At 42.6% G+C, this 71,700-nt stretch overlaps 2 protein-coding genes across 2 annotated transcripts; one reads left to right on the plus strand and one right to left on the minus strand.

The window, feature by feature from the left end:
- Positions 1-11,996: 11,996 nt before the first annotated feature.
- On the minus strand, positions 11,997-20,240 carry LOC146753727 (uncharacterized). Its single transcript, XM_085530013.1, has 17 exons — positions 20,153-20,240; positions 19,876-20,069; positions 19,545-19,670; positions 18,967-19,094; positions 18,811-18,922; positions 18,409-18,498; positions 18,056-18,235; positions 17,642-17,821; positions 17,345-17,496; positions 16,931-17,078; positions 16,618-16,848; positions 16,262-16,474; positions 15,771-15,947; positions 15,015-15,170; positions 14,542-14,863; positions 14,266-14,325; positions 11,997-13,999 (listed from the first exon to the last, which is right to left on the minus strand). The coding sequence occupies exons 1-17, from the start codon at positions 20,238-20,240 to the stop codon at positions 13,848-13,850; spliced, it is 2,709 nt and encodes a 902-aa protein (XP_085386139.1). The 3' UTR covers positions 11,997-13,847.
- A 5,612-nt stretch (positions 20,241-25,852) lies between these two features.
- LOC146753728 (uncharacterized) lies at positions 25,853-33,428 on the plus strand. The gene is made up of 14 exons (XM_085530014.1): positions 25,853-25,970; positions 26,171-26,562; positions 27,644-27,730; positions 27,903-28,073; positions 28,314-28,463; positions 28,638-28,789; positions 29,354-29,501; positions 29,994-30,131; positions 30,537-30,722; positions 31,289-31,444; positions 31,592-31,693; positions 31,810-31,912; positions 32,155-32,214; positions 32,502-33,428. The coding sequence occupies exons 1-14, from the start codon at positions 25,853-25,855 to the stop codon at positions 32,651-32,653; spliced, it is 2,115 nt and encodes a 704-aa protein (XP_085386140.1). The 3' UTR covers positions 32,654-33,428.
- The last annotated feature ends 38,272 nt before the right edge of the window (positions 33,429-71,700 follow it).

Here is a 71,700-nt window from a genome sequence, read left to right on the forward strand (position 1 = left end):
ACCCCTGTGACAAGAATTCATAATACTAATAGGTAAAAATTACCAGCTGCAAGTTCTATCTTACCAAGCTGCTCTGCTTCTCTGGGCAATATAGCACCATTTATATCCCAAGCAAGCCAGCAGGTATTTGAATAGGAAGAAGTCCAAAGCACAGTTTATACTGAAAAAGTAAAACGTCAGACTCAGCTAAACAGCTTTTCAACATCCTCCTATTTCTTCTTTTCTTAAATCACATGTTCCCCAGATAAATGTGTTTAGGGACTTAATAGAGCATCTTTCAATTGATCAGAGCTAATCATTTTAATCCAAAGGGACAAGAACTGAGCCAAGTTCAACTCCAACCTAGAATGGGGGAAAAGTACTATATAAGAGTAGTTCATGTTGTTTTTTGTTGTAGTTTCTCTTTTTCTTTATAAACTTAACTGAATAAAAAAATAACAACCCTGCTTTCTACATGAAATTCTGTAGTTGCTCTAATTTAAACATGTTTCTATTTAGTCCTAGGAACACTATATTGAATTTATGATATATTTGAAGCTCAGGTCCATAGAAGATGACTCCCTTCAAAGGAAGCAAAACAAAAAAAGCAACATAAAGAAAACTAAATAAAAATCTTGACTAGTTAACTAATAACAGCAGTACTAACAAAAACATAGGTGGTAACCAAGATTTCTGTATGCCTATAGTAAAACAACCAGGCTTACTTAAAAGTATATATGAAAAAGGTATTGTTGAAATAAAGTGAAGTTGTTTTCAGAAGAAAAAAATAACCTTCTCTTCTCAGATTTATACCCTTCTGCAGAATATTGCAGATTTTCAGCTTAAATTACAAAATTGGCAATAAAAATTAGCTGTATATTCTCTCTTATATAGCTGGTCTGGCTTATTTGTGATCTGTTTGGTTAGGAATTGTAAGTATAAGTTTCAGTGGTGCAAGTTTCCCCCCTCTGAAACCCAAGACACAAAAGGTTGGCTAGGTTTTTCATCACCTATCTTTTGGAGCAAAACATACAACTCAGCAGATAAAGTTATCCCAATAATGAAGTTTTTTATTAGCCCCATCTGCATTTAAGTCTAAAGACTGCTGTTAATAAGACATTCTTAACTGTTCCAAAGTACTGTTATGAACAGCTGGTGACTAACATACTGTAGCACAAGGCAGATGTATGACCTAGCATCAAAACAAGTAAACATGCTTTCCAAGGTGATTGAAGTGATTTTTTATATATTTTTTTTGACCTTTTCTTTTTTTTTACTTTACTTCAGTGTGCGTGCAAATGCAGAGAGAAATACATTTGCACGCACACAGAAGTATTCTTAAAGTATTTTCATCTAGAAAACAGTCCACACATCTTAAAATGCAAATTTCTGTTTCTTTCTTTCTTTTAATGAATTATTCAGTTCAGATGCTTAGAGTAGGGACCTTCTATGAATACCATGATTTATGGATTTCTAGTGATTGATTAATAGAATATTTTTAAGTAGTTACAGGCTGTTTTGTGATGTGTACTATCAGATGCTTTCAGACTGTTTCATTTTACCATACAGGACACAGAAGCAGATTACCAGACTCATTCTGTTCCTTTCACTCTAAAATGTTCCTCGTTTAATTAATCATGAGGCTGTTATTACGTGGCTCCTTCTTTCCATTTTAGGCTGCAAGCTGAGGTGAGCAAACATTCAAAATTCTGTGAAGGGCTTTTCTACTCTATAACACTTCAAAGGAATCGAGCAGACCCAAGAACACTTAGGTCCAGTTACAGGTCCTGTAACTGCTACTGGAGAGCAGCAGAAATACCACCTGTGCATGCTGTGAGCAGGTGGGTGATTTGCCTCAATCTTCATGGGTGGTCAGGCTTCCCATGTCTGCCAGGACTCTGAGCTTTTAGGTAAGGGTGTGGGGTGTGGTTTCTGTCCCACTGCAACAGTGGAACAAGTCTGAGACTGCCTCTTGATATAGAACCTATGTAAGTCCATGGGGCTGGATGATCTCCATCCTATGGTTCTGGAAGAGATGGCTGATGTGGTTGCTGACCCGCTCTCCGTCGTATCTGAAAAATCATGGCTGTCCAGTGACAAGAAAGGGAAATGTTACTTCCGTTTTCAAGAAAAGGAGAAAGGAAGGCCTGGGGAACTACAGGCTGGTGACCCTCACTTCTGTGCCTGGGAAGATCTGGTTAACATGTGAAGGCACGTACATAGGAGACAAAGAGGTGATCTGAGACAGCCAGCGTGGCTTCACCAATGGCAGATCTTGCCTGACCAGTCTGGTGGCCTTCTGTGATGGAGTGACAGCATCAGTGGACAGGGGAAGGGCGATGGATGTCATCTACCTGGTCTTCTGCAAAGCCTTTAAGTGGTCCCTCACCACATCCTTCTCTCTGAATTGGAGAGGTATGGCTTTGAAGAATGGACTGTTTGATAGATTAGGAATTAGCTGGCTGTACGTACAGCCAAAGGGTTGTGATTAATGGTTCTGTGTCAGGGTAGAGGCTGGTCACAAGCAGTGTCCCTCAGGCCTTGGTCTTGGGATTGTTGCTCTTCCACATCTTCATCAGCGACTTAAACAATGGCTTTGAGTGCAACCCCAGCAAGCTTGCGGATGACACCAAGCTGAGTTGTGCAGTGGATAAATCAGAAGGAAGGGAAGCCATCCAGAGGGACCCGGTCAGGTTGGAGAAGTGGGCCTATGTGAACCTGATGAGGTTCAATAAGGCCAAATGCAGGGTGCTTCACTTGGGTCGGGACAGTCTCAGGTATTTATACAGACTGGGGGAAGATCTCCCCGATAGCAGCCCTGCAGAGAAGGACTCGGGTGTCCTGGTGGACGAGAAGCTGGACAAGACCCAGCAGTGTGTGCTTGCAGCCCAGAAAGCCAACTGTGTTCTGGGATTCATTAAAAAAGGGGTGGCTAGCAGGGAGAGGGAGGTGATTGTCCCCTTCTACTCAGCTCTTGTGAAGCCCAATCTGGTGTACTGTGCTGGGGCAGCCAGCACAGGAAGGACGTGGAGCTCTTGGAGATTGTTTAGCTTGGAGAACTGGGCTTGTTTAGCTTGGAGAAGGCTCTGGGGAAACCTCATTATGGCCTCTCAGTACTTGAGGGGAGCATATAAACAGGAGGGGGAATGGCTGTTTACAAGGGTGGACAGTGATAGGACAAGGGGGAATGGTTTTAAACTGAGACAAGAGAGGTTTAGGTTAGAGATTAGGAGGAAGTTTTTCACCCAGGGGGTGGTGATGCACCGGAACAGGTTGCCCAGAGAGGTTGTGGATGCCCCATCCCTGAAGGCATTCGTGGCCAGGTTGGATTTGGCTCTGGGCAGCCACAGGTGGTTGGTGACCCTGCACATAGCAGCGGGGTTGAAACTACATGATCACTGCAGTCCTTTTCAACTCAGGACATTCTGTGTCTCTATGATTCCAAGAAATACCTGGACTTCTGCAAAGCCTTTGACATGGTACCTCATCGCATCCTTCTCTCTAAACTGGAGAGGTATGGATTTGAAGAATGGACTGTTCGATGGATTAGGAGCTCTTGGAATGGGTCCAGAGGAGGACCACTATGATCAGAGGGCTGGAGCACCTCACCTATGAGGAAAGGTTGAGGGGACTGGGCTTTTTTAGCTCTGAGAAGGCTCCAGGGAAACCTCATTGCGGCCTTCTAACACTTGACAGGAGCATATAAACAGGAAAGGGAATGGCTGTTTATGTGCAAAGAAGCAACAAGTAAATCTTGAAGTATTACAGTTAGTTTAAAAGTTTCAGGATCAGCCTGCATCTACTTCAGCATTAGTTACTTTTCTTGAGTGGATAAGCAAAAACGTCCCAGAATTTCTGAAAACTTTCTTCTCTTGATGGAGAGCTTTGGGACAAAATTGGCACAAAACTCTGGGAGGCTTCTGTTACTAAAGACAGGACAGCTGCTAAACTTTTACCTGTTATGCGCCAAATAATGGAGAGGCCGAAACAAATTCAACAGGGAAGAATTTCTTCTGAAGCAGTAAAAAAGCTAAGAAAGTCATTGAGGGATTATTGAATTCAGTCTGCCTTTACGTATAGTTTTTTGGTTGCAGTGGGTGATAGTTATGTTATTACCCCTCCCTGCTGGAAATTTTGGTTACACATGATCCGGTGTCCCAGAGGAATACTGTGGCCTGAATGAGGTCACACAACCCCTGAGTGCTGCTGTACCACACATGTTGAACTCCAGTAGGAGCTGGAATCAGTTGTTCTGTGAGCTGGTTTTGCTATTAAGTGAAGCAAAGTGAGAGGATGTGCACAGGAAATTCAGTTCCTAGGTATAAAATGGCAAAATGGGCATCATCACATCACAGTGGAAGTAGTCAACAAGATTACAGCTATGTTTCCTCCCACTTGTAAGAAAGAGCCACAATATTTCTGGGCACAGTGGGCTTTTGGAGAATGCATGTTCTGAACTACAGCCTCATTGTAAGCCCTCTTTATCAGGTGATGCAGAAGAATAATAATTTTAGGTGAGGTCCTGAAGTCATTATGGACTGGCTTGTAAGTAAAAAGTTTGGAACGTCACCAGAACAAGAAGCATTGCATGCTGAAGAGGCCCCACCATACAACTAAGTACCAGAAATTGAATAGAAATCTGCCCTTCTCACTGCTGGATCGTGTATTGTGAGGAAGAACTGCAGATGGAAAGCTCCTTGTGGAGCTCAACACGACAAGTTGTGGAGGGCACCAGAGGAAAAGGAGAATCAAGTCAGTTTGCAGAGGTAAAGGCTGTCCAACTGGCCTTAGGTGTTGCTGAATGGGAGAGGCAGCGAATGCTCGATCTTTATACTGACTCACGGGTGGTGGCAAATGCCTTTTGGAGTGGTCACAGCAGTAGGAACAAAACAACTGGCAATGAAGGGGTAAATCTATTTAGTCTGCTGAACTGTGGAAAGATACTGCTGCCCAAATAAAGAATATGGTTGTAAAGTGTGTCATGTAGGTGCTTCTGTGCCCAAGAGTCGGGCTACTGAAGAACAGCAAAATAACCATCAGGTAGACTGAACTGCCAAATTTGAGGTGGCACAAATAGACTTGGACTGACAACAGAATGGTGAATTACCTCTAGCTCCGTGGGCCCATGAGACCTCAGGTCGTCAAGGAAGAGATGCAACATACAGGTGGGCTGGAGACAAGGTGTGTACTTAACTATGGATGCATTTGCACAGGTTATTCATGACTGTGAGACAGGCACCTCAGTTAAACAAGCCAAGAGGATGAAATCGCTCTGGGGGAGGGGCGATGGCAAAGTGGTTGATTACACCATATTACCACAAACCCACAACAGTAAACACTGTGTGCTTACTATGGTGGAGACAACCACTGCGTGGCTTGAAACATAACCAGTACCCCGTGCTACTGCCCAAAGCACTATATTGGGTCTTGAGAAACAAGTCGTATGGTGACATGGCACCCCATGAAGAACTGAGTCAGATAGTGGAACAACGTTACAGAATTCTCTTGTAAATACTTGGGCCAAAGGTCATGGCATTGAATGCGGAAAATTGGGAATGTTCAATGTTTATATGATACAGAGGGAGTGCAGTCAACATCAGTTCCGTGTATATATAGATATTTGTGTGCGTGTGTGTGTTTAATGCATTTTAATTATGTTTGATTGTATATAAATTAAAGCCTGATGCAGTGAGGAGCTTGGGAACTATTGATTCTCTTCAGTGGAACTGCGTGCTGTTGCTGTTTGTCCAGTTCTCCAAAGAATCCAGTTCATCCACATCGGTCTTCTTCCCCTGTGGCTCGCCTTGTGGAATTCAGGGACAGCCCGTACTTGTGTCTTTAATAGTTCCATCTTGAGGAGCATCCAGGCTTCCTGGACCCCTCTACCCTTAAGGAGCAACTCCCAAGAGACCCCTGCAACAGGCATCCTGAACAAGTTAAATTCCACTTGACATTTCCAAGAACAAAGAATTCCACCATCTCACGGTTGCTCTTCCCAAGACATTCCCCAGCCTTCACATCTCCCACCAGGCCTTCACTGTTAGCAAAGAGCAGGTCAAGCAGGGCCCCACCCCTTGTAGGCTCTCGGACCAACCAGCTGCGTAAGGAAGCTCTCTTCCACACAATGTAGAAACGCCTTGGATTGCTTCCTCTGCACTGTATTATATTCCCAACATGGTCCCACCATGTTTCCGTAAGAGCACAGTTGCTTCCAGCTCCTCCTGCTTAAAGTTGGAGGAAAAACACCCCAAAGTATCCATTCTTGCATGCTCATCTTTATCACTGGAACGTCTGCTTTTGAAAAAGTTTCTTTTCAATTTGGTTATAAAACAGATTGTTGTTAATAGGAAATTCACATGAAAATTAATGATAGTGGCTACATAAACTACTTTAATCTGATTTTGCATAGCAAGAAAAAATGTGGAATTTCAAATTACCTAGAAATCGATATTCTCTATTTCAATCTATCTGTTGATTTAAAAAATTGTTGAAAGAGTATCTCATGTGTTGTGTGCCCCGGTGGCGCAGTGGTAGAAATGCCACATTGCAACACCGGAGGCCCTGGGTTCGAATCCCCCTGTGGCGCAAGGGGTAGAAGTGCCGCTCTGCTACACGGGAGGCTCGAATCCCGGGGGGTTGGACTCGATGATCTCTAAGGTCCCTTCCAACCCGCATGAGACTATGACTATGACTATGACTATGACTATGACTATGACTATGTGCGTACTGTGCACAGAGTCTCCTTGAATGCTCGGTCACATTTGTTGTCAGAGCTAAGGCCTATAGGAGCAATCTAGCTTAGTCAAAGCCAAGTTGCCCTACACCGGCACCTCGCGTCTTCAGCAACTGAAATTATTCTTGCGAATAATGTCTTCTGTTATCTTGATGTAGCCAGTGTTGAGCAAAGCAAACAAAGTCAGCCCGATTTTCTTAAAATCAGATTAATCTGCGAGGCACAAAGTAATAAAGGAATGATTTTTAGTAATAAACTGAGTGATAGCAGTTGTCAGAAGAATGCATGTGTCACACACAGAGGTAAACTCCCCACAGCAAAACTAGCTCTAACATTTCCTATCAGTGCTTCATCCTCACAGGAAAGAAGAAGACAGATGGTAGTAGACATGAAAACTTAAGGATCAGAGCAGAGGTCTCCAGTAGCTCCCTCTGTACATAGATGGTTGCAGAGACAAAAGGTCAAGTCCACTTTTGGAGGGAGCTTGGTGATTATTACCACTAATGTTACACCAACTACAGGTAAAGTCTGCTTGCTTTCACATCCCTACAAAAGTACATGAAATGGATAAGCATCCGCTTCTTTTTTTAGCTGTTGCTGTTGCTTTTACTCCAAGGGCAAATGATACTGGCTTTGCTAGTATTTTCTTCACTCTCCTATTTTTCTATGTCAAAAAATGCAACTTTGACACTGTTTTCCCATTTCCAACAATCCAGAGAAACCCCAGTCAATATTCAGTATTCAGGACTGCATCAAAAGAGGTGGCAAGCAGAGAGAGGGAGGTAGCCGTTCCTTTCTACTCTTCCCTAATGAGACCGCATTGGGGCTACTGAGTCCAAAGCTGGGACCCCCGGCACTGGAAGGATGTGCAGCTATTGGAGTGTGTGAAGAGGAGGATCACAAAGATGATCAAAGAGTTGGAACATCTCTCATATGAAGAAAGGCGGGGGAATTTGGGTTTGTTTAGCTTGAAGAAGGCTCTGAGGAGACCTTCTTGTGGCCTTCTGGTCCTTGAAAAGAGACTACAGGCAGGAGTGGGACTGACTTTTCACACGGTCTGACAGTGTGGATAAGCAGGAATGGCTTTAAGCTAAAAGAAGTGGGGTTCAGGTTAGAAGTTACGAAGATAATTTTTACTCAGAGGGTAGTGAGGTGCTGGCACAGCACTGCCGGCAGGGGCTGTGGGTTGTGGTACGGCACAGTACTCGGTAGAAGCCCTTTTGATCGCCGAAGTCGCCTGACTCGGAGCCGTCCCGGAGCGATCAGCAGCGACTGACCGCGTGGTTCAAGGGGGATTTCGGGCGTTTCCTTCCAGCAGGGAACCCCCGGGTAGAGGAGGAGCCCGGCAGCTCTGACGGAGCAGCTGACGCAGCCGCTGACGCAGCGTGTGGGCATTCCGCGGCAACGGCGGGAGATTTAAACGGGCACAACGGACTAGTCGCTGCCCACCAGAGACGGGCAGGAGGAGTCAGGGTTCTTGCACTGCGTGACTTCCAGTTTCAGTGCTGCTGAGTCTTCTGCTTTGACACGGTTGCTCGCCGGCGGAAGGTGCTGCCAGAAATACTGAGGAGGCCCAGACAAGGGTCCCAAGCTCTCAGCAACGGGAGGCAGCAACCAAGAAGACTGCAGAGACCCAGACTGAGGTCCTGCACATGCCCTATAGGAAGGCTGCTGCAAAAAAGTCTGAGCAGACTCAGACTGAGCCCCCAGCCCGAGATGCTGGTGTGCAGGTCTCTGACTGTACTGAGTGCCTGAGCCTGGCCCTTGCAGTGCTCGGTGAGGGAGGAAGTGATTGTGTTCGCTGCGACCAGGTGAACTACTTGCTCAGCCTCGTAGTTGACCTGAAGGAGGAAGGGGAGAGGCTGAGGACTATAAAAGAGTGTGAGAGGGAGATTGACTGGTGGTGTCAGTCCCTCTCAGCCTCAAGTTCTCAGCCCATGGATGAGGCCACTAATGGAGCATGTCAGCCCCTGCCACCTTACAAACAAGTGGCAAAGGGGAACCAGCCAGCTGACAGCAATGCAGCGAGCCCCCTGTCCTCTCTTCCCCCTAGCAACAATTTGAGAAGGGAGGAGGAGTGGAAACAGGTACCTGCTCGGCGGAGGGGGCATCCCCCATCCCGACCATCCCGGCTCCACAGGTGCCTCTGTGAAACAGGTTTGAGGCACTGGAAATTGAGGGGGGGGGGGGGGACGAGTGAGAGCAGGTAGACAGGTGCACCCATGAGGTCGCCCCCAAGCCTCAAGACTGCTTCTACACGTAAGGACAGAAGGGTGATTGTCGTAGGTGACTCCCTTCTGCAAGGAACAGAAGGCCCTATATGCCGGCCCGACCCTACCCGCAGAGAAGTGTGCTGCCTTCCTGGGGCACGGGTCAGGGACATTTCAAAGATAATTCCTGGGTTGATTCAGCCTTCAGATTACTACCCACTTTTAATAATTCAGGCTGGCGGCAAGGAAGGTGATAAGGAAATACTGAGGTCTATAAAGGAAGACTTCAGGCAAATGGGGCGATTACTTGAAGGAGCTGGGGTGCAGGTGGTCTTTTCTTCTACAACCGTGGTGTACAACCATGGGATCAGGGAAGCCACGGCGCAGGCAGAACTGAACTTGGCAAGGGACGTGAAAAACAATAAGAAAACCTTCTACAGGTACATTGGCCAGAAGAGACAGGCCAAAACGGGTGTACCTACTTTGGTAAGTTTAAAAAAAAACTGGCTTCAACAGATGAAGAGAAAGCTGAGGTGCTGAATGAGTTCTTCACCTCGGTCTTCACTGTTGGCCAGGATTCTAGTCTTTTTCACGTCCCTAAGCCCTGCATCCCCAAACCTGTATGTGGGGACCAAGGAGGAAAATCCCTCCCGACTGTAAGGGTAGAGCAAGTCCGAGAGTGCCTCCTTAGACTGAATGAGTACAAGTCTATGGGGCCAGATGGCGTGCATCCCAGGGTCCTGAAGGAGCTGGCTGAGGAGGTTGCTGAGCCGCTCTCCATCATATTTGAGAAGTCGCGGCTGTCAGGTGTGGTCCAGGACGATTGGAGGAAGGGCCACATCACTCCCATATACAAGAAGGGGAGCAGGGAGGACCCAGGGAACTACAGGCCAGTGAGTCTCACCTCCGTGCCTGGGAAGATTATGGAACACATCCTCCTGGACAACATGCTCGATGACATAGAGAATGAGATGTGATCCGAGGCAGGCAGCATGGCTTCACCAGGTGAAGATCATGATTAATTAATCTTGTGGCCTTCTATGATGGAGTGATGGAATTGGTGGACGAAGGGAAGGCGACCGATGTCATTGACCTGGATCTGAGCAAGGCCTTTGACATGGTCCCCCACCACATCCTCATCTTCAAATTGGAGGGATGTGGGTTTGATGGGCGGACAACTAGATGGATAAGCAATTGGTTGAAAGGCCGCAGACAGAGGGATGGTGGGCAATGGCTCTGTGTCCAGGTGGAGGCCGGTAACGAGTGGTGTCCCTCAAGGGTCTGTCTTGGGACCTATGCTCTTTAACATCTTTATTAATGACATCGATGAGGGAATGGAGTGCACCCTCAGCAGGTTTGGTGACGACACCAAGCTGAGTGGTGCAGTCGATACGGTGGAAGGAAGAGATGAGGACAGGCTGAGGGAGTTGGCTTTGTTCAGCCTAGAGAAGAGAAAGTTGCAGGGTGACCTCATTGCAGCCTTTCAATACCTGAAGGGAGCTTAATCCCGGGAGGGGAGTAGACTCTTCGAAAGGGCTGACAATAGCAGGACAAGGGGAGATGGTTTTAAGTTAAAAGAGGGAAGATTTAGGTTGGATGTTAGGGGGATGTTCTTTACTAGGAGAGTGGTTAGGCCCTGGAACAGGCTGCCCAGGGAGGTTGTGGATGCCCCGTCCTTGGAGGTGTTCAAGACCAGGTTGGACGGGGCCCTGGGCAACCTGATCTAGTAAAGGTGTATGTTTGGTGGCCCTGCTAGGCAGGGGGGTTGGAACTACATGATCCTCGAGGTCCCTTCCAACCTGGGTCATTCTGGGATTCTGTGATTCCGTGGTTGCCTCTTCTCTAGAGCCATTCAAGCCCAAGTTGGATGGGATCCTGACCAATCTGGTCTAGTGGCTGGCAACCCTGTCCATAGTATCAGGGGTTGGAACTAGATGCCATTCTATGGTTCAATGATCCTGTTGTGTGTCACAACAGTAAAGGGCTGAAAAGGAAAACTGAAAACAATGCCCAGTTCCCCTCTACAATTTTGTTCACAAGGCAGCTCTTTTCTCTTGATGTCAGAAAGACTGAAATATCATCTTAATATGCCAGTGTGCCAAAAGTCTTTTTTGAACAGTGAGGAAAGGTAAACAGGATTCATCGTCTTTGAAGAATATCCTTACGGGGCTCTTCCAGCTCAGAATGTTCTGGGCTTCTATAATTCTATGAAGAGTATGCAGTGCAGCAAACCAAAATAGCAGAAAGAATTATTCTGAAAAGTTATATTTCTTGCCATTTCCATCAAAGCCATAAATGGGACTTTTTCCCACCAGTGAGATCATGGAAAGTATTTATGGGGCTGAAAAGTACTGCTTTAGACACACCAGAAAAACGTATTTTCTACAGAGCCCTTTTTCCTGCAGCTTTCCTGTTGTTGTTGAAGCAATACATGCCTCCTTCAGTTGACTGCCTGAAACAGCATCTTGTATAGAAACTAGAGTGGCAGCAATTATGACAGCAACAAAATGACGAAGGTAACAAGTTTTTAAGCAAAAAGAGTAGGTTGGACTTTATAGGAGTCTGCAAAAATGTGACATCTGAAAGAAGCTTTATTAAAATTGCTTGAGGCGCTGTGTCATTTGGTGGTAGGGGATTGTATCTCTGGTCAGATTTTCATTCTGTCCTGTTTTCCTGAACCTTCAAAAGACATCCCTCAAGGAGCATTTTCAGAAACAGCAGCTGTTGGGTTAGAGTCATGAACAGCCACAGAGTGATTTGCCTTCAAATGGATGGCGTTGCACATGAGCAAATCCCTGCAACATGTGATGCTGGTATGAGCGCGCTGTTTCACACTACATGGTTCCTTAATCCATGTGATTAAATCTTTGCAAGACCAAGTGTTTGCTGTGTCTATTCAAGGGTTGTTGTTATGTTATCCAATGATGCTTTATAGTTAGCAGCTCTTAGTCTGCCTTGCAGTGAATACTGAATGTATACATATAGTTGCAAATTCATTGGCTTGTAAAAGAAAAACCCATATTCAAAGCAATAAAATTCTGACAGTATTTTTTTTTTGTTTGTTTTCTAATCTTTTATTTTATTTTTTTGCATGGCAATCTTTCATTTTTCTCTGTAGGGGAAAATAGGGGACTCTGAGTTATATTACAGTTTGTCAACTAATCTTTGTGCCACTTCCATTTTTTAATTATATTTCTGCCAGTATTAATATATGAGACAAATTCCTGAAACCACTGAAAATATAGGTTAACCTCTATGTCTTAGACAGGTGCAGCAGATCTCTCCTTTGTAACCTGTTTTATCTACTGCCTCCACAACAATAAGTTTTTTCTTTCACTTCCACAAATCATTTTTTTTTCCCCTGTTATTTTGACAGGATTATGTCATGTTCTAGAATTGCTGAAAAAATGTAAATATGATGTCTCTTTCTTTAAGCCCTCCCAACTTAATGTATCTGTAACTTGAACAACAAATTCTTCTGAGTGTCTTCATTCAAAGAGTGTTGTCTGGGAAAGGCTGAGTGAAGAACAGTATTAATATTTTGTGCCTTCTGTTAGTTAAAAATACGCAGTCCTTTTTGTCTGCAATCTAGCTACAGGTCAACAATTTATTAACTTGCAACCAAAAGCTGATTAGGCAGATACAAACCCAAAACACAAACAAGATAGCACTGATTAACAGCAAAATATAGATGGGGAGTTGCACTGACTACTATTTCTTATTATTATTTGTAATGGGGATTACAATGCATTACTTGCTTTTGACCTACTTCCCACTTTCTCTGATATAAACACGTTATACTCTCTGATAGCAATCACTGATGGTTCAGATTTTACAGGCCCCTTTCCGGGAAATAAAACAAAACAGAAAAGCCAGATAAGCTTGGTGGTAGAAATACCTCTTTCCCTACCTCACAGACCAAGGAACAGTCAGCATTATGTAAAGTTCCATTTGAAAGAATAAATCCTAATCCTAATTAAATCCTAATTCAAGTGGGTTTTTATGCACTTAGAAATTAGGTCTGAAAGGTTCTTTGACAGGTCTTCAAGTCCCAAACCTATGAAACTAAAGTGTTTGCTTAGCACAACAATCCAGTGAAATCTCGGTCTCATTCTGATGACAATAAGAAGAACCATATTTCATTCTGAAGAGGACAAAACATGCTTGCTCCATCCTTGGTTCTTGTGCACAGGGACCCTAACACCAACTCAGCTCATAGGAGAAGTTTCCTCAAGTGACTCTTCTCCCTGTGCCTTGCTTCATCTTCGACTATTTTGTTGTTGCGTTGCTGTTAGTAGTAGTAGTAGAAACAGTAGTGTTGTTGTTATTGCAAGAGTCAAATGTCATCAAAGAAAGTCTGCAGAATCATTTCTAATCCGGTTTTGAAATGCAAACTCAGAAGCAAAGATCTTGAAGTCTGGGTTCCTATGTCTCCAAGACGTAGGTGAAGAAAATAAGTTTTTTTGTCTTTTTCCACGTGACACTTACTTATGCTCAGGCACACAGCACTATAAGCAAGCAGGAGCTTTGCTGCCCAACATTTCAGCTTTGCAAAAGCTAGGAAAACCATAACTTTTCTGCTTGATTAAACAGTTCCAAGATCACATACGGCGAGTTCGAATTAAGTCAGGGAAATTGTGATAGGTTCTGAATCTGCGTGCATGTGTGCTGCTCTCTAACGGTCACGGGCAGACATCTTCTCCAGGTCTTCCTTGTAAAGGCTTTCTGGTGTGTTTTGCACCTTAATCAGTCACTTACTACAGACCCAGTTCTAACCAGCTTGTTTCCTGTACTGTGTTTCGAGATGTCTGTGCTCCTAGGCTCCTTTCGTTGTTCAGGGGGTCTGTCTTGCATGATAGGAATACTTGTCCTTGCAACGTTACTGTAAAAGTGTCCTAGTAACGTTACTGTACAAGAACTATACTTCAGATGCTTAGGCAGGACAAGCGTCTAAATATCGAGAGCCTGCTCCGTGTTGATAATGCCGCATTCTGCCTTAGCTGTGTCAGCTTCTGGATTGTCTCAGATGCCACAGAGCGGACTGTCGGATGGGTGTCATTTTCCAAAGGCTGAAGGGCTGCAACAGAAAGAAACAGAGCAGAGATTGAACTCCCCAGTCTGCAGAGAGCCACCAGCTTCCCCTCAGGACCATGCCAGCCCCACTCATTGCTTTTCCTAGCCAGGAGGAATGTGAGTCTGAGGGGTCAGCTGAAAGACACTGCTCAGGATTGCCAGGAATGCTCCTCTGCCCTGCAGCATTTCCATGCAGCAGGGCAAAGCACAGCTGCATGCTGCCCAGGCTCTGCCCCCAGCCCCAACATGCACAGCACTGCCCTCACTCACCACTGCAGAGTTTATTCAGCATCTCCTCACTCTGTTCCCCGAAGTACTTCTCAGTCAGCCCTAGGGAAAGAGCTCCGTCAGACACCCACGCCCCAACCCCAGACCCATGAGCCCAGCTGCTTCCCCTTCTGTGCTGCAGGCAGGGGCAGTACACAAAGGGAACCTGAGCAAGGCACCCACTGGGGCTAGCAGCATGGGCAGGGTGTACCTGGGGGTTCAGGGCTGTGCCTTCCTGCCAGGGCAGGGCCCAAAGAGGGACGCAGGGGTTGGGCTCACCAATGAATCTGACAGCCGCATATCGCAAGGAGGCCTGAGAATCCTCCAGGTATGGCAGGCTCTGCTGCAGGAAGCCTTCCACTAACTTTCTTTTCTGCTGCAGCTGAAGAAGAGCACAAGAGCATGGGGCTTGCAGAGTGTCCACAGCTGCTGGTGCAACCCCTCCTCCAGCATTCCCTTTCCCCCAGCAAAAATGTGGGGGCTGTCTGATTGTCCTCACCAAACACTTCATGATCCCCGCTATGTCCTTCTGCCGAACCTGGTCCCTGAGCTCCTCCCACTTCAGGAAATTTGCACAAGACACAAGGGCTTCCCCAGATGCCTACAGAACAACAGATGCAGGGACATGGCACCACACACACAGACACACATCCCAGTGTCTGAATGCTTGCTCAACTTGCTCTCAATTGCAGATCACAGCTGAGCTGTCAGCACACCACTGCCTGCATACTGGTCAGGTCTGAAATTCGTACCTGTGCTACACTCGGGGTCTCGTCACTCATTTGAAAGAGCAGAGGGAGCAGGCCCCTGCACACGGTCTTCTTCATGCTTCTCTTCTTAAGCCACACCACAGCATCCATCACATCCTTGAACAGGCAGATGGAGCCTTCTCGCACTTCACATGATGCCTGAGGGAGAACAGGAGGACCTCAGACCTCAGCAACACACTCTCACTGCCCATGGTGAGCATGAGTGTAGGCATGGCTGATGTGAAAGGAGGTGCTCTGGAGTCACATTCTGCACAAAAGTGCATTGCAGTCGTGCAAAGCAATGAAAAGGTTTCAAGCATGGGGTGCTTGTCCCTCAGAGAGCTCCCTCAGCCAGCCCAGCAGGTCAAAGTGGAGCTGCTTTGGCACACTGGGAGTGTTGGACAAGGAGGAGACAGAGCTGGACTTTGGCAGTGCCTCTGGGGCACATACTGCCTGATCAACCTCCACATCCCTGCTGTGGTCCCTGGAGAAAATGCTTGGCACTGGTAGAAAAGGGAGCGGTGGAGGTTCTGAAAGTAACCCTTGGCAGAATGTGTTTTGCTGAGGTGCCAGGCTGAGATCCAGCACAGGGGTCTGACATCACCAAGAACAAGCAAGCTGCACTGCCATGGACACAGCCTGCTGGGCTGCAGAGCCCACAAGACATCTCATTCCTGAGAGCCCAGAGAAGGAAAGAAAGGAGAAGGCACTCCTGTCAAGCACTCATCCGCAGAGCAAAGCCATCCACAACAGACTTACATGATTAATAAGAGGCAGGATCTTCTCAGCCAGCTCCAGAGTAAACTGACTGGCGTGCCTCTTCCCCAGATGGCGCACTGCATTTCTGAAGATATTCAGCACCTTCAGGGTAATGGGTGTGCTGGCAAACCGCAGGGTCTCCATGACTCCTGGAAGCAGGGCCTGTATTTCCATTGCCTGTACAAAACACACAATTTCCTTTCCATCAGGAGGTCAGTGGCCACCCTGGCTTAAAAGCTCTGATTACAGAGCAGCAGCCACATGCCTCGCTTGCCCACAGCTGCCACAGGAATGGAAGCTGTAGATTCCAGGCAGGTGGTGGCCAACAGTGCCAAGTATGGGGAAGGCATGAGAAGGAGGACGGGTGAACAAGGACTCTGTGCCCCCTTTTTTAACAGGCCCCCAGGTAACCCATCTGAAAAGCTTCTGGAAATCTCAGCCACCAGGCCCCACCACAACCATCACCCAAACTCCCGAGTGCCAGGCAAGGCCAAGGCACAGTGTTGTCCACAGCCCCAGTGCCAGGCTGCCAACAGGAGGGCTTTGTTTGACAAGGTCCTGCTCACCGTCTCAGGTCTATCATACAGCAGTACGAGGCCTCTGAGCACCAGCCAGAGTATTGGCAGGCTTTCAACCTTCAGAAGCCTCTGGAGCAGTTCTGGCTTACACAGCTCCTGCAGGTTCTCTTCAGTGGGAGGCATCACCTGAAACAAACACAGCAGTGAGAGGCAGGCAGAGGCAGCAGGACTTTCTGCACCCTGCAGCTCCTGGCTGCTCTGGATCTCAGGGCAGGGCACTGGGGAGACATAGCCTGGCCTGAAGTAGCAGTGCCTTTGGAGGGCCCCACCATCCCTCTGCGCCCAGGCCAGGCACTATGCAGGATGGCTTTCTGGCCTGCTCCTCCTGCCCTCTGAGCTTCTGATGCCTCTGTGGAGTGCTTGACCAGCAGGAGCTGGCACAAAAGAGACACCAGCCATGGCTGGCCACGGGCAATAAAGCCTGCATCGCCTGCATGGAGGCTCTCCCAGGCCCCAGCCATGGCTCTGACTCTGCAACAGCCCTGCCTCAGGTTTCTGGTCTGGGGAGCAAGGCAGGGGGAGGCAGGGAGCTGGGGAGAGAGTGCCCTAAAGGAGAGCACGGTGCCTTGTCCAGTAACTCACAGTCAAGCGAAGGAGGCCCAGCTCCGCTGTGGTGGTGTTAAATCTCTCACACAGCTGTTGGTCCTGGAGAACGTTGCTCAGTTCGTCCAAGAACCCCTCAGACTTTTCCAGCAGGGGAAGCACACTCTTCAGTATGTCCAGGGTAGTGCTATAAACAGAGAGCAATGCTGTGTCAGCAGGGCTGCCTTAGACACAGCACCATGGCTCAGGCAGGAGCCTGATGGGGGGCTCTGGGCTGCCATGGTTGGTAGTGGCTGCTGCAGCCCTGAGCGGCCCACCAGCACTGAAAGCACAGTGGGATGGAGGGCCTGCTCCTCGGGATGTCCTGCAGCTTTCCTTGGCTCTGGCAACCAGACCGATTCTGAGCCCTGCTCTTCACATGGAACAAACGTGTGGGGCTGTTTGGGCTGATACCTGTCAGTCTGTGGGAGGTCAGCAAACACACTCCTCAGCACATCTGTAGGAAACTGGATGGTCAGCACATCCAGCACTGAGTGCAGGATCTGCTGAACTGATGTGCTCTGGATTTTCAGGTTTGTGTGGATGCATCCCAGGATCTCTGGCACCTGTTGTGAGAACACAGGGAGACTGCTGCTGCCACTGGACTGCAGCCATTTGCCTCCCAGGCTGTGTTACTACTGCCCTTCCCACAGCTCTTTGCTGCCTTCAAATGGTTCAGATTCCCAAGAGCTGTGGCGGGCAGGGTAGGGCATGACAATCCAGCCTCAAACTGCTTACATCCATCAGCCAGGTTCCATGGTCTCTCAAAACTAGTTCCAGCAGAGCGTCAGCCCACTCCTTCTCATCAAAACTGTAGTCCCCAGTGATCTTCTCCAGGGTCACAAGGACAATGTCTGTCCTCTGAGAAGGGGGAAGGTTTTCTCCAAGTGGCTGCAGTAAGAAGGAAAAAAGGAGGGAAGGTATGTTAAATGGAGTGAGAGAATAGCGTCTGGAGTGGGATGACCACAGGCAAAAGGAAGGATAATGACCCTCCCTTCAGGTCAAAAGCATTCTGAGGGTTCCTGCCTGAGCCCCAGCTTGTCTCACAGATACTCCTGAGCCATAGAGGCAGCTCTGGGATGCAAAGAATGAGAGTGCCTGGCTGGAATTTTCATGTCTCCTTACCCGCTGCCAGAAACTGCTATTCATGAAGTCACTAATCTCCAGGATGCGATCTAAAGCCCTCTCACACACAATTTTTGTCTTGGAGACGGTGAAAGGCAGCAGCACCTGTGAGGAGAAGAGCTGCTGGTTAGCCCTGGGCGGATGCCCACTCCAGGAGAAGCAGGTCTGCTGAGCTCCAAGCTGGAATCACAGCATCCATCCAGGCTTCCCCTGAGCTTAAGCCAAGCCCATCATGGGGCTACTGCCGCTGGGGTCCCTTGCCGGCTCCAACTGCTGCCAGTGCCGTTTCCATGAAGCGGGATAAAATTCTACTACAAGGGAGCTCTGGGGGCAGAACTTCACAATAGACAGACCTCAAAGATTCTCTGCAGCAGCCTATTGAAACTGGCGGTGGGACAGCTGTTTAGCACAGTCTGCAGCATGTCATCCATAGCATCCAGGGTCTGTAAAGAGAAGAGTGGGTTGTGGAAGCCTTTCAGGGTTCCCTTTCATACCCAGGAGACTGCTGTGAACCCCTCTGGCTGTCATGGATGGATACCCACAGATCTGTGCACAGGGACACCCTGCAAAGCTGCTGCGCGCAGACCAGGCTACAAGCACAGGGTGTTTGCCAAGCCCAAGGCAAGAGTGAGAGGGGTGAGGGCAAGCAGGGCTTCTCCCTTGTCCCACAAAATTCTTTATAGATCTCTGGACACAAGTAATCCAAGCAGCAGCCCAGAGGCATGGGGTCAATCAGTAGATTGCCCAGTACATACGTTGTTGTAGAGGCAAATGTTCAGGTCCGTGGTTGGAGGAACGCACAAGATGACACTGCAGCACACGTTGAAGAGATGTAATATCTCTTCCTCCGTAATTGCATTCACTGCACTGCAAATAGAGAGACACAGATGCTAGGAGCAGTGCCTTGTTACTGAGGAGCGGGTGGATCAGGTCCTCCCCTGGGCAAGGCTCCCTGAGAGGGTTGGGGAGCCCTGCCAGGAGGTGACTCCTCCCCCACAGGGCTGCTCTGGGTCAGAGGACAGTCCTGATGCCACCAGCTCTAGGACAAGGGCCGAGATTTAGCGGGGAGCTGCGTCAGGGCCACCAGGATCGTGCCCGGGGGATGTGCTGGCAAAACCAGGGACTGGGCAGGTACCTCAAAGCAGCAATAGCGTTCATGCAGTGTAATCTTAGAGCTGTGTTCAGCTGCTCCATGGGCTCCTCACACAACAGAACCTGCAAAGCACAATCAAATCAGGATGGCACCTGGCAGCTGCCAGCACCCACCAACAGAAAACCTGCCACTGACCGGTAGGGCCTGGGTCTCCCCAGTGGCCCTCGACAAACCCTGTCACACTGGTGCTGCTGTCTGCCTCCACTGCTGAGGTCTCAGCAGCACCTGGAGTCCCATCTGGGGAACTTTGGTGTCTGTGCATGTTTCCCTGCCTCCCTCTCTTCCTGCCCTGTCTTTCTTACAGGGTGCAGGTACCTGAATGCCATGTCCCCTCACCTCAATCTTCTGTGACAGATCTTGTACAATGCAGAAGATAGGCAAGCTCTTTGTCCAGCCTTTCTCTCCAGCAGTGCTGCACAGTGAGCTAATGCAGTTCAGGAACTGCAACTTCTGCACCAGATCCTAGCAAGCACATAGAAACCGAGGAGTGTGAGTGGGAAGTGCCGTGGCTAGGGGGACCAGTTGTTGTGGGGTTTGGAGCAGCACAGGACAGCTGCAGGACAGCAGCAGCTCTGCCCGGCCAGCAGCCCTCATGCAGCCTGAAGGCGGAGCCAGAGGGATCATCTGGAGATGCAGGAACAGCCAAGATGGAGATGGCTGCTCTTACCTTTTCCTTGGTGATGTCGTAGGCTTCGATGTAATCTACAGTATCCATTTCCAGTACACGGAGAGGCAGCCAGTCTGCATCTGATGAAGAAGAGAGAGCAGTGCTATAGGGGGGCCAAAGGCAAGCAGGAGCAGAGGAAGGAGCTCTGGCCTCTCCAGCCCTGGGCTTGCTCCACAGGCACAGTCTGCCTGTGCCTGTCAGGACAAGGGGCCCTGGTGTCAAGCAGGGGACACTCGCTGCCCCAGCCCTGCCCACCCCGCTGGGGACCCTCACTCACCTCTATGCAGTGGGTTCAACCTGATCACTTTTTTGTGCTCCGGTGGAGATTTGCTCTCCTGGGGAGCCCCACTCTCCACCCAGGCCATCTTGGGATGTTGAGGAGGTTTCCTCTCCATCCTGTGGGATGAAAACCTAGGGTGGAACTGCCAAAGGTAAAGTGAAATGACTTGGGCTGCGCTCGGGGGCTATTCGCCAGACCCGCACACTCCTGCCCTGTCTCCTCGCTGTCCTGACGGACACTGAGGCCGCCTGCTGTCAGTGCCAGCTATGCCTGGGTGTCACAGAGATGGGTCACAAAGGGCCCCACTGTGACGTGTTGCCCCACCCGGGTGGGGCTGGTTCCAGAGCCCGGTTAAAATGGCGCAGACCAAACTCCTCAGCGGGAGGGATGCATGTGCCTGCTTACCCAGATAGCTTTGGAAGTGGGCCTGAGAGCAGCTGGACTGCTCAGGCTCCCGTCCTTCTGGACTCGGGTATAAATGATCCAAATAGTTTCTTACAAACTGACAGACATTCACAATATTCCTCTTTTAGCTTTTCATCCTCCCTTCCAACTTTCCCCTTTTGTTTATTAGCAAGCAATTACCACACTATAAAAACAACAGCACTAATTATATTAATAACATAATCATCATCATTCAATCAAATCCTTGATTGATAATGCACTAAACATAAGAGTTACATGTAAAGTTCCTAAATTATTCAATGTATATGCACTCATACATGTTAGACAATTCCATAAGTGGGAAATGGAAATTTATAAGCTAACGTATTATTACTTATTGACAGCTATGATATGGCAAACCACTAAATGGAGAGAGAAGGAAAATGACAGGGGTGAATGTAGTAGGCAGTTCCAGCAGGGCGTCCCCTGCTTCACTCTGTGCACTCTGCCTTTCTCACCCATCACAGATTCTCTCCTGTTTTTATTCTTGCCAGGGACTGCAGGGTTTTTTCCACTTGTACTCCATATCTGCATGGCCAGTGCATGATACAGAGCCCAAGTGGAACAGCTGCTCACAAAACTGAACCAACCACTACATTAGATCTCTTTGAAATATAAACTTAACTACTCACAGAAAGTTATTTACAGCTATAGTCACTTACTCCCATTGTTGCTTGCTTTACCCTTAGCCCCCTTCTTTATTGGTAAGCTTCTTCTTGTGGATCACTCCTACTATTGTTACAAAAATCATCAGTGGGTAGTACTTCTTGATGCAGTACAGAGTGAGATGCACCTTTATCTACCAGAAAACATACATCTTTACCCTGCTCTGTGCACGCTGCATTCAGTCCACTGGGGGCAAAACTCATCCTGGGACCTTCAAGTCCTGCTCTAGTGCAGCTGCTGTTGTTCTTCCCCATTCTTTCATTACAGTCCCTCTTTCTATATACTTTCCAGGCTCCCTCAATTAATTTGTCCAGGTCCCTTACTTCAGTTCCTTTAATGTGTATATTACTGGGAGAAAATAAAGACCTTCTTGGTCAGAATGCAGATTCTCAAATTGTGGAAGACCCCATAAGCTAAGCGTGGAACCTGCTGTACGTTGTCCCAGCCTGGAACAGACGGGGTAGACGACCTGCGCAGAAGGAGGTGAGGGCCAACATCGATCTGCATCTCGCTCAGGAATGGTTCTATGGAAGGCTGGGAGCAGGGCGCAGTGGGCGGCACATCGCTGAGCGGATGCTGACGGAGTACTGTACCGGGACGGGGTCCTCCAGTGGCTCCTTTCTTGTCAGGGAGAGTGAGACATTCATTGGGGACTACGTTCTGGTACCTGGCACAATGGAGAGGTGCAGCACTGTCGCATCCACTGATGGCAGGTTACCAGCAGCCGCAGGTACTTCCTGACTAATAATCGAATGTTTGACAGCCTTTACGACCTCATCTCCTATTAGCAGGAGACACCGCTGAGGTGCAACAAAATGGAGACGAGTGCCTTGTTCCAACCCTTGTGACAATACAGACTGGGTACCACAGCACAGCACCAGAGGGACGAGCGCAGCTCCAATGCTATCCTCCTCAGGGGAGGATGGAAGATCCAGCACTGCCACATGTGGCAAGAGAGTCATGTTTAATAGGGCACTTGACCAAGTGCATATTATTGAAGTTAATCATTCACAATAAAAGTTTTTGTTCCGCACTAACCACAGAGTCCGTGTCTAATTACTACAGGTAAACGTTAATCTTATTCGCCTTTCTCAACCTGTATGAGACATAGAAGGGTTTTACCAGTGTTCCACTGTTGTAAGTGACACCACCTCATCATCCCTTGGAAAGTCTGGATCTTCTTAGCTGTTTGTGGTTCCATAGTCTGGCAGCTTGTTTTCTTCCTCTCTGGTCCCAGAGGTTCGGGATCCAGCAGTGATTCCATAATGCAAACGGGTTACTGGTGGCTGTGCCACATTGGTTTTCTGTGGAGAAACTCGATAGCCATTAAGTCTGAGAAGGTTTAGTAAACTAATTGTCCATGTTATGCATAATTTCCTTTGTTTTGGTCACTATCAGGTAATCCATGTCTTCAAATTTGAGGGGCTGCAAAATGTCAATGGGCACCGTCCTTCCCCATTTCTTAAGAATAATTTGAAAAGGAATTAGGACATTGTGTTGTTCCGAGGTCATGTTATTCCCCATGGTAACGTAGTCTCTTACCTTTGTCCAGTGAGGGACAATCATAGCAGATAGGGATGATGAATCCTCAGGTTGTTGCATTTCTCTCAACGCATCCATTTCTCTTCATGTTCTGTACAGATTTCTCCGTGTTTATCTCAATGCCTGCCGCGTTTGTCTCAACATGCTCTTGTACAGGTTGCTTGCGTTTCTCTCAACGCACCTGCCTTTTTCTCAATACACCCACCCACATTTCTCTTCACCTTCTCTTATACAGATTTATTTGCGTTTATCTCTAATGCCTGCCACGTGTCTCTCAGCATCCCTCTGTACAGTTTACTTGCGCTTCTCTCAACGTACTTCAGACCGGTCAGTTCTTCAATTCAGCTTAAGTTTCAGGCACCTGTTTGGGTGCCAATTGTCAGTGCTCAGTCGAGTTAGAGAGCTCTCCTTAGTTTCACATACATCTTATATACTGTTCACTTACAAGCAAGACATTCCTGTTTCTCTAACAGTTCCTCTAATCAGTTAATTGGTCCCAGCTTCTCCCAGACAACAGTGGTAAAGGATGAAAGGTTTCTTAAGAGTAACAGGATTAACAATGCATATCAATGGAACCTTCTGTCTACCCTTAGATGCGAACAGACACTGCTTGCTCTTGTCTCTCACTCTGGTCTTCCAGGGCTTCACAGTGATAAGGTCTATCAAAGAGTCTGGTAAGCTCTTTGGTGACTTGCTCACAGTTACATCTTCCCCCACGGTTACCTTTCTGACAGTTTTCTAACATCAACGAGGTAAAAGTTTTAACTCAGCCATTAATGCAGCATGTCAATTACTGTTTTGTCCCATATGTGCCCTAAGCTTTGAGGAGGACCTGCTCCATGATCTTTGCAGGCACAGAGATTAGGCTGACCTGCCTGTAGTTCGCCTGGACTTTGTTTCTCCCATTCTTAAAAACAGAGGTAATGTTTCCCTTTTTCCAGTCTCTGGGGTCTTCACCGGACAGCCATGATGTTTCAGATATGATGGAGGATGTATATTATGCGGGCTGCTCTAAACGTAATGCAGATTCCAAGAAAATAAAGAGGAGGCTTTACTTTTGGAGCAACCTGCGTGTATGCAGCCCAAGACAATCCTTGTTCACTCAGCGCTAGCCAAGCAAGTCAAAAGGTTGGACACGTATGTCCTAATGTAACACTTGCTGATGAGATTTCAGTGCTGGCTTTGTCTGAATATACTGAACAGTATATCTCTTTACGAGAGGTGGTTCATGAACCCATAGGAAGATAGGTCTTTGAGCTGGTCCAGGCTTTCAGCAGCTACCGGTATGGTCGGCATCTATAACTCCAGGTAAAACAAAAAGTCCCATCTGTGTAACAGAAGAACGTCCTAACAAGAGAACACTACGCCCATCCCCAAGGGGCCCCACTACCCCTGTTGGGATGAGAGTCACGGTGCTGTCAGTCAGCATCACTGGCTGGGTGGTGGACAAATCCACTCCTGTGCTGCTGGCAGTGGCTGGTCTGGGTGAGCTGGCCAGGTAGCGGCTGGCTGAGTCGGAACCCAGTGTAGCCCCCTCCTGCACCGGGGACAGGGTCGAGTTGGAATAGCAGAAGTATTTTTATTTGCTCGCTTGGGCTTTTTACAGTCCCTTTGTACATGACCGGGTTCCCCATAATTGTAACACTTCATTTTTTGAGCTGTCCCTGCATCAAATCCTGCTGCCAGCATGTCTGCTAGCAAGGCCATTGTATGACTTTCTGTGCCTACATCTTGACAGGCTTTAATCATGTTAGTAATGGATGGATCTGCATTCTTTAAGGACTGTAGAACCTTTTGCGCATTTGCAAACTCAGAACTCAGTTTTCGGGAATTCAGGGAATTTTTGCTTATCCATTTAAGAAAAGTAGCTAATGCTATTATGGGGCTGTGAAATCTGGTCTGTGCCATTATCTCACTCCAATCTATAGGAGGGAAGCAAGGCTCTTTGATGTATAATACCCGGCATGTGATTAAGAAACAACGGTTCAAATGTTGGTCCGACCAGTTTATTACAAATACTAGTCAACTTAGAAGATGGGGAAGGCAAAGTGGCGACTACCAAGAATTAGGGTGATGGGGAGAGGAAAGCAGGCGATAAGAAAGGTAGGAAGAAAGCAAGAATTGCGTGAAGTGGGGATAGTCACCACGTGGATGCAGCAGCATCCCAGCACATGGAGTTCTGTTGGTCCAAGGCAAAAGCAAATGGGAGAGCAGCAGCAGAAGGGAGCTGCAACGGAGTGGCTGGCCACAAGCAGCAAACCAGTCAGCGCAGAGCAGGTAGTGGAGGAAGCAGCAGGGTCTCACGGAGCAGGCCAGTGAGAGTCCGTTGGCAGCAGTAGGGGAGCAGCAAGGGATCCAAAGCCAGATACCTATCCTGTGCTTCAACATGAGGGCATCTTCTTCAGCATGCAGGTGTCAGTTCATGAGGAATCTGATGTCAGAACTCCTCCTTGTTCACACTGTGAGGAATCTGATGTCAGAAAACCTAACTTCATGCTTGCTGATCCCTCTTTTATCCTTCTTTCTCCTACCTACCTAACATTCCTGGCTGCTTGGGTGAGTCACATGCAGCACCCCCTGAGACGGCCATCTTCCTGGAGATAAGCCCACACAAAAGACCATGGCCACTCATCTGCACATTCTCTCTCTCTCTCATTGCCCCTGGCCTTGTCCATCTGTGTCCCTCCAAAAAAGGATTTGTCAGCCCTTGCCTGGGAATTATTTGGACTTGTCCATTCTCAGCAAACTTTGAGGCAATAGTGCAAATGCCTGGACTTTTACAGCCATTCCAACCAGGCTCTGGAACCAGCCCCGCCCGGGAGGGGCAGCGGGTCTTGGGGGGCCCTTTGTGACCCAACTCTGTGACACGCAGGCATAGCTGGCACCGACAGCACATGGCCTGCAGTGTCCGTCAGGACAGCGAGGAAACAGGGCAGGAGTGTGCGGGTCTGGCGAAGAGCCCCCGAGCGCAGCCCAAGTCGTTTTGCTTTACCTTTGGCAGCCCCACGGCTGCTGTATCCCTACCCTTAGCCTTCATCCCTCGGGATGGAGAAGAAACCTCCTAAACGCCCTAAGGTGGCCTGGAAGGAGATTAGGGCTCCCCATGAGAGAAAATCTCAACCAGAGCCCTATGAATTGACTGAGGTGCAGCCTCTGCACTGTGGTGAGTGAGGGTCCCCAGCGTGGTGGGCAGGGCTGGGGCAGCGAGTGCCCCCTGCTTGACACCAGGCCCCCTTGTCCTGACAGGCACGGGCAGACTGTGCCTGTGGAGCGAGCCCAGGGCTGGAACGGCCAGAGCTCCTTCCTCTGCTCGCACCCGCCTTTGGCCCCTCTACATCACTGCTCTCTTTCTTCCTTGATTAGGTGCTGATTCCCTGCCTTTCTCTGAAAAGGAGGAGGCCATGGATGTCATACAGAAGTACCTCAGGAGTACAGAAAAGGTAAACTCAGCTGCGCTGGCATCCCCAGATGGTCCCTCTGACTGCCTTCATACTGCGGGAGGGATGCTGGCTGGACAGAACTGCTGCCCTCCAGGCGTCCTGCACTACTCTAAACCCAGCAATGCTCTGGGCCTGCTGGACACAGTTCTCCCAACTCACACTCCCTCCTTGTCTTTCTGTGGTTCCCAGGACGAGCTGTTGAAGATGATGTTCTTGGAGAGCATCTGCAACATCTGCAAAGTCAGCAGTAAGAAGGACTCATGTGAGGGCCTGGCTGTTTTCTGCCATGAAAATAACTTGGCAGAGAAAATCAAGGTGAGGGGACAATATAAGGGGTTGTGGGAGGGGGCAGAGCTACCCAGTGACTGGGCATCCTTATAAGCTGGGGTGGGCAGGGGGACTGTGGGTACCACTGAGATCTCTGCAGTGGGACACAGGGTACCTCTGCGTTCTGGTCCTGGGCAGGGGGCACTGGAGCTTCTGTGGCCCTGCTGACCAGCGTGAAGTCCCATTCCATTTCTGCTCTGCAGGAGCTGCTGGAGAATGAGCCTGTGGACAAGCTTTGCACAGCATTGCGGTACCAGGCCATGCTTGCGATCACCAGCTTGAGGTACCAGCCCAGCCCCTGGTTTTGCCACCACATCCCCAGGGCACAATTATGGCAGCCATGATTGTAGCCAGGAGGCATCCCCCATGTAAGCAGGGAGGCCCTCAGCTCTCCCTTGCTCTGGTCTTCTCCAGATGCTGGAGGAAGCCCTGAAGCTCCCTGCAGGGTCTCGGCTCTTCACCCAAAGCAGGAGGCAGCAGGACTATCTCTACCCCCTGGGCCAACCCCGTGGAGCAAGTGCCTCCCAGCAGGGCTCCCCATCCCTCCCAGGGAGCCCTTCCCAGGGGAGGACCTGTTCCACCCCTGCCTCAAAATCCAGCCACTGCTCCCAACACAAGGTCTCTCTATTTGCAGCAGAGTGAAGGCCATTGAGCAGGATGAAATAAGAGGTCTCTTAAATGCCTGCTTCAAATCTGTCTTCTACCTTCCACCAAGAGAGGACTTGAACATTGCCCTCTACAATCACGTATGTACTGGGCAAACTACTGGAGATCCCATGCTTCTGAATTATTCATGTGCAGACCTTACAAATGATCCTTGCCAGAGGGGTCATGGCCTCGCTTCCCCACCACACTCCTTTCCCTTCCCTCTCACTCTTGCCACAGGCCTGGCAACAACCAGTGCTCACAGCGTGGTCTGCTCACAGCAGTTTTGTGGCCACAGAACCTCTCCCATGCTGTGCATGCATCTGCGGGTGTCCTTCCTTGGTCTTCAAAGGGATTCACAGCAATTTTCTTGCGGTGAGAGGGCTTTCTGGAAGACTTTCAGAGTCTGTCGTTCTCTTTACAGACCCTGCATGCTATGGACCACATGCTGCAGATGTTGGTGGTCAGCCAGCTTACCTCCAACATTGAGAAGCTGTGGAATATCTTGGAGGTCAGTCTATTGCATAGCTCTGTCCCCAGAGTTCTCTTTGACAGAATTAGAGCCTACTGCATAGGAACAACATGGGCAGCAGCAGGAGCCTACAAGGGACATCAGTGACAGTAGCCTCATGAAGGGCTTGGCTCCAGCTCAGGGAAAGCCTGGATGGATGCGATGATTCCAGCCAGGGTTTCAGCAGTACTGCTTCTGCTGGAGTGGGCATCAGCAGCTTCTCTCCTCACAGGTGCTGATATGCTTCACCAACACCCAGAACAAAATTGTACAAGAAAGGGCCATGGAACGGCTCTGGAATCTCAGCAGTTTCATTGCCAGCAATAGCAATTCCTGTCAGGAGGTAAGGAGCCAGGAACTTTCCAGCCAGGCTGTCTCTTCTTCCCTGTTTCCCAGAGCAGCCTACGGCTCAGGAGTACCTGTGAGACAAGCTTGGGCACAGATGGGAGACAAGACTTTGGCATGCAGTTACCTTGAAGCAACGGTGCTTCATCTTTCCTTTTCCTCTGGTCCTCCCATTCCATGCCCTGCTCTCTCACTCAGTTTGACGTGTCTTCCCTCCATTCCTTCCTTCTTGCCATAGCCATCTGCAAAATTTGTCCGGCCTCATCACTGGAGAGACATCATCTGCATGATCCTTCAGACCACGGAAGAGTCCAGCGGAGACAATAAGAAGTGGGCCAACACGATGCTGGATGTGATTCTGAGAGATCCTGCCACCTGGCTGACAGATGTAAGCAGTCTCAGGCTGGATTGCTGTGCCCTGACCTACTCTCCACAGCTCTTGGGCATCCAAAGCCATTTTAAGGCAGAAAAGAGCTGTGGGAAGGGCAGTAATAATAGTGGTAGTGTGGCAAATGGCTGCAGTTACAGCAGCAGCAGCATTCTCCTTCTGTCCTCCCACCAGGTGCCAGAGATTCTGGTGTTCATCCAGAGAAACCTGGGAAGCAACAACGCATCAGCACATCAGATCCTCTTCTCTGTGCTGGATGTACTGGCCATGGAGTTTCCCAGGGATGTGCTGATGAGTGTGCTGATTGACCTTCCTGAGAATGACAGGTACCAGCCCTGACAGCCTGCGTGTTTGTTCCATGAGAAGAGCAGGGCTCAGATGTTCCCGCTGCCAGAGCCAAGGAAAGCTGCAGGACATCCTGAGGAGCAGGCCCTCCATTCCACTGTGCTTTCCAGTGCTGGTGGGCTGCAGCAGCCAATATCAACCATGGCAGCCCAGAGCCCCCCATCAGGCTCCTGCCCTGCCCCTCAATGACAGTGGGTTAGCAGGTTCCCAGACTGCAGCAAGCAAGGATAAGCTCATGTGCAGTAGCCACGGATGCAGAAACAAAGGAAAAATAGCTGCTTAACTTTGGAAGACCTGAGGTTTACCGGGATCTTCAGAGAGATACCCTTGCTTCCATTGCTACCTTGCTTCCTCTGCTACCCCTTAAATGAGGTCTGGGAGAGGATGGATCCTGACTCCCCCCCTTCCAGTGACTCAGTTGCATTTCTTACTCTGAGCTTCTCTGGGTTCACCCTGCCTTCCACCAGGTGCTCAGTTGCCATGTCAGACTATGATTTAGTGTTTCTGCTAGTCTGAGGCTGCTAACACAGCATTTCTCTTTGTAGTACCACCCTGGACATCTGGAACAGATTGCTTTCACTGGCATTGACTTCAGAGCACTTCTTGGCTGAACTGTTCAGTATCCTCCAAAGCCAAATGCTGTGTGGGATCTTGAATGTCACCAAAACGAGGCTGGGCTTCCTTCTTCTGGCTGTGAGTTACCAGACAAGTCATCATGCTATTCTTCAGGGCTCTTTCTGCCTAGCTCCCTGCCTCCCTCCTGCCTTACTCCCAACACTGGAAAACCAGGGCAGGGCAGAGTAGAATTGGGGCCATGCTTGGAGCCAGGGAGAGGGAAGGTGTCCGCACAGGCTGAGCAGGCTGTAGGGATAGGGAGAGGAAGAGCTCATGGACACCAACATCTGGTGGCATTTTTGTGCCAGCTCCTGCTGGTCAATCACCCCTCAAAGGTGTGACAGCAAGAGGCTATACGGGGTCAGAGGGCAGGAGGAAGCCAAAAAGCCATCCTGTATTGATCTGGGTCTGGGGCACAGAGGGACCATGGGGCCCTCCAAAGGCACAGCTGCCCCAGGCCAGGTCGTGCATCTCTGGTGCCCTGCCTTGAGCTGCAGGAGGAGCCAGGAGCTGCAGTGTGCAGAGAGTCTTGCAGCCTCTGCCTGCCTCTCACTGCTGCCTTTATTTCAGGTGATGCATCCCACTGAAGAGAAACTGCAAGAGCTGTATAAGCCAGAACTGCTTCAGGTGCTTTTGAAGGTTAAAAGCCTGCCAATACTCTGGCTAGTGCTCAAAGGCCTTTTGCTGATGTCAGAGAGACCTGAGATGGTGAGCTGGACCTTGTCAAATGAAACACTCCTGTTGGCATCCTGGCGCTGGGGCAGTAGGCAATACTGGGCCTTGGCCTTCCCTGAGAGTCAGGAGTTCGGGTGACAGCCGTGGTGTGGCCCAGTGGCTGTTTGGGCAGATTTCCAGGACCTTTCCAGATGGGTTACCTGGGGGCATGTTGTAAAAGGGGGAGGCTGAGCAGGAGACACAGAGTCCTTGTTCACCTGCCCTCCTTCTCCTGTCCCCCCCATCCCTAACAGTGTACCACCTGTCCAGAGTTTGCTGCTGCCATTCTTGTGGTAGCTGCCAGGAAGCAAGGCATGCATGTGGTGCTCCGTAATCAGAGCTTTTATTTCAGGATGGCCATTGCCCTTTTGATGAAAAGAAATGATGTGTTTTGTACAGGCAAGAGGAATAGGGGACCTGCTGCCAAATATCATGGAGACACTGCAGTTTGCGAACAATGCGAACACACGTATTGCTCTGATGGCAGTGAAGATCTTCGCAAATGTGATGAGTCATCCAGGGAAGAGAAGGTTCTCTTCCATTGCTGTGAATCTGGCTTGGAAGCTCCTGCATCTTTTCAATCATGTAAGTCAGCTGCAGGAGGCTAAATTTTGCAAATGTATGCTTGGTCTCCTCTCTTTGCTCCCCTGGGCATTTGTTGGATATCCTCTGGGCCCTGCAGCCCAGCCTGCCTTGTCCCTGGCAGCTTAGTAGTTGTTGCTGGTGTAAGCCTCTGCACTGGGTCCCAGCCTGGCTCCTGTGCAAAGCATCTTCTGACAAAGCTTACCTGCAGACTGCCAAGTGCTTCCTTTGCTACCAGTGCCATGCATCTGTCCAGGTGCTATAGCAGGGAGATGGAAGCTGAGCAGGCAGCATGTGCCTCAGGGGCATTGCCAAGGGCCAGCCCCATCTCCTCCTGGTCCTGGTGCCCAGGGAGCTCTGCCCTGACCTGGTGGGGTGGCTGGAGGAGCACTCTGAGGCACAGACAACCCCATGCTGGAAACCTGTTACATTGCTTTGCATGACTGCACGGCACCTCTGTGCAGAATGTGACTCCAGAGCACCTCCTTTCACATCAGCCATGCCTACACTCATGCTCACCATGGGCAGTGAGAGTGTGTTGGTGAGGTCCACCTGTTGTCCTCCCTCAGGTGTCAAGTGAAGTGCGAGAAGGTTCCATCCGCCTCTTCAAGGATGTGATGGAAGCAGTGACGTTCTGTGAAAAGAGAAGCATGAAGAACGTCGTGTGCACAGGCCTGCTTCCTCTGCTGTTTCAAATGAGTGATGAGACCCCAAGCGTTGCAGAGGTACAAATTTCAGACCTGTCCAGTGTGCAGGCAATGGTGTGCTGATAGATCAGGGGTGTTTTGGGAATTGAGGGCAAGTTTGGCAAGCACTAGAACTCTTGGGATGTGTGTCTGTGCTGCCATCTCCCTACATCTGTTGCTTTGCAGGCCTCTAGGGAAACCCTCATAGCTTGTGCAAAGTTCCTCGGGTGGAAGACGCTCAAGCGCCTGGCCCAGAGAAAGAGAAAAATGGAGATCAAGGAGTGTTTGGTAAGAAAAACTACAGAGCCCTTGCCCCTTTTCTGGGGAAGGGGATGCTGGCAGAAGGGGCTGCACCAGCAGCTGGGGAGACTCTGCAAGCCTCATGCCTTTGTGTTCTTCTCCAGCTGCAGCAGAGCAGGAGGAGAGTGGATGAATACCTGTGGCAGAGCCTGTCATACCTAGACGATTCTCAGGCCCCTTTGCGATATGAGGCTGTTGAATTCATTGGTGAGCCCAGCCCCTTGGTCCCTCTTTCAGCCCTGCCCTGGCAGCAAGGCACAGCCCTGCAGTCCCCAGATAAATCCTGCCCATGCCTGGCCATGCCTGGATGGGTGCCTTCCTTAGGTTTTCCCTTGGGCACTGTCCCTGCCTGCAGCACGGGAGGGGAAGTGGCTGGGCTGGTGGGGCCAGGGTCTGTGCTCATGGGATTGTGTTGAGGAGTGGGGGTCTGATGAGAGTTTTTTCCCTAGGGCTGGCTATGCAGCACTCCAGGAAACAAGGTCGGGAGAAGCTGAATGCAATCTGCAGCGGTGAGTGAGGGCACTGCTGTGTGTGCTGGGGCAAGGGGCAGGGGGCAGAGCCTGGGCAGTGTGCAGCTGTGCCTTGCCCTGCTTTAAGAAAATGCTGCAGGGGCAGAGGAGCATTCCTGGGGCAGGTGGGGCAATTCTGAGCAGTGGCTTCCAGCTGATCCCTATGTCCCACCCATTATTCCTGGCCAGGAAAAGCAGTAGGTGGGGCTGGCATGGTCCGGAGTGGAAGATGGTGGCTCTCTGCAGATTGGGGGTTTTAATTGCTGCTCTGTTTCCTTCTGCTGCAGCCCTCCAGCCTTTGAAAAATGATGCCCACCCAGCAGTCCGTTCTGTGGCAACTGGAGTAATTGACAGATGTCAAACGAATACGGCAGTACGACGACAGAGCTGGCTCAGATCACTGTGCTGCTGCTGTCAGCCTTTGTCAAGATGGCTCTGATTAAACCTCCAATGACACAGCTGTTCCCTTGCATGGGGATACATATCCATTTTTGGACTGGATAGTCAGCAACAGCATGCAGTTCCACTGAAGGACATACCAGATCTTTAAACTGGCATACATTGTTCCTAAGGACCCCATCGCCTTTTCTTCAAGGTCTTTCAAGGCCACTACCCCATCAATGTACAAAATAAGACATGGAAGAACAGTGGGTGGGGGCAATATAGTCTGCAGGGGACTAATTTGCATCCCTTTGTTTCTGCCCCTGCAAAGACGTCCATCCTTAGGAACATGACTTGTATTAAACTTGGATCACAAAGCCTTCCAAGATGTCACACAGGCCAAGTCACAGAATCACAGTTATCAAGGTTGGAAAAGACCTAGAAGATCATCTACTCCAACCATTACCAATAATTCCCAGCTAAATCATATCCCTCAACACAATGTCCAAACATCTCTTGAACACCCCCACGGTCGGCGACTCTACCACCTCCCTGGGCAGTGCATTCCAATGCCTCACCACCTTTTCTGAGAAGTAATATTTCCTAATGTCACTGATTACACAAGAGGCCAACCCCCAGCTCACTATAACCTCCAGGAAGTTATAGAGAGCAAGTCTTTGCTTTCCTGCTCAAGCATCAGGAGAAGTACTTACAACCAGAGAATGAAAAGAAGAGAGTGTAGCAGAAAGCAATCCAAATGCCCAGGGGGCTGAGAAGAGATCCTTATAACAGCTACCAATCTGGAATCAATCAATCAATCAATAAAATTTTAAAATATCATCCCCACAGTGAAGTCTCCCAGGCTGTCTTCATCTTTCACACAAAGCAGCTACCGAGATGAGAGGAGGATTTGTTGGTTGCTGGCAGCAAATATGTGCATACCTTGAGGCTGCACTGATTCCATAGCTATGTCTTACAGGTGCAAAGTAATCACACTCCACTGCTCTGGAAGTGACGGAACACTTTTGCAACACCAACAGTGTAATATAGGAAGCATTACTTTCAGAGCGGCCCTCATTAAATATATAATAACATTAAGTATTTGAAGTAACAAATCTCACTATGATTTTTAATGTGGTTTCTTAAAACATATCAAAAAGGGAGAAACAAAACCACAAAACCAGTGGGATACGTGACTGGGGAAACTAAGAGATTGCAATTCTCAGTGCGCATTCAAGGTCCTTGTCATAGGTTTGTGATGGGATTTTACTCTTCTGGTGCTTCACCCTTGAAAACAGTAGTTCACAAATGTACTGCCAGAAAGCTGGCAGACATGAGCAAGGGGTGGCTGCTAAGTGAGGGATATTTCTCTGGTAAGGGAGGACTTCTGTAAAAGTCTGGTAAAGAGACACGGTCAGTCCCTTCATTACAACTCTAAACATCTCAGTTCCAAAGTTGCAAGTAATGTATTTACATCGACGGAATCATAGCATTACAGAATGACAGGATCATAAAATCAGAGAATAGGCTGGGTTGAAAAAGACTATAATGATCATGTAGTTTCAACCCCTCTTGCTATGTGAAGGTTTGCCAGGCTGCCCAGAGCCACACCCAGCCTGGCTTTCATTGCCTCCAGGATGGGGCATCCACAACCTCCTGGGGCAACCTGTTCCAGTGCGTCACCTCCCTCAGAGAGAAAAACTTCATTCTAATATCCAACATAAAGCTCCTTTGTCTTGGTTTAAAAACATTACCTTTTTTCCTACCACTATCCACCCATGTAAAGAGTCATTCCCTCTCCTATTTATATACACCCTTCAAATACTGGAAGGCCACCATAATGTCTCCAAGGAGCCTTCTCTTCTCCAAGCTAAACAAGCCCAATTCCCTCCTTAAAGAGCTGCCAGCTCTGTTCTGTTCCCTTAGGAACTGTTCCCTTATGGACTGTTACCCAGGAGATCCCATCCAGCAATTCCTTGAGCAGCTACAAGCTTGCCGTCCTTAAGTTCAGGGTCCTGACTCTGCTTTCTTCAAGATCACAAACTCTACCAGGGCTTGACCATTACAGCCCTGGCTGCCTCCAGTCTTAACCTCTCTAATGCTCTCCTCTGCACTGGCGAGCACCAGGTCCAGTAAGGCTTCACCTCAGGTTGGTGCATCTAGTACTTGGACCAGGAAGTTACCCTCAGTCATAAGACGGGTTGGGTTGGAAGGGACTGTCTCGCTCCAATTTGTAGGAGGGAGGCAAGGTTCTTTGATATGTGTATACCCGGCGTGAGATTAAGAAGCAACGGTTCAAATGTTGGTCCAACCAGTTTATTAAAGACCTAGGTGTTTTTTTAGGGAGACGGGGAAGGGAAGGTAGGCGATAGGGAAAGTAGGAAATATAAGCAAGGAGTCTTTGCAGATAGCAAAAGAGATATAGTCACCACCGTGGGTCCAGCGAGGTACACAGTAGGTCCGTGGATCTCAGGAACTCGTCTGATCACCGCGGGGGATGGGAGACAGCCAGGGAGCTCCGCAGCAAGCCGGTCCCGGGGGTTCTTCCGACAAAGTTTTCCCCTCAGGGAATTCTCCGTCAAAGGTATCTTTGGGAGTTTGTCTCCCAAAGTCCACAGTTTAGTGAGGGCCTTTTATCCTCCATTTCTGTGAGGCTGTTTTTCTCCTTAGTTTGGTGTGACATACCTGGCCCAACAGATAAGCCAGAAGGGAGTGGTGCCTTTGTTGCCAGGCACAAGCATTATCGCCTTCTGCAGTGGTCAGCTCCTTCGTGCAGCACCCCTGAAGAAGACTGCTAGTCCTGCTTCTGCTTATCTTTGCAATCATAAGCAGAGGTACTGTGGCACAACAACACCCACCATTCAGGGACCTTTAAGATCACCTGTTCCAACCCTTTGCTATAGAAAGAAAAAACCTCCAAGTAGACCTGGCTGTGCACCGCTCCATCCAGCCTGGCCTTCAATGCTTCCAGGGAACGGGCATCCTCAGCCTTCCTCGGCAACCTGTTCCAGCATCTCACCACCCTCAGAGTAAATAACTGATTCCTAATATCCACTCTAAATCTACCATGTACTGGTTTAAAGCCATTTTCCTTCATCCTGTCACTAACTGCTCTTCTAAAAAGTCCCTCCCTAGCTTTCCTTTCCTGTAGGACTCCTTCCAGCACTGGGACGAAAATGGAGGCACAAATAAACCCAAATTTGGTGTTTTATTTATTTATTTATTTTTTCCCACAGTCTTGAAGCCCATTCTCAAATTCCTTTATCACAACAGAAAGCACAGCTGTGTATTTTCTGCACTTCACAGGACTCTGTTCAGCCAACATATCAAGATCCACAAACAGATTAGCCATACCTTGAGCCGTCCCTGCACTGCACCCCCATGCGCTGGTTTCAGCCCATGAATAGCGGACCGATGCCAGGTCGGCACTGAGGGGCTGGGCCGAGGCTGCACTGTTGATGCTGATGGGTCAGCTGATTTCACTGCTGCCAACTTCGATTCCCAACTGCAGATTTTCACTCTTTGACTTTCTTTGGCAGAATGACAAAACAGCCTCATTTCAAAATGTTCTTCCTCTTTTTCTCTCCTTATATTCAAACACACATCTTGGTTTGAGCACAGTCTTGTGTGAAGAGGTAAATAATAACAGTCTGTACTTATGATTCCTTTTAGTAGTAAGAAAATGCTAGCGTCAGATGGTTCTCTAGTAAAATAATGGAATCGATGCATCTGGCACGAGAATATAGAGAAAACAGAAGTACAGTTTTTGTGCTTTTTTCCCTTCTAGTCTTGCACAGAAACAATGTTAATTCACTGTGAAGGAAAAAAAAAAAAAAAGAAAAAAAAGAAAAAAAAAAAAAGAAAGAAAGAAAGAAAGAAAGAAAGAAAGAAAGAAAGAAAGAAAGAAAGAAAGAAAGAAAGAAAGAAAGAAAGAAAGAAAGAAAGAGAGAAAGATAGAGAGAAAGAAAGAGAGAAAGAGAGAAAGAAAGAAAGAAAGAAAGAAAGAAAGAAAGAAAGAAAGAAAGAAAGAAAGAAAGAAAGAAAGAAAGAAAGAAAGAAAGAAAGAAAGAAAGAAAGAAAGAAAGAAAGAAAGAAAGAAAGAAAGAAAGAAAGAAAGAAAGAGGAAAGATAAAGCCTTGAAAATTGATTGTGATTAGAAAGAAAACAGGCTGAACGTTAATGTCATGTCAGTGCTAAACACTGCAAAATATTTGCCACATCAACGGAGAAGAAAGTAACTTTTTAATTGGCTTTCTGCTGTAAATATTGCAGTTGAAATCACATACATTATTTGTAGTGAGAATGTAAAACTGGAATTGCAGATACTACAGCTGCATTACGCATGAAAATAGAATTGATTTACTGCTACTTTTAAAAACATTTTTAACATAAGAACGTAGTACACTTGAGTGTTAAATTTTTTCAAGTCACAGAAATAATGAGATTTTTCTTCCTTTAATTTACAGAATAAGCTGTTCCAAAACCAATGCCTGCTTTTCTTTTGTTTCTGTACAGTTTCTGTGTAATTATTTGTTTATTTATTTACTTCTTTATTTATTTGAATGGCTTCTGATAGCAATCTGTAAGACGCTGTGGGGAGAACAGAAATAAATCACCACATCAGACATTCCGTGCAGAACACAAATCTCTCCTCCTGATAACTCAGCTTTATTCTCAAAGCGACAATTCTGGCTCCAGGTTCCAAGCTCTGCTGCTGCTCAGTACAGTTTGGAACAGAGGAAAATAGGAGAAAAACCCTCTGGAATGCAGTGTCTAGGAAAAAGGAAAAGATTATATATCTGTAGTTACATATCAGTATAAATACTTCTATATTTTTACAGGGTATATATTCTCCTTGCAGAGTTATTCTCATGTTTAGTTCATTCTGCTTTATTGTATCATTCTGTTCTTGCTTCTCCGTGCCCCTAGTAACTGCTGTAATTGCCTGCTCAGAAGGAAAGGAAAAGAACACAGGAGTCCCTCCTGCTGCTGAGCTCAGCCCAGTCAGCGAGCAGCCTGTGGCTGCAGCAGCTGTTTCTGCTCCAGACTGAGGACAGCTAAAACTTCACATACTGATTTTAATTACTCCTCCAGGTGAAAACCCTGACACAGAACTGCATAGATATTTGCCACCTGATGCCCATAACAAAGCGACGACCTGTGTGACAACATCAGGGTGTGCGTTTAGGGCTGAGCACAGCTTTATAAGGATGTGATGCAAAAGTCAGGCTACTCCATGAGGTGGTGGTTGGTAGGTGTTCAGTCCATACAGACCACCAGGAGAAAACACCACGTGCTTTGCTCGAGCATCTTGGTTACTTATGGGAACACGGCACATCTGGGCTGAACCTCAGGGTAGGATGGTCTGTACTCCTGCCTCTGCTTCTGATGTTGATCTGCTGGGGGATTTTCATCAGTCAGTTTTACCCTGGATGTTGAGCATCGTCAGGTGCTAGGGGTCAGTAGGTATCAAACAGTTGGATGGCTAGAACATCACTGAGGATTTGGGGATCCATGTCTGCGTTTGTGTTGTTCCACCTGTAAAATAGAGATCATGTTTTTGGATAAAACAGAAGTGCTATTTACCGCAAGACACAAGTGAAGAACAGAGAGGTACTGTTCTGCAGCCAGTCTCAGACATTATTTATTTTCTCCTTTTAACAGAAGCTCTTCCCTTTTCTTTCTCATAAAGATCATAAAGCCAGAAGCTCTCTGTGCTTTGCTGAAAATAGGATTCTTTTGGTTTCAGCATCAAGATAAGTATGTATATAGCCTTTACCATGTTCAGTTCAGTAACATGGCAAATCCTGGACATTTTTATTAGAAATATGTTACTAATCTACCTGATCCTCTCTTGTCTGTGAACACAGAAGAATTTCCATCTTACATTGAATGTAATGGGCAGAGATTTGTCTCTTGTTTGTGAAGGAAGAGGAAAGAAGTAAGGCTCCTGTTTGACAAACGGCCTACAATTTGTTTAGTATCAGTTTAGTATAATAATCTTCATGGTAACTGTTCTGGATTAGATTTGTATTTTGGTTCTTAGAAACTAAAAGAAAACAGGATCCAGTGAGCAGCGCACAGTATGCCTGAGAAGCTGGGTTCAGTGCCTAGACAAATTTTTGGTCCTCTGGCCTTAAAATCCTCAACTTTGAGTGACCACCAACAGAATTGGTTTAGGAAATGTATATGGTTCTTTTCCTCATTATCAGTAGGCAACAAAACTTGAGAACAGTCAGTTCTTGGGTTTCACTTAAAACAACTGAAAATGAGTTTCTTCTCATGAAGCCTACCAGCACCTAAATGATATGTCAAATGCAGAAGCCGCAGTAAATAAAACTTAGATATTTGTGAATTTAAAGGCTAGCAAAGCTTTCAAGAGATAGAAAGAGCAGATCACATAATTATCACAGTAGGAAAATTTTTGCACCTGTGATTTCATAGAATCATTAAGAAGGGAAAGGACCTCTAAGACCATCTAGTCCAACCATCATTCGTGCCCCATGCCAATGATGTCCTTTGGTGCCATAGCTTTATGTTTCTTGAACACCTCCAGGGATGGTGACTCCACGCTCCCCTGGGCAGCCCATCCCAATGCTTGACCACTCTTACTGAGAAGAAATTTCTCCTGATATCCAACCGGAACCTCCCCTGGCACAACTGAAGGCCATTATCTGCTATCCTGAGTGCTCTGAGTGCCTCTCCTCAGGGCACTGTGCACATAACCAGTCCCGAAGAACAAGCAGCTTTTCCAGCCCAAAATCTTTGGTAGTTTGTTTGCTCTCAGGAGGTGGTACTTGCGTTTTCTTGTGTCATTACCAGAGTCACTGCAGCTATGTAGGCAGAATCTTAGAGGTGTGAAGGAAAGTGTAAAATCAAGTAGAAATTTTTATTAAGTTCAGAGCTTTTCTTTTCCTTATATCCTATTAGGCAACACCTTCCTAACTTTAATAATTGCAAGCTTTGGCTTTAAGTCATGGCATAGCATGTTTATACAGCTAACCTCTTCATGCAAGACCTCAGATGGATATCGCAATGACTGTTTTACTCCCTCCTCCCAATAATACTAATGTGATGACAGTGTTTGAAAGTCTGTGGTAGACATCCTAGATGTGCCAAAAATTAAATAGTGCAGGGACTGCAAATTAGGTGTGTTGATCAAGAAGAGAAATCTTATTTCAAAGATAAGGGTTTCATTTCTAGTCTGAGTGTGTCAGCAGCTGACAGGAAATATTAGAATTGTTAGATCTCATTTTGTTTCTTATTTTTTTCCGTTTTCTTTGATTGCTTCACCTTCCTAAGCAGAAAACAAACAATTTTTGGTAAACCTTTTATTTACCTGTTTACTTACTCATTTAATAGACAACAGATTTACACTCTAATCTCTGCATATATTTGTTGCCCATGAAAGTGGCTGGATTATTCTTTGTCTACTTCTCGCTGTAATCAGACTTCTTCTAATCACAGCCTAGATAAAGTGTTGATAAACAACTGTGCTACATAGTCTTGTAGGTCTTCTCCAGTTTTAATTACTTGGTGCTTCTGTGATTCTATGAAATTATTCTGTTGTATCAGGAACAAAATAGTAAGCATCCTTGAATCGTAGAATCACAGAATGGTTTGGGTTGGAAGGGACCTCGTAGATCATTTATTTCCAACCCCCCGCTATAGTCAGGGGCACCTCCTACTAGGTGGATGTAGCTCTTCTTCTGCTCTCTGAAGCTTGAGTACCTTCTGCAGATGATGGGTCCAATTTGGAGTTTTAATAAGGTACGGACTGAAGACTGCAGGCATCTTCTGTGGACTCAGGAAGATGGGTCTCCCAGAAAGCAGCAACTCACTTCCTTAGTGGTACTCCATCAGAGCCCAGTAAAAGGCAGAACTTTGTGTTCATTAATTTATACTTAATTTATATAATTTATTTATGAATATAATTTATTTATATTTGATATATTTATATATTTAATATCTGAGCCTATCAGTTTAATATCCTAATACATTTTTTGTCCTTCTGTGTTTCCAGACTTCCTGCAGTGTGTGCATGTTGTTGCACCCTCATCTGTTTGCAGAAGTGTCTGAGGAGGCAAAACCTTTGCACTGTTCTCACTCTTAGTGTGAAAGACAAAACTGTTTCTTATTTGTCTCAAAACTTGCTTCATGAGGCCTTTCTGATGGTAAAACTCTGACTGACAACTGCTCATTATCTAGGAGGGTGAATGGTTGCTGTCACCTTGCCACAGTACCTCTGCTTATGATTGTAAAGATAAGGAGAAGCAGGACAAACAGTCTTTTTCCAGAAGTGGTGCTTGAAGGAGCAGACCACTGCAAAAGGTGATAATGATTGTGCATGGCAACGAAGGCACCACTCCCTGGCTTATCTGTTGGGCCAGGTATGTCTCACTAAAGAGAGAGAAAAGAAGGAAAAAAAACAAAACAAAACAAAAAAAAACCTCTTAGGAAGATCCCCTGAGGCCGGCTTGCTGCAGTTTCCTGGCTTTCTCCCATCCCCCGCGGTGAACGGAGGAGTTCCTGAGATCAAGGGACCTACTGTGTACCTCTCTGGACTCCTGGTGGTGAATATCTCTTTTGCTCTCTACAGACACTCTTTGCTTATATTTCCTATCTTTCCTATCGCCCACCTTCCCTTCCCCATCTTCATAAGCAGCTTGGACTTCTAATAAACTGGTCGGACCAACATTTGAACCGTTGTTTCTTAATCTCATGATGTGTATAATATATCAAAGAACCTTGCCTCCCTCCTATAAATTGGAGCGAGACACTCTAGTTTCTGGCTGACTTCAGAAATTCATCTTTGTCCATTCATCAGATGGCTCTCTTCCTTATTTCATTTTCCAAATCCCAATCTGAAAATCTTCTCCTTAGAGGTAATTCAGTCTGACATGATTTTCTTCTCTCTTTTTAATAGTCACTCTTAGTCACCAAATTCAGCTGATATTAATATGCAACGTTCATTTCTGTAAACTTGTAGTTCATAACTTTGTGAATCAGAAGTATGCACAAACAGTACAGAGAAGTGCATATTATGGTCAGATTTAGTTCCCTACCTGTCTTGTAAAGTTTCTTCTGACTAGCATACTTGTACCCATCATTCTGACTCCTGTTTTAGGGTATTGAGCTTATTCTCAGGCCATGATATCTTAAGACTAACAATGTTCAAATCTGGGCTTCAAAGTCAGGATATTTTTGCTGTGAAAGCACTGGGAATGCTTTCTTCATAAAACTTGTTCTCTGCAGGAAAAAAAAAAAAAAGAAAAGAAAAGAAAAGCAAAAATCGTACCAGATAAAAAAAAAAATAATACTAAAAGCTAAAATATTTGTTTTGCCTGAAATACACAAGAACAGATAAAGAACATTACATTGTGTTCCATTGTGCCTATTGTTCCAGGCCATTAGCTCAGGTTGGCAGGAGTTTTTTCTACAATAGCTTAGTACAATAGCTCTGCTATTAAATACATGCATTACGGTATAGTGGAAAAATCTGTGAAGTTTTTCATTGAAAATAATGAATGACTTACTTTTCTAATGTTTAAAAAGTGAATTATTCACTGGCAAATACTCACACTGCTGTCACTTTGAAAAATATATTTTTTCTAATCTTATATTCTGAACAGCTGAAAGTCATGCTGCTAATTATCACCTCATCCCACTTAGCCTTGCATTACTCAGTAAGCTTTTTTATTTTAAGATTCAGGATTTGCTCTCATTTGTAACATGTTGCATAGCTAAACCGATGCCTGGCATCTGTCTTCTGTGTTTGTTTCTTTTCTTTAGAAACGCTTTGTTTATGGTACCTTTTAGCTAATTACTCCATGCATTTTATACAGTGACTCACAAATGAAAATAGGAGAAATTGCCTTCAAGCTGTGTCTTATAACAAACTTCGACAGTCAGTCTGAGTTTAGTATCAGGTGCAGATATTCACTCATTTTAAATTCGCATAAGCCTTAAGAAGTGTGCGCATGTTTTTGAATCCTGTTCCTGGCTCCTTGTTCAACTGCAGACTACTCCCATTGATGGTATGTTCCATGTGGTCTGTGTTGGTGTTATACAAATACATGAAATAAATAATACATATCGACATATATACAATATATCTCTGTACGAATTGTTATGAATATAAGGTACCATACATAGACAATAGTATGTGACAGATAGTGAAGCACAGCAAAGCATGCTGTGTCATATAATACCATATATATTTTTATATACAGCATACACTGTATTTTTTCATTGTGTATGTCTGATTCTCCTGTGTTCTCTATCCTCTTGAAGCTTTTCTGTTTTCTTTGTATTCTGTGTATGTATTAAAATCTATCTTCGAGTGGGCATTTGCTGCCTCTTTGTTTGTGAAATATTTCTCAAATTGTGAGAACATTACTTAGAAGGTCCCATAATAACTGCAGAGAAGTTGAATGCATCCTTCTGCCCATTAACACTGTACAGAAGCTTCTGTTTCCAGTAGAGACAGGCCTGCACTCTGAATTAGCCTCCTGAAAGGTAGAACGCCCTTTATGATTAATCAGGCAAGGTGATCAGCGTCCAATTAATTGGAAAATTAATTTAAAAGGCAAGAGGGTAAGAATTAAGGTTGTGGATAAATCTGTCTTAGTTTCTCTACATTTCTTCTGGTGTAACGGGGCTAAGCAGTAGCTGTCACTGCAAAGGGAATTTTTTTCAGATGCAAAGGCAGCCGTGTATCTTCAGAGGATGTATGGTACCTGCCCGGCATGTGGTAAACAAGCAGGTTGAGGCCTACAAAACAAAATTAATGTAGAGTTAGAGGCTTGCTGTGCTAAACAAGCAACCACTGCCTGTGTTAATACATAAATAAAGCATTTCAAAGGAATGCTTCAACATCATCTCCTCTTAATAATCAGTCTAAACATACAGTGCTGAGCTGAAAAGGTTCAGAGCCCCCTTATCTCTCCAGTTCTTCCTATTATCCAATGTGTAAAACTACCATAAGCATCAGTACCAGTAGCACTTTTTTTTTTCTTATTTCAGTTAGGCAGCTTTGTTAATCAGCTTTTTTCCTACTTCTCAGATCAATTAGCAGCTGCTCAGGAGAACTTAAGGCTTTGCTAGCCTTGTGTTTTTGGGGATATAGTTTTGTGGAGATATGACCCTGGTATCAGGAAGCTTTTTGCTAGTTCAGGCTGTGACTTGGACTAGCTTAGATCAGTGTAACACAGGGAAAGCTGTAGCTGTCAGTAACTGTTGAACAGAACAACCAATTTTTGTTTAGGACTGTGCTAGTGACCTTAAGCATTGGGTTATTTTTGTACCAGAAACAACTCTTCCGTTTTTTGAAAACTGGGCCAGAATATTGAATGTGCAGAAAGAAATGTTACAAAAGGAAAAGCCTGGATGATGATAATTACTAAGGAGGCAACAAAAAATGTGAAGAACACGTTCTCAGAATAGAGGAAATCTCTGTCAGACTGTAGGATACTGCAGTGAATCACTTGTGGATTTGATGGAAAAGTTACTGCAGTTGTGCAACAGAAAGTATGTGTCATATCTTCCCTGTATGATGAAGTTTCTGTTCCTTGCTTATTGGATAGTGCTGTGGAGACCTGTGAATTAAGTCGGCAAACATAAATGTTAGATGCTATATATGCTGCATCATGGATAATATGCCAAACTGCTATGAAGGGCTTTTACTTCTAGCATTAATACATTACAAGATACTGGATTCCAAATTTTAGAAAATTCACCATAAGATCAGGTATCATATGAGATCAGTTATGTCTGTGGAATTATGAAGGAATAGTGATGTTTTTAACTTTGCAGAGTTAGAGAATAACCACATTTTTGTAAGGCAGATGGAGAGTTTCATGTTATCTGTCGTGTGTTTTATGCATGAAACTAAGTGGTCTAAAACTAATCTCTATGAGAACAAACACAGCTTGAGGACAAGAGTCAGTCTGTCACAATATTTTGAGTGTATTTTGAAAAGGCAAAAAAAAATTGTACTGGAATTTGCATTTTGTTAAGATTAGACTATCAAATTTCAAACAACAAGAACACAGACATATTCACGTTTGCATGAACAGAGGCTGTGTGGGTCCTCTGGTCTAAAATAGTTACCGAATGCTTGAAAGGAAAGAGATAAGAAACAATCCTGTCATTACAAAAGCTCGAATCCTGCTCAACAGATACCTACTGATATTCACTTACCTGCATGTCTGAGATTTAAAGGAGAATTACGTTAACTTTTCTGACACGACATTACATTTTCTTCTGTGAGATATTTACATCCTAAAGTAGAGTCTATTAAAAAAAAAATTAAAAGAAATTAAAATAAAATAAAATCATTTCCAATAATGAATACGCCTTTTAAAGTAACTGGAAAGCATTGCCAAATGCTGACTCCATATTAGCAACTTATCATGTCTGAACAAGGGACACGCTCTAACAATGCAGCTGTATACTGGAGGGAAGCCAGGGTGCTTGTTTTTGTTTGTCAGCCAGTGAAATTGCTGAAAAATTGAAGAATTTTGAATTTTGAAGCACAGCTTCAAATGCAATTACATGGCATTGTTGCTTCTAGTATGCACTTTCAACCAACTTTCTGTGTTTGATGACCCTTTTATTCACTTTTATCTACATTCTTGATCTCTCTTTTTGTTAGAAGGTGAAAAGTCCTTTTGAAAATCAGTCTTCTGTAGAGAGTGTGAAGTAATTGGTTCCTTTTGTGTCAACCTTCCAACAACAACAAAAAAAAAAAAAAAAAAAGAAAGAAAAGAAAAGAAACAAAAGAAAAAAAAAGAGGGAAAAAAAAAAAAGGTATAGGGCACAGTGAAATGATCAAGGTAATTGAACCTGCATGTTCCACACAAAGAATTAGCATTGTTAGGTGAAGCTGTGAAGATAAAATCTGTAGCCTTGAATTTTTTTATTGTGAAATGGCTTTCTTATCAGTGAGGTTAATGAAGATGTCAGCAAATGGCTGGCATGAGGTTTTGCAAAATGGAATTGCTTTCACCTCCAGTCCAACTTGGAAAAGGTGTTAATCAGTACATTAATCGTATCAGCAGCTGAGGAGATGGTTTGAGACTGCCTGTTTCTGTTTCTCATTAGGAAAAATTGAAAAGATAATTATTCTCAAAATCCATATCACCAATATTATTCTTCCTTCCCTCTCTTCTTCAAGTATGCACTTTTGCAAAGATATGAAAAGAATGGATGTGAGGGCAGGTAAAAAATTACTTGCAAATGAACGTGAACTTTCTATGGAGTTTTTAAGACATGCTTGAAGAGTCTTTTTTATGAACAACTTTGAACATACTTACAAAATCTTTGCAACTCATTTCTAAAAAACTGTGATAAAATACTACACAGCATGACTTCTTAAAGATTATAATGAAAGCATAACATGAAACAAGTCTTATAGGGTTATGCATGCAAATGAGTTTTATTGTTTAATTATCAAGGAAAATTGGATAATTTCAAATTCAATAATCTGGCCTTATTCTTAGCTCAGTTTCTTATTTAAATCACAGAATCACAGAATGGTTGAAGTTGGAGGACACCTCTGGAGGAAGTCTGGAGTAGCTCTCCAACTCAAGCAGGGACACCCACAGCCACCTCTCCACTCATCAAGACAATTTTTGAATGTCCCTAAGGAGGAAGATTCCACAGCCTCTTTGAGCAACCTGTGCCATGGCTTGGTCACCCTTGTAGTGAGATAGTGGTTTCCAGTGTTCAGACAGAATATTTTGTTTTCTGTTGGTTCATCACTGGTCACCACTGGTTCCATTTTCACTGTCCTTTTGAGTAGTGATAAGATTCCTCCTGAGTTTTTCCACATCAATTCTGAACAATCCCAGCATTCTCAGCTCTCTCTTAGCAGAGATGCTCTAGTCACATAATCTTTGTGGCCATCACTGGGTGGGACATGTCTCTCCAGTATGCTTATGTATCTCTTGCAAAGAAGAGACCAGATCTGGACATAGAACTGAGTGCCCTCATAGATGTTGAGTGAAGGGCAAGAATTACCTCTGTCCATCTGCTGGCAACACTCATATTGCAGTCCAGGAAACCACTGCCATTCTTTTCTGGTAAGGACACAGTTCTGGCTCATGTTCAACATGATGTCTGCTCAGAGTCCCAGGACTATTTCTGAGAAACTCTTTTCCATCCTGCTGTTTCCCAGCATGTACTGATACATGCAATTGTTCCTCCACAGGTTCAGATTGGTACTTCTATTTGCTGAACTGCATAAGGTTCCTGTCAGCCCATTCCATTTCTTTAGCCTGTTGAGGTTCCTCTAGCTGGCAGATGACAGAGATGCTTCAAGTTCAGATCAATGAAAGTAACATGCTGTTATGTTCTAGAAGTACACCTAGAACTTGTTGATCTAAACGAGAAGAATTCTACATTTTAGGTAAAATTCAAGCAGCTTGGTGATATTTAAAATCTCTAGAACTAATTATAAATCCTTTACTAAAGGGTAAAAATTGAGCAGTTTTGCACGGAGGCTCTTTTTTACCTTCCTAAAATTTCAAAAAGTAATTGGCAGTCCTGGATAAAAGGCAGTGGTATTGGCAAGAAATTGTGGTTTTTTTTTTCCCATTTGAACTATTAAAACTCCTAAATATCAAGGTTATGCAGCAGATGAGGAAAAGCAATGTCAACAGTCAGAAAAAAAGTAAAAAATGTCATTAATCAGCTATGACTCCTCAGTGGAAAAAAAGAAAATTTTATCTCATATCTCATTGCACAGCATAGGATTGCAGTTACTGCGGTGTCTTTTTCCATCCTGTATAGAATTTAATTAAAGTTACCTTTATAAGTGAAATTCAGTTTTGGGAATTTGTTCAGAAAATAAAATAATCCAACTCCACAAAATCACATTTTTATTATAGATTTCAGAAGTCTAGGATTTTAATTGTAGAATATATAGTATCAGTTATTGTAAGAGTTATTTTTCTTTGTGCAGTACTGAAGGGAACTTCTGAAGAAAACTGATTGTTGAATCTTGCCCTGGTTTTTAAATGCACAGGCTGTGTAGTCTGTTATTGTGCTTTCTGGGGAACAATCCTGTGAAATTCTGTGAACCATCATGCTCCCTGAATTATTTATATTCTGCTTAAACTGTTCGTGGTACACCTGGAAACTGTGTGCAGTGGATGGTACTCTGATATTTGTGTATTGTAAAATGCACTTGATGACTTCTTTCATTGATCTTACTGAAAAGCAGCAAACTTGATTGTCAAGTGATGCAAATTATTTTGTGCCTAGAAGTCTGTGAGATGACTTTCAATAGGAATGACAGAAAAGGTTCTGTCAGCAGTCCTGTGTAAGCAATACATATTTTTGTGTGGCAAAGGACTTGGTCTGATAGCCCATAGGAAGAGAAAAACAATCAAGGTAGAATTGAGGCAGAAGAGAAAAAAAATATGGAGTATCACAGCCATGAATCTGAACATCAATAAGGTGGTCTTGTTTCTGACTCAAGTCTCTTTGGTGTACCTTAAACAAATGCTGCTGAGTAATTCTAAGACAAAGGGAGACTTGTATTTTGAAGTTTGTGATTGTTTCATCTTTTTTGAGTCTCCAGAGCACTGCATTATACATAATGTTCTGTAGGTGGTTGAGACAGTTTGCCCCCCTCCTTACCCTCCTCTCTTCAGACTGAACATTTCACCCTCAGCCTTGTCAGTGACCACAGTACTGGTTGCTTTCTGGCCCACGCAAACTGGTGAAGAAACTGTCACCTTGTTCTGCTTCTAAAGACTACTGCATTAGCACCAGCCTAATCACAGTGCTGAATGCTGTCTGGCTTAAGATAGATTTTGGAGAAACTAACATCTAGCTGAAAACTGCAGTTCGTATCTAGTATGACTAGAAGTCAACCATATTGAAGGGAGGAGCCCTTTGAGCTTTTTTGTATTACAGTGGCCTATAAAGTAGGATCTCCACTTGAGTAGGTTGCCTCTTGCCACGATCAGCTCCTGCTGCAAAGATCCCTTATGCCTTCATATCAAGAGACTCCTTGCTGACACAGATCCTTGGTAAGTGAATAATAGTTTGTTAGGCTTTGCTAGCTTTTCTAAAGTTATACCTCAAGTTGACTGTATGTATAATCCCTCGGTGTTGACCAAATCTGTGACTAGGAGTTAATTCAGTTTTTGTATCAATAAATATATTGCTGTTTCTCTCATACAAGTGAAGTGCATTGTTCCATTTGTGACAATAGTGAAATGGAGAAAGTGTATCAGTGCAGAAGTTCCCCATAGCTATTCCCAAAACTTTTAGTTTCAGTGATTATAGCAACTTACTGGACTGGAAATGCTATGCATATGCTCCCAAAGATTTTACAAGTTAATCTGACAGGCCACCAGGCAGTTTTCTCCATAATCTCTATTACAAAAATCTACTTTATGTCCTCAGCTTTTATTTCCTTACGTTGTGCAGTTCAGTTATGGTTTCATTGTTAGCTCATTGTATTTCTCACCAGCAATACAAAAGAGCACACTAATAGCAACCAGCAATTTAACTTAATATGGTCAGTCTGGTTTTGCTGAGTCTTATGCCTGTGAGTAACTCATGGCAAAAACTGTATGTCACTAAGGTTATCCCTCAGCCCGAAGGTTATTATGGTGGATTATCACTCTGAATGTACATTCCCACTTCTGTATTTCTAGTTGTACAAATAGCAAGAATATTCCCCAGTTGCTGTGTTTCTACTTCTGATCTTCTTCATTCTCCATCACTCTCTTTTCTCTTTGGAGCAGGCAAAGATAGCTAATGCTTTTCTGTTTTTCCAAAATAAATATGACTTAAAAACCTTTACATTCTCCTTCCAGCACACAAAGAGGCACGTGAAAACAGAAGTGTGAATATGAAGTTTTGTCATTCCACCTTTGAAATTTGTTCCACATATCTAATCATTCTTTGACTTTCTTCTCTTTTCACAGTCACTACACAATTTGAAATCCATACCAGAATCGACCTGATCTTAGAACTGAAGGCACTGCATATGATCACATGATGGTATGAGCATTCTATTTTCATTAAATGCTACTAAAGATTTTTATATTATAGTCAATTTGGAATTGATTGTCACCCACCCCTTTCCCCTAACCCCCCCCCCCCCCCATATTTGCTTGGATGTAAATTTTCATGACTTTTATCTGTATTGAATATTATTATTTTGCTACTTCATCACTCAGTAACAACTTTCAGCTCTTCATAGTAAATTTCTTACTCATCCAAACAGGTTACCAAACTTCATGTGCTTACTGTTTATTCTTTTTTTTACTCTTATTCAGAAGATCTTAAATATATTTTAATGCTGCAGAATGCCTTTTCATTTAAGTCCTTTCCAGCATAGGATAGCTCAATAGAAATGAACTGCTTAGGAAGTCAGGCAAAACTCTGTTCTTGCCAATGATTGCTTTTCTAGCTTTGTTAATTCACCTTAAACTTGGAACTGATGTGTTCTTGATCTCTCTGAAAATCAGATCCAAGTGAGTTTCAATTATGATACTAAAAACTCAAAATTAAGTGTGCATAACTGAATTAATTTAGATGAGTTTATAATTATGTGCCCAGAATATCAAAGTTAATCAGTAACTAAGTCATACACAAGGTGTAGTTCTCCTGAAGTCAGGAAATTTGACATCACTTTGTAGTTTCCAGTCTCCTGACAAGAGCTTCCACTCAGTAGGGCAAAAATTTCTCTAATAAACTAAATCCTTCCATCAGGCAGGAAAATTATTCCTCAAAGCAGGACCAAGTATGACAGCCCTGCTTCACAAAAACTTCACAAGCATCTTCAACCTATGCAAGTCCATAGCATAGAAAGGTATCAGTATTTAAATGCCTGAATGACACAAAATTGACAAATGATATACTTTGGGACCAAAGTTCATGCCAGGCCTGAGGAGCAGAAAAGAAGACAACCCTCATAGACTACAAATGCCTGTAGGTCCTAACTGCAATTTTACTTATACATAATGAAAGAAAAATTCATCTTGCAAGTACGCAGAGAAATGCAAGGAAAGTTCCTTGCAGTACCTAAATGTACTGAAAAATGATAAAATTAAAACATTTTTACAGAAATTAAGGCAGCTTTTCTTTCACTGCTATGATTTTAAGTTGAGTTGAGGGCTGCAATAAAAATGGAAGGCAGTAAAAGCTGTCTGTCACAATGGTATAAAAGATACTTTGCAGAAAAATTAGAGTTGGGAATGTCCTAGCATGCAGTTATTTTATTCTTTAACATTGTTAGAGTTCTTTATAATCAGATCTAAGAAATCTTTTGTTCTGTTGGTATCATACTAGCATTCTTGGTGTACTCTGAAGTAGACCTAGAATTCTGCGCCTTATAATTTTATTTTCATTACAGCAATATTTTGGCCTTCCATATAAATATCCTTTATTATGTGTACAGCTCAGGCTGTTTGTGGAGATGCTCTTTCTTGGTATCAACAAGGACCACAAAACTTGTGGACAAGATACACAACACAACATTCACAGAAATGCAGAGTTTGCTAGTAACAAAATAGAAGAGAGTGACACTGTCACTTTTATTCCACCCTCTTTCATTATTTCAGTGAACTTTTCAGAGTAATGTCATGAAGAGAAACTATCGCCTTCACAAAATTTTCTTCTTAAAGTAAACTCATGAAATGTGTTCGATTCTGAAGGATTTTGTCATGTTCATTTCAACTAGATGAATGGCTTTCTTGGATATATCCCTTTATCATGGTAAAGCAGAAACTTAACTATTTGATAGCAAATTGAAAGAGGACAGAAAAGTATTTGAATATGAAATGGGATGACAGTTGTCAGAAACTTAGGAGGAATTTTGATTCATGTGCACAATATTAATGACAATATATAAACATTCTTGTCACAACACTAAGTGCTTAAGACTTTTTCCACAATAATTACAGGAATAACATTCTATGAAAAAACATAGTGAACGATTAATCTGTAATGTTGACATTACGAGATAATTACGAGCTCTTAGAGTAACCAAGTCATTTCATCTAATAATAATTTTTCAAGTGTGATCATTATTTTTTATTTTGTTGCACCGGAGAAGCTATTCAGGTAATGATCCTTCATCTGAAAAACTCAATAGCTCTACCTTGATATAATGTACATTAGAGGTACCATTACAGTTCATTGTGTCAGTGGTTGCCTTCCGTATTTTGATATAGAAAATTTCTATATATTTTGATAAAGAAAATTTCTTTGATAAAGAAAATTTCTTCCAATTTGAATGATGGCAGGGTCCACTAAAGCCTGATGTTCATCCACAGGGAGATGACAGTATCAATACTTTCAGGGAAATGTATAACTAGAAATCATAGCATTCAAATCACAGAACTGTTCAGACTGGAAGGCATCTTCACAGAATTCCTGTGAAACATCTTGGTCAATGAAAGATCAGCACTGCATTCAGATTTGGGAGCATAGGACTTCTCCAGCTAAGTCTCAAGGATAACCAGAGGTAGAGATTCTGCGCAACTTGTTCTGTTGCTTAATTATCCTTGTTTTGCTTTCTATTCATTAGAAACATCTTCTACTTCAGCATTTTAACAGTCTTTTTTTTGGTCCCATGATGTATGCCAATAAAGATGCATCCTCTTGGAAATGTCTTTGCATGTGTAGGAAGACTGCTAGTAAGTTTTTCTACTACCACCACCGTACTCCAAAGCCCTCTCTGCTCCTGGATGATCAAATTCCAGTTCTTCATTCTTCCTTTACAGGGCTTGTGCGCTCAGAAATCTTGATGACTACCACTGAGTGTAATCTGGCTGTTCAATGCTTCTTTTAGGCTGAGTACATCTTTCTCAGTGTGATCTTCCCAAGTAATTGGCTCACCGTTTGACAGAGCCCGACATCTTTTCTCCAGAGCTCCTTCTGGTTATGTTGACTGCTAGAACTGGAGCTCTGCTTTCCAAGGGAAGAGCTGCTGTGTGCTTCTGCCTCAGGCGCACAAAGGATTCCATTAGTCTCTTCCTCCTATCACTTCCACCCTCTCCACCCGCCCTGGTTCTCACAAGCATTGTGTAGTCTCTCCACACACACACTTTGTATCATTTCTGAGGTTGGTGAAAGTACCTCTTCCTCCAAGTCAATTGTATTAAATGGACAGCATCCCATGATGATGAGAACTTCTAACCAGTTGCCAAGCACAATATGAATAGTTAACTACATTCCTTGAGCCTGACATTTCAGGAAGTTTTACACCCATCCAGTAATGTTTTCAGGAATGCTGTGGGAGATCATGTCAAGAATCTTGCCAAAGTCAGTGTAAGAAACAGTGACTGTTTTATGCATATCCATAGATCTGATCATTTCATCACAACAGAAGTAAAAGAAATCAGGATGATCATACTGCCATTTCCAAACACACTCTTCTTCAAGCATCTAGAAATGCTTCAAAGAGGTTTCAGTGTGCCCTGATTTTTATTAGGAACTAAAACAAAGATAACTCTTGTACAAGAGTTTTTCAATTGTTTACCTTGACATTCTTGAAGATTATATTGTACTTCAGTCATTTCTCCAGAGGTGCCTTTCAACAAGCTCTTTCAGCAACCAGACTGCAACTTGTCAGGCTCATGAACTAGAAGGGTCAAGATTCTTCAAGATACCCTCGATTGAATCCTTTCCTACTCTCAGTAATTCCTTTCCTTCTAAAAAACATCTTAGACTTTTGAGAAGACTCAGAGAATGGAAACGCAGATTATATCACCTTTACTTGTACTCACTGTAACAATATCTCCTGCCTGTTTAGCAAGGGACTCACACTGCTTTTGTTTATTGTGGGGGTTGTTATCTCACAGAGAGACTTTTCTGAATATAGTACATTAACTCTGAACAATAGATTTAAGAATTAATTTCATATCTAGGAAGAATAAACTGCCACAGTACTGCAATCAGTACTCCATCTTTCATGTGAAGTTTCCTCTGAATATTTGTTGTGCGCCATTGCAGATACCTCGAATGGTCTCCTGTGCAATGAAAAATAATGTGCAGCATTTCCATTTGGAAGATTGTGATCAAATAGTGAAGTCATTGTTCAGCTTGGATTTTAGATACCTTTTCTTTTTTCCAGGGGGAGAGGAGTGGGGATAGGGAGGGGAGGGTGAAGGCGTTGGGAGGGAGAGCATGATCATCTTTGAAGCTTTGATCTTTGACCATCCTTTGAGGAAAAAAATTCAAGGCAGCTTCTTAATGCAACGTGTGCACTGTCCAAGACAAATGGCAAATTAATCAGTCTCTGAATCCTTGTTTTTTGAAAACTTGTGCATTTTTAAAGAAGATGGAGTCATTGTATAGTGACTTAGTGTGATTGATTTTCATTATGGATGGTGTTGACTGGGTCTGTGTCAGGTCACCTGGGAGAGATAGCCTTTGCATAGCTAAATAAAATGAGGAATGTATGACTCCATATTCCATTGTCACAAGGAAAGCTCTTGTCCTTGAAGTAAGTTTTGCATGACCTCCTTCTTAAAGCAGTTCTTTCTTCTTAGCCATTTGAATAAATGAGGTAAATGCAGTGTTTCATGGGTATCAAATGTATGGATCAGTACTTGGAGCCCTCACTAAAGTAAATAGAATAGAATAGAAATGCAAGTCTCAACTGAGAAGAAATGTACTTAGTTTAAACTGTGGGAAAATTTGTAAGTTCTTATGGAGTTTTGCTAGTTATAAAATCATGTAGTACACATATAATAACAAAATGTCCCAAGGTGGAAAGGATCCAAGAGGGTCATCAAATACAACCCTGGGCTCCACACATGAGCACTCAAAATCAAATTCTGTGTCTGAGGGTATTGTCCAAACACTCCTGGAGCTGCTGCAGCTTGGAGCTGTGACCACTGCCCTGAGGGGTCCGTCCAGTACCCAACCACCATCTAGTGAAAAGCCTTTTCCTAAGCTGCAACCGGATCCTCCCCTTGCACAGCTCTGTGACATTTCTTCTGAAGTTATACTGGACAAAAGAAATGTCATAATATACTCATCATATTTAAGCAAAACGACTTTGATGGCAACATCTAAGTCTTTCTGTTCTAAAATATCTAGTGTTACTTAGAAGGTGTAGGAAATGACACAAAATTATTTCAAAATTACGGTAAAATACATACTCATTCTACTCAAAGTGCTGAAATTATATTCCTTCAGTTGCATTTCAGATTTCACTTTCAGATGTTGTAGTTGTGGGTTGTTTTTTTTTAATTATTTTCATTTTATGAAAATATAAATGAAAATTATCCTTTTATTGCCTTCTTATTCTGTTATTTCTGGACCCTTTTTCCTTCACTTTTTACTTCCTAATTCCAGTTTCTCCTTCCATCTCAGCTTTCTTTTATGTTCAAACAAAAACAGAAACAAAAACAAAGAAATGCCAGTCCCATCTTTATGTAGAAAGAAGAAAAATTAGAATTTTCAAAAACCAAAAATAAATATAAACACAAGCCAGTTTTTCTAAACTAAGTCTTTCTCCCCAGAAGGCTGCTTCTGTCTACATACATGTGACAGTAACACCTTTTGAAACAGCCTTGCAAGGTGAACCACTTCAGAGCAATAATGGCCAGATGTGATAAATATAACTCAACCTGGGGACTCACACTGACACGTGAGGCATAAAGTAAACCTGTAAAAAAGATTTCAGATGTGCAGTGAAATGACTGAGGAATCTGCAGCCTGAGACACGATCTTACAGGTCCTGAGCTGGTTGAGAGAAAGGTGGAAGAGTAAAATTGTCTTACACTGTGAAAGTACTTTCAGTTATCAACATCAAAAACAAACAGATGGAATAAATGTAACGCTCATTAAAGACATGGTAACAGTGCTCTAATTATTTTCCTGTTACCATGTGAGATAACAGAACTTAAGTGAAAACTTGACAAAATGTGATCAACAAATCAGATGGAAAGCTTATTGTGATACAAACTGTTAAGCAACAAAAAAGTTTGGTGTAAAAATAACAATGAAAATTTAGGTATACATAATTAGCTCTTCCTAACTACTGTTATGAAGCCAATACAGTACACATGATGACCGAGAAGGCAAGCAGAAAGTTCTGTAATTACTTTAAGGAAAGAATGCAAGATGTTTTAAAGTGAAGCTGATCAAATGAAAAGGTATCCGAAATTTGAGCTGAGAAAGCTGCTTTTTCACAACCTGCTGGCAGACTGACTACTTACAGAACTGTTATTTTATATGTCTTATTTAATACAACATCTTCAAATCTTATTTAATATGGCCATGCCTGGAAAAAATCAATACGAAGTCCTATTAGAAAATCAGCTTGGGATTTTTTCTATGTATCTGCATTTTGTCCAGAAAAATAAACAGACACAAACATTTGGTATCATGATCTGGACCACATTTTGCTAATACAATGCAATATGATGAAGTATTACAGATGCCTTTCCATTGAAAGGGAAAAAAGTTCCCACTTTAGAATATTGTTTCTGATTTCTCTTGTCAACATCAAAGTTCTTTTATGTGAAGGGAATTATTTCTTCGTGATTCATAAGGAATTAATAATTCACTAATTTACATGATAATAAAAATACCAAGAAACTCTGGGCTATTCATGCATATCTGGTGGATGCTTCAGACCCACAAGTTGTACAGATTGTGTGAGAAAAATTGCGTTTGCAAGTATCCATTGCCTTGAGTACAACTGGGATTTAACACATAAACTGGTGTTTATTTGTCAAAATGCACATGTATATATTTTATTGTAATTTATCTTGAAGGAAAATATGACAATTATCAAAGAAGAGCATAAAACAAGGGAAAAAAAACATCTTCAAATCTCTGCATTTATTCACATAGTATTCCATTGATTGCCAGGTGGATTTTAACTTTGAAAACATTAAGTAGACCTAAAGGTCTTATGTAACATCTCCCTGTGTAATACAATATTTTCTGAGAACAGAAGTGTCCCAATACATTATTTCCACAGAAAAACCTTTGCTAAATAAGGGTGCACAGCAGCAGTTGTTTCATCAACTTGTCTCCTCTAAGTCATACTTAGTTGTGAGGATCAAATAGGGATTTTATGCACATTTTAAGCGATAACTCATTATTTTCCCTGCCATCACAATGTTTATAAAGAATTGCTTGATGAGACTCAAAAAACATTAACATTATCAAAAGTTTTACCTTGAGCAAGAAATTGGACTGGTTGTCATTCCTTTCACCAATTTCTTTCCACAGTTAAATAGTATCATAATCATAATATAACTAAATGCCTATGAAAGGGGAATATGCTGCAAATGTTTAGAATAAATAATTCCCAGTAATATAATCCTTGAAACCAAATACTTTCATAAAGTCTATGGAGAGTGAGATTTCAAGACATTTTCATTCTATGTTTCACATAGCTTTCTAATGACAATTCTAATGACAAACTGTGCTTGCAACATTTCAACAACTATTTAATACTGCTTATTTCATAAACACGATATTTTCCTGTACTAACTTTTTTTTTTTTTTTTTTTTTTGTCTTTTGAAGAGTTAGAAAAAAATCTTAGGATCTTAGGAACACCTGGTTGATAATCTCGTGAAAAACAAAAAGGAGGGTATCATAGAAAAAAAGAAACAGTTGAGCAGAATTAGAGTATACCAAAGAGTCTTTAATACTTTTCTTTCAAGCCTACAAAGGTCTTTCTGAGGTGTTGTAAATATGAAGATAATTTTTTCTTCTCACATTCTCACAGTAACTGTGTGTAGACATGACCTTGTTAAGCTACAAAGATGCACAGTCACATTCTAGGTGAAACTTGTCCTGGCAAACACAGAATCTAAATTTGTATTTATAAGATTGTATAACATCAGCTTGTTGATGGCATTCAATTTTTTGAGAAAAAGAAAGACAGGTGAAGCAAAGTTAGGGAATCTTTAACTTGTTTTAAGATTTCCCTTGATTGAACAGTATTTTCACTAATACAGCAAGAATTCACTAAATTGTAGTCTGCGGATCAAGGCAAATGTATGTTGGTAAAACTGTGGTCTGATCTATGATAGTAAACGTCTATTCTAAATACACCAGTAAGTGATCAGCACAGCAGGCAAGGCAAGGATATTTGCACTAGTAAATGTCAGCCATCTGGCTGTCAGGTTTGCTGTTGCTGGTGTAAATTACAGTCGCAGAGTTGCAGTTCACTGCAGCCCACAGTAACCACTGTTATATTTGCCTTCATGTTATCATGATAGCTGTCAACATATCCAGTGACTGATAAACCAACTGAAGACCATGATATGTTACTAATTTAATACAGCATCTTTACTTCATTTGTTCTGGTGTGATCATTTTTATGCACATTCTGTAGTTACACACTTTCAGAGAGGGAAATAGAGGAGCCTTGACAGAACCTCGAACTATCTGCTAATTATCTTTCAAGTGAATAGAATTCCATTTTAGAGCTCTGCATCAGTGAGATTTATATTAGAGATTAACTCTGTTATACTTTCTTGTTTTCTTTCTTCTTCTGTTTTGTTGTTGTTGTTGTTTGTTGGTTTTTGTTGTTTTTTTTTTAGTAGGTTACGGTACCTTTCTTTGACTGCCAAGATGTGCATACAGATCTAGTGGAGGACCAATAGTGCAAAACATAAACTGAAGTAATTCTGCCAGAAGCTACAATACGCTTGAATTCATTTGAACAGAAATTATAAACAAACAATTCTGGAATGTGTTTCTGCACTTCACTGTAGGCATAATGATGAAATCTTTGCATGTTTCTCTTTACAGTTCACAGAAATTAGAGCTGACAAAAGTTTCATTGTATCAAACTGTCTTTTTTAGGATGATGCTGCTTCTTGAGGGATAATTCCACACCACCACTGACTGATGGAACCACACATTGCGCAAGCAACTCATTATCTTTTCATGACTCAATAGACAGATTTTATACACACGCTGACACATACATAGAATTACCCGTAGGAACAGATTTCAGAATTATGGGCACACAAACCTATGATTATTGCATGATTAGAGGAGCTTCCTTCATCTTTCCCCACCCTTCCTTGTTCCTGTTCATGTATCGCTTTCCTGTGATTGAAAGCAAAGGGAGACTTTCTGAGTGCTTAAATGTCTTTTTTTTTTTTTTTTTTTTTTTCTTTTTTCTTTTTCCTTTTTTTTCTTTTTATTTTTGGAATCAGAAGTATGAAGTATAAGAATATGAATCTCCTGGAAATGTTTTCTTGATCTTTAGGGTATATTTTCCTGGCCAGGAGGTGAAGTCTAAATTGACCTGAGACTTCTGAATTAATGCTAAATGTTTGTTTCTACCGAGAAGATGCAAATACCAGAACTAGGCTAAGTCCATATATTTGTTATATGCATGGGAAATTGGAAATATAATCCCTTTACCTTACTGCATTCCCCTCTAATTTCAACACTGTGATTTTATTTCTAATAGCAGCAGAAACAGCTGCTCTATTTGTTCAATCTAGTCTCATATATGAGGTAAAGGATGCTAAATGACAAGAGCTAATTTTATTTTACTGTCTTGCCCACCTGGGGACGTTATACTACTAACATGCTCCAGAATGGAGAGTGAGGATGGATGACTGAATCTAATGCTCTTTTTCCTTAATTCTTCCCTTCATTTAAAAGATAATAATAATAATAATAATAATAATAATAATAATAATAATAATAATAATAATAATAATAATAATAATAATAATAATAATAAATAAATCATACTGTTTCACAAGCTGCCAAAGAATCTCAAGTATCTTATTTTCATCCTTTCGGTAAGTTCAAGAAGCCTCAGTTGTAGCTTGTTTTCCACTGATTGGATCACAACTATTTTCAACATGTGAATGGTTCTCTTTATGGTTAAAGTTAGCTGGAAACTATGACAGCTGAGAAGCTTTAGAAGTGACAACATTTTATATCTGGTTCTAAGCAATAATGAGCATGAAACATCTGAAGCAAAATATCAGCAAATAGATACCATGAGGACTATAGCATATGGTTTCAAATATGCACTAAAGAGGAATAAACTTTAAGTATAGCCCCAAGTATACTTCATCTGATTATACATAGGATTTCTAGGATTTAGCATAACTGCTATTATGAGTTATAATCTGTACTGTGTCTAAGAAATCAACAGAGCAGATTCCTGCAGTTTGAAATCCTGGTTGTATTAAGACAGGAATCACCAAAATTGATGGGGTATGCTTAGTCAAATTATCTTCCTCCGGCAGCAACATTTGTTCCTCATGTCAGCCATGGCTATGAGGATCCTGACAAGGCCAGCTCTCAGAGACAGGAACCTCTTTTAGACTAATCTTTAACTCCTACCAGTTCTATCCTTGCAAATGTTCCCCAATATCAGTCATATTTGATTTCTGGTGATTCTGACACTGTTGTCTGGCTCTTAGTCCATTTTCATAAACAAAACTGATGTGTATAAGCATTCATTTTGAATCTCTCTCACCTAGGAATGCTTGTGCATGCACATAATTAGCACATGAATACGAAATCCCATCTTTATTTTACGGCTATAGACAATGTCCATAAACACGTGTTTTTTCGAGGGTAAAAAATATATATAAAATATATAGTGGTGGCTCAGTGTCAGAGATGGATGTTGGTGCTATGACAACAGAAGTTGAATCTTCCTTCCAATATCCCATTACATTTTGTTGCTATCGGACAGAAGGCAGCAGAGTGGCACTCTGACAGAATGGTGTCTGATGTGGATTTGCAGATGAAGCAAAGGTGTGGAACTGAAAAATGAACTGCGTGGAAAAAAATGGCAGCCATTGACACTCATTGGCATTTGCTGAACATCTATGGAGACAGAAAGCACAACGAGGTGGTGGGAGGTGGTGTGTTTCAGAAGTGGCAGCAGCCTTGTGTAAACATAATACACATTCTGAAGAGCCATGCAGATTTATGTGAGTGTGGCACGCAGGCTCTTACTTATTGCTGGCAAAAAAATGCAGAACTAATGGTGGTGACTAGGTTAAAAAAATAGTGTTTTGTATGTCAAGGTTGAAAAGGCTGAAATCCATTTGCTGTAATGTAATACAAATTCTATGTAGAACTATAGCTTCCGCTTTTGGTATGCTTTGGAGAAGAGCTAGAGTGAGTTCTGGAAAGTGCTTCATAGATTCTTTTCTGAACAACTAAACCTTCTCCAGATCTCCCTTTTCTTCCTGCTAAAGCAGTTTTGTCACCCTTCAACTTAACTGTACTTTCCAAAGACATGAGCAAACAGAGAAAAGCACTGAGATGTTTGGCAGTTCAAACAAATCTATTCCTGATGTTAGATTTTGAAATAATAGAAGCTACAGACCAGTATAGCCATTAATGATGATTAATGTAAGCATATGTGGGAATTGGTTGCTAAAAATAATAAAAAATGATGCATAAATCTCATTCCGTCTTCCAAAACACTGGACATTCTTAGGTAGTTACATGCCCTACAAATTGAGCCTGTGTATGCAGGTGTTCCTTTTGGCTGAAAACATTCCTTGAAGAGAATAATTTGCTGAGTGAGTTCATCACATTGAAAGTTAACAGTATTAGAGTGAACTGATGTGTATTCAAAGAGTTTAACTTGATAATCGACCAGGAAAATGTAAACTGTCAGCAATCAAAGTGACATTGCCAAGGTTACACGGCTCTTTATATGTAAATTGGACACTGCAGTGTACTAATAAGTAGAAACTCTTAGTGTTGAGATTATCCTTTATTACTATTTAAAAAAAAAAAAAAAAAAAAAGAAAGAAAGAAAGAAAGAAAAAAAAACGGAAAAAAAAGTGTTTCACAATTGTGTACATTCATTGATTTTACTGGAAAGCTTATTTCTGTAACTTTCATTTGTTCGTTAATAAAGAATTAACCTAAAATAAATGATGTTTCTCCTAAATATTTTGTATTCTTCCAAGTAGTTTGTACTTCAAAATGTTGCTCTCCCATATGGAATGTGAGTTTTATTACTTCATCAGGAGGCAGTGCCAAACGGCTGTACTCTTGAGGCTCAAAGAACAGCCAACATTATAAAAAGAAGGTACAATATGCTCCATAAAGTCCCTTCTCCATTTTCAGTGTGCATGTCATTATATTTTCGAAAATACAAGATTTAGTTCCAGATAAAATCTACACATACCATGAATTTCTGTGTCTGAAATGCAGTGAATTTCCAGCCTTTGTGTCCTTAAGTAACTTTAAAAGGGGTAGTTAATTGACTCCTATTTGGGACTTCTACATCATAATTGTAAAGAATTAATTTTCACCAGGAAAAATCTTTTCTCTCCAGCACACTTCACATCACATTTCAGGAACACAAGACAAATTATGGTAAAATATATGGCTGTGCCTTTGCCATTAATTTCAGTCGGAATAGGACTTTACTCCCTTTATGCACCGTATCATACCTCGACTGCTCTAAAGTCCTGTATTACAAGTTCAATTAATACAGGAATTTTACTTATAAATTCTTGTATTCCTTCACTGTCTTTCAAACCATGCTTCTTGGTTCTCACAAAGACTTGACCCACCCAAGTCTAAGATTAATATATTTCATTAACAAAGAAAATATACTTTCACTCACATGAATACAGAAATTCTAATGGTGGTTTTCATAATGAACAATCTTACACCTATACTGGTTTAGTCTATCCTTTGTCTGACTCATTTTGAAAGCACACACTTGTAGGACATTTTAATTTAACACTCTAATTGACCACTGCTAAAAGCAGCCCAGATCTGGCACTTGCACATTCACTGCATAAATTATTTATGTTTATCCACTTGTTTCATGTCATAATATGGAAATAAATAGCTGCTTACTCTAATAGCGGTTATGTGTAAGGTCTGTCAATTTGATTATCCTTCACTTGTCCCAGAGTTCTTTTTGGAACAAACTAGGTTTCGCATTACAATTTGTGCTTGATATAGTCTAAGAAGGATAACATAAACATCCCGCAAGATATCTAGGATCTCTGTACTGGACATGATATTTCTCTAGGGTCCCTGGTCCATTGTTAGGGCATGTTTATCATGAATCAGAGGATCCCACCATGATGGGTAATATTTTGTCATCCAAGAGCTTCAGAGACAACACAATATCATTTGTTGATGTAGTGAAGAAAACAGAAAAAGAGGCGGAGATATACAGAATTACAAATGGAGCCCACACTTTATGGTGTTTCTGGAGAAGGACATTGTATTTCATATCAGACCCCAAAATGCACTTTCAGGGAAATTCTTACAACAAATCACTAACCACCTAACATCTACAGGAGAGATTTTCTAACATCCATCAGTCTTTCTGCACAAGACTGAAAACAAGGGAGCTAGCAAAGTACAGCTGGAATGCCCAAGATGTGAAAATAACCAGGCAGTTCACTCTGAGGCCTACAGGATTTAGTCACAACCAGGAACTAAGCCAACAGAACTGCTCAGTGTAAGACTTGAGAAGTGACAGACACTATTGCCATAAACAGTTACTCTTTATATCTCAGCCTTTTGCTGTTATTGCTGTAGATTAACTTACTGTTGTTTTGCTTCAATTTGTACTAATGCTTATGCAGAGAAAGCTTATAAGGATTCATGTCTATGAATCTAGTCTAGTTATTCATTATAATAGGATTCATGTCTAGTTATGTTAAGAGTCAGGTACAAGACAGTCATAAGCCTAACAGCAGAAAACTACAAAAAAAAAGTAAAGGAAGATATTCCTTTTTCTAACCAATTTGAGAAATTAATCCCATACGAGCTGGCTGCACCTTAAATTGTAATATTGACAGGGTCACCAAACCTTCTTTTAGTGTGTACAAACAACTGGGAAAAAAGATTATGCATCAGAGTAGTCTTACACTCATTATTCTTGATGACTTTACAATGTGGGGTCTATTGATGCTTAACTTAGAAATCAAACCAGTAGATTTTACAACAGCATTATAATCTTAAGACTGACTCTACAAGCATGAATTTTGATGATGTCTTTGCTTTCTGGAGACAGAAATATTCCAGACAATGTAACAATGAAAAGTCATTGTTTTAGATTGGTCATTTCAGAGACTACGTCAGATTTGCAGCGTTGACTAGAAATCTGCTGAACTAAGTGCAATCATCACTCTCAGATAAGTAGAAAAAGAGATTAGATCAAAATCTCTGAGCTGTTACAAGTCAAAGTTATTCAGACTAGGCTGATCTCTACTAGCTGATGATCTGACACACGGACATTTAGGACAGAATGTTGTCCTTAATTGTCAGCTGATTGTTATGCAACCATGTCTGAATCAAAAACGTTATACAGGTTGTAAGTAAAAATAGTAATGACTTCTAGAAAAAGGCTTCCTAAAAATGATTAATAAGAAAATTAAAAAGGCATTTTACTGATCGTAGCAGATAAGAAAGCAGAGTCTTAGTGCATTTGATTCATCTAATGTCATCAGACTAATTATTCTATACTCAACGTCTTGATTTGGATGGAATATTTTATTTAGTGCTTTAGGTTTATCAAGTGTCCAATTCAAATTGAATCAGGAATTTCCATTTTTTCCACTTAAAATCAAGACAGTAGAGTAACAGGTCAATTTATGATGCCTAAGTTTGTAAAACAAAAAGTAATCTCAGAAGTAGTTCACCAAGATCCTTTTGTCCTTAAGCATGTATTTCTTCAGCAAAGCACTTGGTACTATTACAAATTTAAGCATAATTCAAGATATTTGTTGAGAAATAATTGGTTAAAGTCAGGACAAGTAATAAAAAGTTTTGGGTTTCATTGATTTCTGTGAGAAAGAACTTGTTCACAAGCAGGGATAGAATTAAAAGTCAATTTCTAGACCCTCATGTGGATTTGTATATTTGCTATTGTTCAGTTTCATTTTTGGATTTGAAACAAAAAGAACAGCAAAGAGAAGCAGCAGTGAACCTAACAGGACACTGCCATTTGTCCTTCCTGGATAATAATATTTATACATTTATAGAGAGTGAAAATATCAGCAGTTTTTGATCTTTGCGTTGTCAGCAAAAATCAAATGTATCAATAGAGGCTTTATGGAAGACTGATGTGGTCAGCATTATGCAGTGTAACCCAGGTGAGTCAATACTGATTGCATATTGACAGAGGCACTGTAACTAAGCTAAGGTTGGAACAACTTACTGAAACCCCCAGGAAACACTGCAATTACAGTTATAAATATCTTCTAATTCTGCCACCACTCATGTTTTTCATTGTACAGTACTGGAATCTGAAGGTGCATTTTCATGTGGAAAAGAAAAAGGGAAAGAAAAAACAAAAACAAAATGAAAAAACAAAAAAGAAAAAAGAAAAGGTAGAAGGAAAATGGAAAACAATAATAATGATGAAGGGGGAGGAGAACAGGAAAATTGTTATTGGATTTAACAGTAGAATTACAGAGAGCTATTTACTGAGGTGATTTGTACATCATACATCATAAGGGAAGAGAGATCATGAGCAGAAAATTTCTTAAGATGGGAAAATGCCTCTGTAGATCATGTGTGGAATGTCAGGGATGACCATTTAAACAGTGATGGGCCTGGGAATGGGGGACGCAAAGGAATCGTTATGTCAATGTCTTTATCATATTTATATCATGACATTTATAGGCCGTGATTCTAGATCTGAACTCTGACTTGGTCCTTTCCTTTTCCTCTTCTTACACTGGTCACACCTACAGCCCACCGCAACAGAAACTTTCCACGTAGTCTGAACACAGGAGGACACCAAAGGAAAAAACTTTTTAATTCAAGTTTTAATCAAAGTCATGTTCCTAAGTCATGTTCTCAGATTACTTTGCTTTACAGGCATGAACTGCACTTCTTTGGGTTAAATGTGAAGTAGAAGATGTGATCTAACTGGTCATCTGTGTTAGCAGACTTGTGAAGAATCATGTATTTGTGAAAGTGCAGTATGTCTCAGAAGATTAAAAAATCTACTTGTTTGGAAAGAATTCTGGAATCTGTTGTATTTTCCCTTCAAATGAAGCATAGCCACCTCACTGGAAAATAACTATTACTACTGGAAGTCTATGAATATTAAAGAATGAAGAATCTATGAACACAGGTTGAACAATGTCTAAAGACCAGGTTAATCTGGATAATTCATATGGTATGAGTACATAAGTGGGCTATACGAGGGTAGCACTGGAAATACTGCCTCTCATTCTGTTACACTGTCCAACATCTTCAGAGGTGGGTGTTGGTGATACAACAATAGAGGTTGAACCTTCCCTGGTAGTATTCCATTACATAGTAGTACTTTTAACTGTTTTGATATTGCACATTTTAAAAGTACATTTCCTGCATCTAATCAAAGGCAATGAATATTTTATGTTGTTCATTTTTAAAACAGCCAGGAAATGATAATTCAGTGTGATTCTAACATTGGATACTATTCCAAATCACAAAATGCTTTTTGTTTGTTTCTTTTGCTTGCCATATAATTACTGGATTAAATTTTTTTGTAATGTAAAATGTTCTAAAAATATCTATGTTGTGCAACTCATAACCTAAAATTCAGTGAAAAGGCTATGCAGCAGTATGCTTTTTATGTGGGTAGACTTATTATTGTCTTTGCTATGGGATTAAATAATTGCATGAAGATCCAGTGGAACAGACTGAATGACTCAGCAGCAGTTTGGCTACAAGGTGCATCAATGTTTAAGCAGGGAATCTGGAGCATGGATTATAAATCAAACTCTTCAAAGCTCTTTGCGCACACAGAAAATAAAAGATGCCATAGTGGAACAGAACTGTGGCTGATACTTTTTAGTGGAAAATTATAGAGTGCTGAGGCAGATTTTAGTGAAGTAGTTCACTGCTGTTGATTGTGTTCAATCAGTAGATTGACTTTTGATTATTTCCCATATCAAACATGAACCACACAGTACTGAAAATGTGAAGGAACGTATGCTATTATGCTTAATTCAGGGACCACGTCTGTCAGCTCCAGGAACATTAAGGTAAAAGTACCTCGAGATAATTCAGAGTTTTGATGTCATTTTACAGAGTAATTGATTTAGAATATGTACATGCTGTAGTTTCAGAATGAGTCAGGTTCTATTTGATCTTGATTTTGATGGACATATCAGATGTCTCCTTATAATATTCTCTCTGCCACTAGAAATCACATTTTCATCTCATTAACTTCAATGTTAATTTTAAATATACTTAGTTAGCACAAAGCATAAAAGAGAGAGGTGGTAATAGCAGCGATGGGAAGAGTAAAGTTTTGAAGCTGTTTAGGAAAGCATTTAAGCTTTTGCAGCCCTCAGTCAACTCCCAGGAGGCAGCAAATCAGACTCTTTAGATCACCTTTTAGAGAACATAGAAAAGTCTACGAAAACAACAGATGAATTACAGATAGACCAAAGCGTGGTTACTGCATTATTTATTAGAATGCAGCAGATCACTCACAGCAAATGCTTTCTGCTCAATAGATTTTATACCTCCAGAATTACTCAACCAAACATTCCAAACAGTTCCTTGACACAATTTGTTGATTTAAATTATGAGTTTTGGTTGTTTGGGGATTTTTTTGTTTGTTTGTTTTTTTAATAAACCTGTCCTAAGCAGTTCAGTGTTTCCACACTTTTGTGGCTTGTTTAAAGGTAGTTCACTCTACTCTGGAATGCACAGCACCATAATTGAGAAAAACAAAACCGACCAACCAAACAAAAATACAAGAAAATACTTTCCATGTAAAAATGAAATCATTCTTAAAAGTTACAAGAGAGATCATTCAAGCAATCATTTTGAATTTTTACCTGATGCAATAACAAAGAAGTGCACTTTTCCATCCTTCCCACTCAGAATTAGAGCAGGCATGTCAAACCCACCATAGCATGGCTTGCAGTGCAGCTGTCCCCTCCCTGTGCCACCATAGCAGGGGATGGCACATACCCATTGCTCAGCAGGGACCAAACATTGGTGCACTATTATTACTGCTTGGGCTGCAACTGGGTTATGGGGAAGACACAGCAAAGTGTCAGCTCAAGGGATGGGGAAAAAAATTTAGTCATTTTGGTACATTGGATAAACATAGTCCTGTGAACTGAAAAAAAAAAAAATAAAAATGCTGCCTTGCTTTTTGTTGTGATAATGGAATTTGAAAACGAGTTTCAAGACTGAAAAAAAAAAAAAAAATAAAATAAAAATTATTTGTTTAATTCACATATTTGTGACTGTTTTCCATCTACATAAATGTAAATGCCTGCAATTTTCAAATGTTTGCTATAGAGCTGGAATCAGAGATTCTTCTCAAAAATCTGATCATGTCTCTCTGATGGACTTTCATAATCCCTCTCTTAGCAGAGTGAAATATTACTCCCTTCCTCTCCCCTCCCTGCTCCTATCCTTACCCATTTGGCAGTCCCTCCATTGCTCCTAAGGTGGCGATGATGGATTATGTAGCACACCTTGATGCTTTCTTCCACTCTTCTTATCAAATCAATGTCACTGATTCTGAACTAGTCTCATGCTATGGAACATATTAAAAGGCAATACGAGAGAGGGATGTTTATACCCATAAACACCCATGCATTTGTACATTTGCTATTTGAGAAAGAGTGGAAAACATTCTAGCAGCGGGGTGGAGCTAATGCTCCTTTCCTTTAATGTAGACATTGAAGCCTCAGTTCAGCAAGAAGAATATCAAGCAGTTAAAAAACCCCAACAGCAACAGACCTATAACAAAAACCCTACAACCTAATATGCAGGCAGCATCTGCAGGAGATAATGGATAGATGTACTTTTTACATTTTTAATCACATGGACAGGATGAATTATTTAAAAATCTTAAGTATATAATGTTTTTGAAGTGGGGAAATGGACCAAGTTTCTATAGGTATTGACTTCCAAAGTACTGTATGAAGAGGCAAAGTATTAAATTTTTAAATATTTTGATCTTAATCTTTACATTACAGACTATCAGTGTATTGATCAGGGCAGTGTGCTTGCTTTCTTCTAGAGAAGGCCTTTTGAAGATATCACTGCCATTCTAGGTAACACATTATTATTATATCCTCTTTATCTCCCCAAATACCCAGAGGTTCTCTGATTTCATTTTGCCAGTTTGTTTACTGCTGTTTTAAAAAATGATACAAGATCCTAAATCTCATGAAGAATAAACTTCTTGATCAATTGTTAAAGAATATACGCATGTCTATTCAACTGTGGTACTGGATTTTGCAGTCACATGTACTGCTTCAGCTTTTTAACTGAAAGGAGCAGAGAAACCAACTTACATTATTTAATGATCCTGTAAATAAATGAAGTGAATAGGAAAAGGAGGGAAATGAGTTTTCTGATTTAGAGAGACTTCTAAGATTTCACTGCCATTGTAAAAAATATAATATTAAAATTCTGGTAGAAATACCATATCAATATAGATTTCAAACTGTCAATGAGAACTTACAAATTCTAGTTTTACAATTTACAATTCCAGTCATCTCCATCACCACCAAGATATTTGAAAACACAACTGTGACAATGTTAAGATTTCAATTTATACTCTATGTCCCTGTGTGGAAGCGCATAAAGCAAGACTTCAGAAAAAGTTTTGTTTCTTTCAGTTCATAATATCAAGGCAATATCTATAAAGATATTTCACAGCCCGTATACTGTATTATAAGACAGTATAAAGAAATTTAGAACTATTCTATACTTTCAATACTTGACTGATTGACTTGATTTTGGTTTCTCATATTTTAGAAGTGCTTCAGCCATTGAAAGTTATAGGTAAAGGGCGAGAAATAAGGAAAAGGAAAAAAAAAATCTAGTGAGTGAAGCAGTGGAATAGATTTTCCTATAGTCTGCAACAATCAGGATCTTTAAGAACTGACTGGACTGCCCCATTTAGGAGTAATAAAGTAAATTTAATTAAAAATATGGATTATATAATGTGATTAGTCACATATATTTCAGTATATTTGTAAAATCTTACCTCTATTGAAATCAATGACAAAATTCCCATTGACTACATTTTAACCAGGATATAATCACGAGGTGATAAATAGGTGAACTCGTACTGACTACTTCGGAGTCATTGTAAGTTGCTGGTAGCAGTTCTTCCTAGAGGTAAGTGAAATATCAGGACACAACTTCAAATCTGAAGATTTCTAGTAATCATGGCTTAGATGTACACTTCCATTACATTTTCCTTTAACTGAGCCTGCCCAAAAGGCTTTATGAAACCTTATTGGTAAAGATCCCCTTTGAAATAGGACCAAACCCTTCAGTATAGTCAAACCATTACAAATAAGAGTTTGAGTCAAACCTTACACATAGTTCATCTGGATACACATCTTGTGGTGTAAGTTTTAAAGAACTCTCGTAGGTAACAAAAAATGAAGTTTGCATTGTTTTCTCAGTCTTCAGCTGTACTAATGCTTAATTTTATATCAGAATGTTGGGAATACAGATTATGTTCTTGCTTTAAGGATGTTATTTAAGAAAGCTGTATAAATTATTATTGAAACAGGAGACTCAGAATGCCATGAAAGTAATGTGAAGCCTGAATATGTCAGTGTCAGGAAAAGGACAATCTTTCTGTGCATTTTACTTGGTAAGTGAAACCACTCATCTTCCTGAAATATTATATTTGAGTATGCATAGTTTTCTGAAGGGAATGTTATTTAGTATTTTATCTTTTGGAACATAATTTTGCAGTCTGAATTAGGGCTAGAAAAAGAGTGAAGGACAACACAGGGATGCCCATTTCTGCCCCAGAATTTATGAAAGCTAAACTCACCAAAATGTGAACCACTCAAAACAGTGTTGAGTGAATCAATATTACAAACTGACAAACTTCCCCCGCTCCATGAAAATATCTCTGCTTGTTTTTGTTACTGGGATATAATAAACAACTCTCCGTGAGACAATCTTCACATTATAAAAAAAATGTCATCTCATTCTTGTATGGAATTTTGGCATTCATGAGTTCAAAGTATCAGCACAAAGGCAAACAGGACACAAGAAAAAAACCAAACAATCTGAGCATCTCATTTGGTTTCATTTTCAGTTCCTCTTTATGCCTGGTGCCACATTTCAGCACAATGATGGGGGAACCAGCAAAGCGCTGTCTCCATCTTCCAGAAAAACAGCAGAAATCTCACTGCACTCATGTATACTCCTAATTTCTGAATAGATTTGATCAGAGAGGAACTCCGGCAATCATAATCTCATAAAGTGAGCCTTATTCTGTGGTCAGTAAAGATGACTTTTACAGGAATAACAGAAAACTCATATCTGATATCATCCTATATCATCCTGTGGAGGTGTGTCTTTGTGGTAGCACTGTTGTATTATTTTTATAAACAACCAGCACCTACCCACTTAGGGTAGGGTTTCTTCATGTAGATTATGGTTTCTTTAAACAGATAAACTGATTTAAGATGAAGACAGGTGTCTTTACAATATCTATGTTCTATGTATTTAACAGAATTTATTCATTCCCTGCATTTTTCCTTTTTCATTCCAAAACAAATGGAATCCTGTATAAATCAATTCTTTGAGCACTGATGAACAGCTGAGAAAATCAAAATGCCTGATAACTGCCAGGTGAATCACTCACAATAGGTGCTACTTTGAGAGCTCTATGTTGCCATGCACCTCTTTGTTCTCTTCCAGAAATGAGCTGAGAGCAGAGAGCAAGCTGCAAACTGTTAGCTCAAATAAACATTCCTGGCTTACTGTTTTGCTCCACTGTGTTCATGACAGAGAATAAAAATTGTCTTGAGGAAAATGAAACTCAATAAGAGAAGAAAAAGACCAAGAAAATGATACATATATTTATAACCAGACAACTAGGTGTATGGTATAACACATTACAGTTTCACAAATAATCAATACAAATTATTGGATATAAAATTACTTTTTGGTTACCACTGTGAAAACAAAAGCTTTTCAAGACATTCCTCACACCACTATTGATTTTAGTCTGCCTTTTCTATTGCATTTTTAAAGCATTTCATGTCAATTCTAAAGTCTCTATTCTACAGTTAAATGCTAAGCAAATGCGTGAAGGATAAACCTAAGAAGCTTTAAGGGTGGAGAGTTCTAAATACTATTATTTTTTGTCTCTTAATCTCCATGTTCTTTTGGAG

Source organism: Coturnix japonica, chromosome Z (genome assembly GCF_054131305.1).
Source record: "Coturnix japonica strain WE chromosome Z, WE-NBRP24, whole genome shotgun sequence".
In the NCBI taxonomy this organism is placed as follows: domain Eukaryota; kingdom Metazoa; phylum Chordata; class Aves; order Galliformes; family Phasianidae; genus Coturnix; species Coturnix japonica.

Excerpts from the sequence above, each read along its gene's own strand:
- LOC146753727 (XM_085530013.1), bottom strand. The coding sequence starts at position 20,240 with ATGGCCTGGGTGGAGAGTGGGGCTCCCCAGGAGAGCAAATCTCCACCG. Across the intron at positions 18,236-18,408 it reads TGCTGCAGAGAATCTTTGAG|CTTGGAGCTCAGCAGACCTG; the intron begins GTCTGTCTATTG and ends CTGTGATTCCAG. Across the intron at positions 15,948-16,261 it reads GTGGACAACACTGTGCCTTG|GCAATGGAAATACAGGCCCT; the intron begins GCCTTGCCTGGC and ends TGTTTTGTACAG.
- LOC146753728 (XM_085530014.1), top strand. The coding sequence starts at position 25,853 with ATGGAGAAGAAACCTCCTAAACGCCCTAAGGTGGCCTGGAAGGAGATT. Across the intron at positions 25,971-26,170 it reads GGTGCAGCCTCTGCACTGTG|GTGCTGATTCCCTGCCTTTC; the intron begins GTGAGTGAGGGT and ends TTCCTTGATTAG. Across the intron at positions 29,502-29,993 it reads TGGGCTTCCTTCTTCTGGCT|GTGATGCATCCCACTGAAGA; the intron begins GTGAGTTACCAG and ends CCTTTATTTCAG.